This window comes from Triticum aestivum, chromosome 7A (assembly GCF_018294505.1).
Source record: "Triticum aestivum cultivar Chinese Spring chromosome 7A, IWGSC CS RefSeq v2.1, whole genome shotgun sequence".
Taxonomy (NCBI): Eukaryota; Viridiplantae; Streptophyta; class Magnoliopsida; order Poales; family Poaceae; genus Triticum; species Triticum aestivum.
The window spans coordinates 7,230,894-7,302,982 of NC_057812.1; the positions used below are offsets into that span (position 1 = coordinate 7,230,894).

A 72,089-nucleotide genomic window follows, 5' to 3' on the forward strand; every position below is an offset into this window, starting at 1 on the left:
CATGCGTTTTATACCGATATGACTTACGTGGCAGTGCCACAAGTAGGTGGTACTATCATTACTATCTTTTGGCATGAACATGTGTATCACTACGATCGAGATTCAATAAACCATTCATTTTAGGTGTAAGACCATTGAAGGTATTATTCAAATAAACAGAGTAACCATTATTCTCTTAAATGAATAACCGTATTGCGATAGACATAATCCAATCATGTCTATGCTCAACGCAAACACCAAAACAATTTAGGTTAACCAATCTCGATGGTAGAGGGAGCGTGCGATGCTTGATCATATCAACCTTGGAAACACTTCCAACACATATCGTCAGCTCACCTTTAGCTAGTCTCCGTTTATTCCGTAGCTTTTATTTCGAGTTACTAACACTTAGCAACCGAACCGGTATCTAATACCCTGGTGCTACTAGGAGTACTAGTAAAGTACACATCAACACAATGTATATCCAATATACTTCTATCGACCTTGCCAGCCTTCTCATCTACCAAGTATCTAGGGTAATTCTGCTCCAGTGGCTGTTCCCCTTATTACAGAAGCACTTAGTCTCGGGTTTGGGTTCAACCTTGGGTTTCTTCACTAGAGCAGCAGCTGAATTGCCGTTTCATGAAGTATCCCTTCTTGCCCTTGCCCTTCTTGAAACTAGTGGTTTCACCAACCATCAACAATTGATGCTCCTTCTTGATTTCTACTTTTGTGGTGTCAAACATCGCGAATATCTCAAGGATCATCATATATGTCCCTGATATATTATAGTTCATCACGAAGCTCTAGCAGCTTGGTGGTAATGACTTCGGAGAAACATCACTATCTCATCTGGAAGATCAACTCCCACTCGATTCAAATGATTGTTGTACTCAGACAATCTGAGCACAAGCTCAACAATTGAGCTTTTCTCCCTTAGTTTGCAGGCTAAGAAAATCGTCGGAGGTCTTATACCTCTTGACGTGGGCACGAGCCTGAAATCCCAATTTCAGCCCTCGAAACATCTCATATGTTTCGCGACGTTTCAAAACGTCTTCGGTGCCTCAACTCTAAACCGTTTAACTGAACTATCACGTAGTTATCAAAATGTGTATGTCAGATGTTCGCAACATCCACAGACAACGTTCGAGGTTCAGCACACTGAGCGGTGCATTAAGGACATAAGCCTTCTATGAAGCAATGAGGACAATCCTCAGTTTACGGACCTAGTCCGCATAATTGCTACTATCAACTTTCAACTAAATTTTCTCTAGGAACATATCTAAACAGTAGAACTGAAGCGCGAGCTACGACATAATTTGCGAAGATCCTTTTGACTATGTTCAGGATAATTAAGTTCATCTTATGAACTCCCACTCAGATAGACATCCCTCTAGTCATCTAAGTGATTACATGATCCGAGTCAACTAGGCCGTGTCCGATCATCACGTGAGACGGACTAGTCAACATCGGTGAACATCTTCATGTTGATCGTATCTACCATACGACTCATGCTCGACCTTTCGGTCTTCTGTGTTCCGAGGCCATGTCTGTACACATGCTAGGCTCGTCAAGTCAACCTAAGTGTTTCGCGTGTGTAAATCTGTCTTACACCCGTTGTATGTGAACGTTAGAATCTATCACACCCGATCATCACGTGGTGCTTCGAAACAACGAACTGTCGCAACGGTGCACAGTTAGGGGGAACACTTTCTTGAAATTTTAATGAGGGATCATCTTATTTACTACCGTCGTTCTAAGCAAATAAGATGTATAAACATGATAAACATCACATGCAATCAAATAGTGACATGATATGGCCATCATCACTTTGCTCCTTTGATCTCCATCTTCGGGGCTCCATGATCATCATCGTCACCGGCATGACACCATGATCTCCATCATCATGATCTCCATCATCGTGTCTTCATGAAGTTGTCTCGTCAACTATTACTTCTACTACTACAGCTAACGGTTAGCAATAAAGTAAAGTAATTACATGACGTTTATGTTGACACGCAGGTCATAAATAAATTAAGACAACTCCTATGGCTCCTGCCGGTTGTCATACTCATCGACATGCAAGTCGTGATTCCTATTACAAGAACATGATCAATCTCATACATCACATATCATTCATCACATCCTTTTGGCCATATCACATCACATAGCATACCCTGCAAAAACAAGTTAGACGTCCTCTAATTGTTGGTTTGCATGTTTTACGTGGCTGCTATGGGTTTCTAGCAAGAACGTTTCTTACCTACGCAAAAACCACAATGTGATATGCCAATTGCTATTTACCCTTCATAAGGACCCTTTTCATCGAATCCGATCCAACTAAAGTGGGAGAGACAGACACCCGCTAGCCACCTTATGCAACTAGTGCATGTCAGTCGGTGGAACCAGTCTCACGTAAAAGTACGTGTAAGGTCGGTCCGGGCCGCTTCATCCCACGATGCCGCCGAATCAAGATAGGACTAGTAACGGCAAGCATATTGAACAAAATCAACGCCCACAACTACTTTGTGTTCTACTCGTGCATAGAAACTACGTATAGACCTAGCTCATGATGCCACTGTTGGGGAACGTAGCAATAATTCAAAATTTTCCTACGTGTCACCAAGATTAATCTATGGAGTCATCTAGCAACGAGGGAGGAGTGGATCTACATACCCTTGTAGATCGCGCGCGGAAGCGTTCAAGAGAACGGGGTTGATGGAGTCGTACTCGTCGTGATCCAAATCACCGATGATCCTAGCGCCGAACGGACCGCACCTCCGCGTTCAACACACGTACGGAGCAGCGACGTCTCCTCCTTCTTGATCCAGCAAGGGGGGAGGAGAGGTTGATGGAGATCCAGCAGCACGACGGCGTGGTGGTGGAAGTAGCGGGATTCCAACAGGGCTTCGCCAAGCGCTGTGGGAGGAGGGAGATGTGTCATGGGAGGGAGAGGGAGGCGCCAGGGCTTAGGTATGGTTGCCCTCCCTTCCCCCCACTATATATAGGGCCAAGGGAGAGGGGGAGGGCGCAGCCTTGCCCCTTCCTCCAAGGAAGGGTGCGGCCAAGGGGGGAGGAGTCCATCCTCCCCAAGGCACCTCGGAGGTGCCTTCCCCTTTAGGACTCTCCCCTTCCTCTTGTCCCTTTGGCGCATGGGCCTCTAGGGGCTGGTGCCCTTGGCCCATATAGGCCAAGGCGCACCCCCTACAGCCCATGTGGCCCCCCGGGGCAGGTGGCCCCACCCGGTGGACCCCCGGGACCCTTCCGGTGGTCCCGGTACAATACCGGTGACCCCGAAACTTGTCCCGATGGCCGAAATAGCACTTCCTATATATAATTCTTTACCTCCGGACCATTCCGGAACTCCTCGTGACGTCCGGGATCTCATCCGGGACTCCGAACAACTTTCGGGTTACCGCATACTAATATCTCTATAACCCTAGCGTCACCGAACCTTAAGTGTGTAGACCCTACGGGTTCGGGAGACATGCAGACATGACCGAGATGACTCTCCGGTCAATAACCAACAGCGGGATCTGGATACCCATGTTGGCTCCCACATGTTCCACGATGATCTCATCGGATGAACCACGATGTCAAGGACTTAATCAATCCCGTATACAATTCCCTTTGTCTAGCGGTACGATACTTGCCCGAGATTCGATCGTCGGTATCCCGATACCTTGTTCAATCTCGTTACCGGCAAGTCTCTTTACTCGTTCCGTAACACATCATCCCGTGATCAACTCCTTGATCACATTGTGCACATTATGATGATGTCCTACCGAGTGGGCCCAGAGATACCTCTCCGTTACACGGAGTGACAAATCCCAGTCTCGATTCGTGCCAACCCAACAGACACTTTCGGAGATACCTGTAGTGTACCTTTATAGCCACCCAGTTACGTTGTGACGTTTGGCACACCCAAAGCACTCCTACGGTATCCGGGAGTTGCACAATCTCATGGTCTAAGGAAATGATACTTGACATTAGAAAAGCTTTAGCATACGAACTACATGATCTTGTGCTAGGCTTAGGATTGGGTCTTGTCCATCACATCATTCTCCTAATGATGTGATCCCGTTATCAATGACATCCAATGTCCATGGTCAGGAAACCGTAACCATCTATTGATCAACGAGCTAGTCAACTAGAGGCTTACTAGGGACATGGTGTTGTCTATGTATCCACACATGTATCTGAGTTTCCTATCAATACAATTCTAGCATGGATAATAAACGATTATCATGAACAAGGAAATATAATAATAACTAATTTATTATTGCCTCTAGGGCATATTTCCAACAGTCTCCCACTTGCACTAGAGTCAATAATCCAGTTCACATCGATATGTGATTAACACTCAAGGTCACATCCCCATGTGACTAACACCCAAAGAGTTTACTAGAGTCAATAATCTAGTTCACATTACCATGTGATTAACACTCGATGAGTTCTGGGTTTGATCATGTTATGCTTGTGAGAGATGTTATAGTCAACGGGTCTGAATCTTTCAGATCCGTATGTACTTCGCAAATCTCTATGTCATCTTGTAGATGCAGCTACTACGCTATATTTGGAGCCATTTCAAATAACTGTTCTACTTGGAGCTATTCTAAATTGTTGCTCCATTATACGTATCCGGTATCTCTACTCAGAGCTATCTGGATAGGTGTTAAGCTTGCATCGACGTAACCCTTTACGACGAACTCTTTTATCACCTCCATACTCGAGAAAATTCCTCAGTTCACTAGTTACTAAGGATAACTTTGACCGCTGTCCTGTGATCCATTCTTAGATCACTCTTGTACCCCTTGTCTGACTCATGGCAAGGCACACTTCAGGTGCGGTACACAACATAGCATACTGTAGAGCCTACGTCTTAAGCATAGGGGACGACCTTCGTCCTTTCTCTCTATTCTGCCGTGGTCGAGCTTTAAGTCTTAACTTCATACCTTACAACTCAGGCAAGAACTCCTTCTTTGACTGATCCATCTTGAACACCTTCAAGATCATGTCAAGGTATGTGCTCATTTGAAAGTACCATTAAGCGTTTTGATCTATCCTTATAGATCTTGATGCTCAATGTTCAAGTAGCTTAATCCAGGCTTTCCATTGAAAAACACTTTCCAAATAACCCTATATGCTTTCCAGAAATTCTACATCATTTCTGATCAACAATATGTCAACAACATATACTCATCAGAAATTCTATAGTGCTCCCACTCACTTCTTTGGAAATACAAGTTTCTCATAAACTTTGTATAAACCCAAAATCTTTGATCATCTCATCAAAGCATACATTCCAACTCCGAGATGCTTACTCCAGTCCTTAGAAGGATTGCTGGAGCTTTGCATACTTATTAGCATCTTTCAGGATTGACAAAACCTTCCGGTTGTATCACATACAACCTTTCCTCAAAAAATCGTCGAGGAAACAATGTTTTGACATCCTATCTGCAAGATTTCATAAATAATGCAGTAATCGCTAATATAATTCCAACAGACTCTTAGCATCGCTACGAGTGAGAAAGTCTCATCACAGTCAACTCCTTGAACTTGTCGGGAAACATCTTAACGACAAGTCGAGCTTTCTTAATGGTGATACTTACCATCATTGTCCGTCTTCCTTTTAAAATCCATATGTACCTAACAGCCTTACGACCATCAAGTGTTCTGCCAAAGTCTACACTTTGTTTTCATACATGGATCCTCTCTCGGATTTTATGGCCTCGAGCCATTTATCGGAATCCGGGCCCACCATCGCTTCTCCATAGCTCGTAGGTTCATTGTTGTCTAGCAACATGACTTCCAAGACAGGATTACGTACCACTCTGAAGTAGTACGCATCCTTGTCATCCCACGAGGTTTGGTAGTGACTTGATCTGAAGTTTCATGATCACTATCATAAGCTTCCACTTCAATTGGTGTAGGTGCCACAGGAACAACTCCTGTGCCCTGCCACACACTAGTTGAAGAGACGGTTCAATAACCTCATCAAGTCTCCACCATCCTCCCACTCAATTCTTTCGAGAGAAACTTTTCCTCGAGAAAGGACCCGATTCTAGAAACAATCCCTTATTGCTTTCGAATCTGAGACAGGAGGTATACCCAACTGTTTTGGGTGTCCTATGAAGATGCATTTATCCGCTTTGGGTTCGAGCTTATCAGCCTGAAACTTTTTCACATAAGCGTCGCAGCCCCAAACTTTTAAGAAATGACAGCTTAGGTTTCTCTAAACCATAGTTCATACGGTGTCATCTCATCGGAATTACGTGGTGCCCTATTTAAAGTGAATGTGGTTGTCTCTAATGCCTAACCCATAAACTATCATGGTAATTCGATAAGAGACATCATGGTATGCATCATATCCAATAGGGTGCAGTTATGATGTTCGGACACACCATCACACTATGGTGTTCCAGGCTGTATTAGTTGTGAAACAATTTCCACAATGTCTTAATTCTGTGCCAAACTCGTAATTCAGATATTCATCTCTATGATCATATCATAGATATTTTATCCTCTTGTCACGACGATCTTTCAACTTCACCCTGAAATTACTTGAACCTTTCAATAATTCAGACTCGTGATTCATCAAGTAAATATACTCAACATCTACTCAAATCATCTGTGAAGTAAGAACATAACGATATCCACTACATGCCTCAGCACTCATTGGACTGCACACATCAAAATGTATTACTTCCAACAAGTTGCTTTCTAGTTCCATTTTACTGAAAACGAGGCTTTCAGTCATCTTGCCCATGTGGTATGATTTGCATGTCTCAAGTGATTCAAAATCAAGTGAGTCCAAACGGTCCATTTGCATGGAGTTTCTTCATGCATATACACCAATAGACATGGTTCGCATGTCTCAAACTTTTCAAAAACGAGTGAGCCCAAAGATCCATCAACATGGAGCTTCTTCATGCGTTTTATACCGATATGACTTACGTGGCAGTGCCACAAGTAGGTGGTACTATCATTACTATCTTTTGGCATGAACATGTGTATCACTACGATCGAGATTCAATAAACCATTCATTTTAGGTGTAAGACCATTGAAGGTATTATTCAAATAAACAGAGTAACCATTATTCTCTTAAATGAATAACCGTATTGCGATAGACATAATCCAATCATGTCTATGCTCAACGCAAACACCAAATTACTCGATGGTAGAGGGAGCGTGCGATGCTTGATCATATCAACATTGGAAACACTTCCAACACATATCGTCAGCTCACCTTTAGCTAGTCTCCGTTTATTCCGTAGCTTTTATTTCGAGTTACTAACACTTAGCAACCGAACCGGTATCTAATACCCTGGTGCTACTAGGAGTACTAGTAAAGTACACATCAACACAATGTATATCCAATATACTTCTATCGACCTTGCCAGCCTTCTCATCTACCAAGTATCTAGGGTAATTCTGCTCCAGTGGCTGTTCCCCTTATTACAGAAGCACTTAGTCTCGGGTTTGGGTTCAACCTTGGGTTTCTTCACTAGAGCAGCAGCTGAATTGCCGTTTCATGAAGTATCCCTTCTTGCCCTTGCCCTTCTTGAAACTAGTGGTTTCACCAACCATCAACAATTGATGCTCCTTCTTGATTTCTACTTTGTGGTGTCAAACATCGCGAATATCTCAAGGATCATCATATATGTCCCTGATATATTATAGTTCATCACGAAGCTCTAGCAGCTTGGTGGTAATGACTTCGGAGAAACATCACTATCTCATCTGGAAGATCAACTCCCACTCGATTCAAATGATTGTTGTACTCAGACAATCTGAGCACAAGCTCAACAATTGAGCTTTTCTCCCTTAGTTTGCAGGCTAAGAAAATCGTCGGAGGTCTTATACCTCTTGACGTGGGCACGAGCCTGAAATCCCAATTTCAGCCCTCGAAACATCTCATATGTTTCGCGACGTTTCAAAAACGTCTTCGGTGCCTCAACTCTAAACCGTTTAACTGAACTATCACGTAGTTATCAAAATGTGTATGTCAGATGTTCGCAACATCCACAGACAACGTTCGAGGTTCAGCACACTGAGCGGTGCATTAAGGACATAAGCCTTCTATGAAGCAATGAGGACAATCCTCAGTTTACGGACCTAGTCCGCATAATTGCTACTATCAACTTTCAACTAAATTTTCTCTAGGAACATATCTAAACAGTAGAACTGAAGCGCGAGCTACGACATAATTTGCGAAGACCTTTTGACTATGTTCAGGATAATTAAGTTCATCTTATGAACTCCCACTCAGATAGACATCCCTCTAGTCATCTAAGTGATTACATGATCCGAGTCAACTAGGCCGTGTCCGATCATCACGTGAGACGGACTAGTCAACATCGGTGAACATCTTCATGTTGATCGTATCTACCATACGACTCATGCTCGACCTTTCGGTCTTCTGTGTTCCGAGGCCATGTCTGTACACATGCTAGGCTCGTCAAGTCAACCTAAGTGTTTCGCGTGTGTAAATCTGTCTTACACCCGTTGTATGTGAACGTTAGAATCTATCACACCCGATCATCACGTGGTGCTTCGAAACAACGAACTGTCGCAACGGTGCACAGTTAGGGGGAACACTTTCTTGAAATTTTAATGAGGGATCATCTTATTTACTACCGTCGTTCTAAGCAAATAAGATGTATAAACATGATAAACATCACATGCAATCAAATAGTGACATGATATGGCCAATCATCATTTGCTCCTTTTGATCTCCATCTTCGGGGCTCCATGATCATCATCGTCACCGGCATGACACCATGATCTCCATCATCATGATCTCCATCATCGTGTCTTCATGAAGTTGTCTCGTCAACTATTACTTCTACTACTACAGCTAACGGTTAGCAATAAAGTAAAGTAATTACATGACGTTTATGTTGACACGCAGGTCATAAATAAATTAAGACAACTCCTATGGCTCCTGCCGGTTGTCATACTCATCGACATGCAAGTCGTGATTCCTATTACAAGAACATGATCAATCTCATACATCACATATATCATTCATCACATCCTTTTGGCCATATCACATCACATAGCATACCCTGCAAAAACAAGTTAGACGTCCTCTAATTGTTGTTTGCATGTTTTACGTGGCTGCTATGGGTTTCTAGCAAGAACGTTTCTTACCTACGCAAAAACCACAACGTGATATGCCAATTGCTATTTACCCTTCATAAGGACCCTTTTCATCGAATCCGATCCGACTAAAGTGGGAGAGACAGACACCCGCTAGCCACCTTATGCAACTAGTGCATGTCAGTCGGTGGAACCAGTCTCACGTAAGAGTACGTGTAAGGTCGGTCCGGGCCGCTTCATCCCACGATGCCGCCGAATCAAGATAAGACTAGTAACGGCAAGCATATTGAACAAAATCAACGCCCACAACTACTTTGTGTTCTACTCGTGCATAGAAACTACGCATAGACCTAGCTCATGATGCCACTGTTGGGGAACGTAGCATAAATTCAAAATTTTCCTACGTGTCACCAAGATCTATCTATGGAGTCATCTAGCAACGAGGGAGGAGTGGATCTACATACCCTTGTAGATCGCGCGCGGAAGCGTTCAAGAGAACGGGGTTGATGGAGTCGTACTCGCCGTGATCCAAATCACCGATCGATCCTAGCGCCGAACGGACGGCACCTCCGCGTCAACACACGTACGGAAGCAGCGACGTCTCCTCCTTATTGATCCAGCAAGGGGGGAGGAGAGGTTGATGGAGATCCAGCAACACGACGGCGTGGTGGTGGAAGTAGCGGGATTCCAACAGGGCTTCGCCAAGCACTGCGGAGGAGGGAGGTGTGTCATGGGAGGGAGAGGGAGGCGCCAGGGCTTAGGTATGGTTGCCCTCCCTTCCCCCACTATATATAGGGCCAAGGGAGAGGGGGAGGGCGCAGCCTTGCCCCTTCCTCCAAGGAAGGGTGCGGCCAAGGGGGAGGAGTCCATCCTCCCCAAGGCACCTCGGAGGTGCCTTCCCCTTTTAGGACTCTCCCTCCTCTTGTCCCTTTGGCGCATGGGCCTCTAGGGGCTGGTGCCTTGGCCCATATAGGTCAAGGCGCACCCCCTACAGCCCATGTGGCCCCCCGGGGCAGGTGGCCCCACCCGGTGGACCCCCGGGACCCTTCCGGTGGTCCCGGTACAATACCGGTGACCCCGAAACTTGTCCCGATGGCCGAAATAGCACTTCCTATATATAATTCTTTACCTCCGGACCATTCCGGAACTCCTCGTGACGTCCGGGATCTCATCCGGGACTCCGAACAACTTTCGGGTTACCGCATACTAATATCTCTATAACCCTAGCGTCACCGAACCTTAAGTGTGTAGACCCTACGGGTTCGGGAGACATGCAGACATGACCGAGATGACTCTCCGGTCAATAACCAACAGCGGGATCTGGATACCCATGTTGGCTCCCACATGTTCCACGATGATCTCATCGGATGAACCACGATGTCAAGGACTTAATCAATCCCGTATACAATTCCCTTTGTCTAGCGGTACGATACTTGCCCGAGATTCGATCGTCGGTATCCCGATACCTTGTTCAATCTCGTTACCGGCAAGTCTCTTTACTCGTTCCGTAACACATCATCCCGTGATCAACTCCTTGATCACATTGTGCACATTATGATGATGTCCTACCGAGTGGGCCCAGAGATACCTCTCCGTCACACGGAGTGACAAATCCCAGTCTCGATTCGTGCCAACCCAACAGACACTTTCGGAGATACCTGTAGTGTACCTTTATAGCCACCCAGTTACGTTGTGACGTTTGGCACACCCAAAGCACTCCTACGGTATCCGGGAGTTGCACAATCTCATAGTCTAAGGAAATGATACTTGACATTAGAAAAGCTATAGCATATGAACTACATGATCTTGTGCTAGGCTTAGGATTGGGTCTTTGTCCATCACATCATTCTCCTAATGATGTGATCCCGTTATCAATGACATCCAATGTCCATGGTCAGGAAACCGTAACCATCTATTGATTAACGAGCTAGTCAACTAGAGGCTTACTAGGGACATGGTGTTGTCTATGTATCCACACATGTATCTGAGTTTCCTATCAATACAATTCTAGCATGAATAATAAACGATTATCATGAACAAGGAAATATAATAATAACTAATTTATTATTGCCTCTAGGGCATATTTCCAACAATTGTGCCCTATTATATGGCCCTATTTTTTGCCCTATTTGGTGCCCTACCGTCAAATAACCTCGAAAGTATCCTTCCACTCCAGACATCCTTATCGTCCCCTCCTGTGCTGGTTAGGGGTTCTGGCATCCACGTGCTTGCAGATATGAGCCGACCTATCATACCGGGTGCACCTGGTTCGTTTGGTCAATGGTTGACTAGTCGGATGGTCAACCGTTGGCTTTTGGACAAAAAGAAAAAGAAACTAAAAATTACAAAAACTAATTAACGAAAAAAACAAAAAGAAAGTTCTTGAAATAAAAAATTCACGGACTTGAATTTTTTATGCAAATTCAGAAAATTCAAGAAATAAAAAAGTTGGTTATTCTTAAAAAATAATCACGAATTGACAAAAAAACATTGCGGAATTTTTGAAAATTTGTAATTTTCAAAAAGATCATCAATTTAAAAAATAATAAATTTGAAAAAAAAATCACGGATTTTAAACTAGTTCATCGATTTACTTCATGTATTTGAAAAATGTTCAGTAATGTTTTTTAAAAACTCACGAATTTGAAAATAATACATGGATTGTGAAATAAATATTTTAGAAAAACTTTCACAATTTAAATATATTCATGCATTTGAAAAAAATTCAAGAATTTGGAAAAGGTTCATAAATTTGAAGAAAGGTTCGATTTTAAAAAAAGCTCACGCACATAAAAAATAAAAATAAAATAAAAGGAGCGAAAAAGGAACAACAAAATGAAAAATGAAAAAGAATATAGAAAAGAAAAGAAAAAACTGAAATAAAACCGAAAACAACCAGTCCAGCAAAAGTTAATAAAAAAGGCCTAATAGGCTTCGAGAACTTCACAAACCCCGGAAAACATCCCGCAAAAACTATTTGATCGGCCAGTCCAACCTGATCGAATGGTGTGCGTCGGTTTGGCAAAACAACAAAAACTGGCGCATAAGGCGTCAAGTAGGAGTCGGGTTCTCCTCCCGCCGGTACTATTCATCGTGAGCCCTTACTTGGCGCGTGAGGCGCCTCCAGTCGCGACTGCGCGCACCCTCCAGCTCCGCAGGCCCTGTTGGTCCGGCCCATGCATGGGTGGCGCCCTCCCTGTTTTTATTCTGTTTTTGTTTTTACTTTTACTTTTACATTCTATGATTTTATTTTATTCTGTTAGAGTAATTCGGGATTACAAAAAGTTCTAAAAATTCCCAAAAATTGCAAACTGTTCAAAACAGTTCTTGAATTCAAAAAAAGTTTGTGATCTAAAAAAGAATGAACATTTTTTATTTTAATGCTTTTCTTATGATAGATATTTATGAGTGTTTTCTAATAATGACAAACATTTTTTTGAAATTTGATGAACAAATTCTTGAATTCGATGAACAGTTTTTGAAGTTGATGAAATTTTGTATTCAAGATTTTTTTTAAAAATGATGAACAAATTTTTAATTAAACGAAATGTTTTTGAATTTGATGATTTGTTTTTTCAAAAAACGATGAATAAATTGTGAATTTGATGAAAATGTTTTGAAAACAATGAACAAAAATAGAATTGGACGAACATTTTTTTTAATTCTTTATTGTGATGATTTTATTTTAATTTAGATGAACATTTTTATATCTGGTCAACAAAAAGAATGGAATTCGATGAATATTTTCTGAATTGTTTAACATTTTTTTACATGGTTGAACATGTTCTGAATTTGACGAACAAAAAATGTTGACGAAAAGAAAAAAAATGCAAAAAAAGTGGAAAGGTCATGAAGAGAAAATATAAAAAAGGAAAACATAAAAGAAAAAGAAAAAGGAAAAAAGAAAGTGAAAATAGAAAAAAAAGACAAAAAGAAAAACTGGCAGAGAAAACATAGAAAATAAAAAAGATGGTAGGGAATAAACCGTCGATGGGCCGGTCAATACGCTGGATCTGGGGCTCAGGGGGTGCGCAGTACGTCGCTCAAGCGCGAGTCTGCTTTTGTGTTGTTTTAGGGGTATAAGCGCGAATCTACTGGGCAGCCGGATGGTACAATCAGTGCTATCAATTTCTTTTTTTTGCTCCAGCCCCAAGGCGAGCCACGGCTCTTTGAGCCTTGCCATAGCTCCGCCAGTGCAGCCCACTACTATGCCTACCATTGGCCTGAGTTTTTGATTTATTTATATATATATTATTCTTATAGATTTTCACTACTATCATCGGTTTTTCCTTTGTTTTTCTTTAGTTCTTGTTTTTCTGTTTAATACCTCTTTGGTTTTCTTTGTTTTTATTTTAAGTTTTCATAGGTTTTTATTTTTTTATTTTTATTTTTAACACATGTCTACTTTTTTAATACACATTGTTAATTTTTATTATAAATGTGTAACATTTCTTGATATATGTTAAACATGTTTCAAAGTATATGATGTACATTTTTTTTCAAATACATAGCTAACAGGTCGACGTCAATGACATAGGAGAAAGATAGACGATGACGGATAGAATCGACTACAAATGAATTTCTTTTCCGTCGACTGAAAATAAGCGACTCCAACAAATAAACCATGGTCGATTCGGAAGAATGGAAGATCGAAAAGATAAAAGGAAGCAACGTGGGATTTGGCATCATTTGGTTTAATGTTTATCAATTATAACTAGTTAATTAAACTTTGGTCACAACACATTCATTGTAAAATACTCCCTCTATTAATAAATTTAAGATTGTTTAGATCACTACTACTTTAATGATCTAAACAATCTCATATTTCTTTACAGAGGGAGCATAAAAAGTTTGCAATAGAGTAGTTTAATTCTGGGGTCTAGTAAAGGAAAGCCAAGACCAGACTGGTAACTGCATTCATGCAAACAAGAAGAATGGTTTACCCGAAGCCTGGTTTGATGGTATCAATCACGTCGATACTATATAAGAAATGATTCATTACGAGTATAATTTTCTTTGGATAAGATCCACTGATCAAGGGTCTAGCTTCAGCACTAACAAAACTTGGAGAGTTTTACTCTGCCACAGCAGCAGCAGCATCTAATGATACTTCAAAATGAGGCAAAAGCAGAAAACAGAGACTCTGAAGATGTACACCGCTGAGTTATGCTAGGCCATCAGGCATTTTCCAACTCATTCTAACCTGAACGAATGCAGTTCTTTGCTCACGCGAGAAGGTGTTTTAGTCCCACATCGGCAAGTAAAGGATACCAGGCCTTGTTTATAAGGGCGGAATATGACATTTCATTCGTGCCCTTAAGGGAGCACCCAAATTGGTGAGACGGTGGCCCATTGTGCGGCACTGGACAATTAGCAACTTAACAAATGATCAAGGATAAAATCATTGTCACCAGATTACCTCCGGGCATGACATGTGCGCTTGGCTTTTTAATTTTATTTTATTTTTCAACTTTATCTCATTTTTGAACACCCCTTTTTATGCAATTGCCCACAACATATTTAACATCTTAAATCTGCTCATTTCATTTATGGTGCACGTATCTATTTTTTCCATATTCAAATGTTGGCATGGTTCTTCTAAATTCACATTTTTGTTGTTTTAAGTTTTTTTATTCCAAAAAGGTGAACTATTCTCGTATCAAGAAGAAATATACAAATAAATAAACCCATCACTGGTACACGTGTAACAGATAGAAATAAATAATCTCTAATCTCCTCTCATCCCCGCTCCCTCCTCTTCAAGCCCCAACATGCAAGGTCATAACAGATGGCGACCACGCCCTAGGGGTCAGCTCGGCCCATCCGTAGGCAAAGTAGCCACACCATTGCTGATCACTCTCGACTCAAATGGTCGCACACCACCCGTAGCTCCAGCCGACGGGGCCACCCACCAAGCGTTGACAAGGCCCGCATCCCAACCATCCCCGTCTTAACGGGCAACCCCTCCTCTCCCTCTCCAACTCTGGAGGGGGGGGGGGGGCTTTAACAGGCTCAAGCCCCCCCTCCAGCACTGTAAAATTTGTTTCTACTACTAATTTTAAGGCCCAGCCCAGCTACTTGCAGGCCCAATCCAACACATATTTGCATGACCCAGCCAGCCTAGCCCGCCCTTCATTTTTTTCTAGATTCGCCACTGGTTGGACGTGAGGTGGTAAGCGGTGGTGGCGCCACTTCAGTAGGCAGCCAATGGCAACGCCCGTCGAGGGATGTCGGCCGTCTGTTGGGAGCACATACATCATAGAATGGGACCGAGGGTATCTCCAACATGAATCACCGAATGCACCTGATAAAATATCCGTGGACACGTCCGACCGGGCGTCGGCCATCCAACGCTATACGCCCCCCCCCCCCCCCCCCAAGCCCCTACTTGTTTGCCCCTTGTCTATGAAGAGAGGAGAGAGAAGGGGGAAAGGAAAAGGTGGATTTTTGGTGGGGTTGACGGCATCAACAGACTCTCGGGACGCCGACATACCCCATCTCGATCTGGTTCCGATTGTGAGATTTCAGATAGTCTGGATTGTCGGAACATATTTGGTTAGTCACTTTCGATGGCTTTTTTGTCCATTGAACATTTGGGGGTGATTTGGTGATCCGTGTTGGAGATGCCCTAAAGCATGGTAACTTGAGGTAATCCCAAGTGGGGTCTCCACCATGCCGCCTCCCCTTCACCTCTCCCATGTCTGGCTGCCTTGTCGAGTGGGGATCCACCCCTTCTGTTTTTCTCAGTTCTAGTAGGCACTTTTTCCCAATGGTTTTGGTTTACTTGCGGCATCACCGAGGTAGTGGTAACGTTGGTGCATTGGAATAAAATCTCTCCTATCCGTACCTCGAGGACATCTGATTTGGCCCCAACTAACAATATGTGAGGACGGGTATTGCCAGAAATATTGACTCTCTTTGAATCTTGACGGTCGGTGTGTCAATCAAAGGAAGCAATTGGCTGGCTTTTGGAGCATCACCACGATCGCTTATTTCGCTTTGTTCTGTGATATGATCTGGTTCCTCCAAACCTCTGATTTGGTGGTGAAGGAAGTCTTTCTGTTGTTTAGGTGCTTTGTTCTGTTTCGTGGTTACGGTCTTCAAATTATAAAGCCTGGTATGGCAACGCATTTGCACTTGTCAATTTCCCTTACTTCCCGTTCATTGCAGTTTTGAAGCTTCAACAGCCGCGTACAATCGAAGGAAGATGGAGAGTACATTCTTCAATGTAAATTTATTTTTCTGCTAGTCGTTTTGTGTCTTGTTGCTTTTTCATCATACTTGCTAGTTTATACGAGGTACATAATTCTTTGCGATGTAACAAACAATTTACCTTCTACAATCCATTTTTAGTACCAGAAAGAAAAATAGGACAGAGAAGATGAATCGAGTTGAGCCTCAGAGTCAAGAAAAAATTGGCAAATCACATCTCAAAAAGCAGAAAATTCAGTTTAAAACGGCACCCAAGCTAAATCTGGCCCCCGGAAATTAGAGCGTAGAAAAAGGGTGGGCTGGCTAAACAAATGAGAGGATTTTTGAGCAAGATCATTGCTAGTACGACAAGGGTTGTATTCTCTAATTTTTGTTAATTGATTTGAGAAGAAGTTATGAAGTTATTCTGTTGGACTTAGCATTTTGATTGCAACTCGTCACCACCGCATAGCCTCAGCACGGAGAGGAGACGAGTTTCTGGTGGCGACCACAGCTAAATGGTAGCAAGCTTCTCTTCTCTTTGGAAGATACAACACCTCTCAGGTAGTCAGAGGCTCAAACATCGATCATTTCTTGCTTACAAACGGAGATACCTGATGGCATGTGTATGTCAATCAATATGCAGAGCACAGATTTAGTCATTAGAAATTCAGTTCAAGATTAATTAGAACAGAGTATTATTCTTCCAGCTGAGCACTCTTCAGGCATTGGTAATTCGAGATTAGCCGCAGTCTTCACAATTGCCTCCCAGCAGAGGCACCATGTCCATATTGTTCATAGACTTACTGATGGCACCAGAAAAACAGAGCACTCACTCATCAAAGGGAAAACAGCAAAACAAGAGTTATCTGCTAGCAGGCATCAGCATACACCCATACCATAAACTGGTGCTTAATGTATAAAATTAGATAAGTAAGCATTTCGCTACTGAACCAAATGGCGCACCGTCAGTATGAGCCAGTTCTTGCCTTTCGCCTGTCAGCATTTTTTTTTAATTCAGATGTAGAACAATCGAGAAGATAGTTTTAATGCCTCTATGATGCTCATGACAGAAGTCTGTAGATGAGGACAATGCCTCAAGATCTGAAGCAGCCGGCTCTCTAGCTATATATGGAAGTGCCCATACATACTACATGAGATAAATAAACAGAGCAGGGAATGAGCAACTAGAAAAGGAAAAAAAGCACATGCCCTGCAGATCTGAAACAGCAGGCTGTCTAGACCAACTAGACCAGATCATGGCACAAGGCACGTCAAATCAATTATGAAACCCAAGCACCGCGGACTTGAAGTATATGTATATCACATAACTCAGTTGCATTTATTCAGAAGTATGTGACAGCACACAAGATATACCGATTACAATCCATGCAAACCAAAAGTATGACGTACTTCAGAAGAGGGTAGTACAACAGAACGACAATAAGAAGGTGCATATTAGACTAACTTCAGCAATTGTTCCGTCAATGTATAATGGCCTGAAGAAAAAGATAACCGACACCACGTTTACGAAAACCATGTCCACATTGTTCATACACACATTTCGAGAAAAACAGAAAACAAGAGTTATCTAGGCCTCAGCCATCCCATAAAACTGCTGCTCATGTATATGTCACATAGTTATCCACAGATATGTCATAAGAAGATACAAAAATTACAATCCGTACACACAGAAAGTACTACGGACTGAAGGAGAGGCTAACAGGACAGGGCGTTCGGCAATAACAAGATGGAAATTAGATTGCTTTCGGCAATGAATAATAGCATGAATAAAATGATAACTGGCAACACAAGTACATAATCCACCATTAGTGACGGTGGCACCAGAGGACAGGAGGTGGTGGAGTGCGAGAGGGCAAAGCGTGGGGCAATCAGTGAAGCAGGAGAGCAACCGAGGCTATCACCAGCCGATGAACTAGGAGACACACTTGGACTGTAAGATGAGCCAGCCTTGGGCACTCCACCCCACAACAGGTTGCTGCTGGACAGGACACATCTTAGGCCTGCCATTAATTTGAAGTAAACAAATGAATGAAACTTTGAAATAAATGAAGTATTTGAAAGATATAAAAAATTAACTAAGTGCATATATATTACGAAGGGCTATATACATCTTTGAGAGTGCAAAGGTGGCTGACGGGAGCTCATTTACCTTTCCCGTTTATTTGTAGGTGGGAATCTAAATCACTTTAAGTCCTTCCAGCGGATATGCGCGATCTTTGGCCAACTTTCTCCATCAGGTGCTCGGCAGTTCTCCTTCAAGAGCTCACTACAATACCATATACTTATGTGCTGGAGGGAGGATGGCAGATCTGATAAAGATGATATCTTGGGGCAGCTATAAATGTCGAGCTTGTTCAGATTGGAGAAGGACTTCAGATTTGTTGGCAGGGAAATCATTAGACAACCACAGAATCTCAGGGTCTTGACTGATGTGAAATTTGCAGATTCTTCCAACGAAACAAATGGTTCCTTGCATCCTTGAAGAGAGAGAAATTCTGGAACGATGGAACCTTCAGCCGAGAGCACGTTGTTGAGTATTACAGGACTGCTAACATAGAGTGACTTCTGGACTCGAAATTGCGAGACACACTCAGGGGTGAGTTTCGGAACATCAATCAAATGTACGTGGTGAAGTTGGAGGGAAGACAATCCTTCGAGCGTACATAAATCTGGCAAGTGATACAGTGAGAATGATTCAACAGAGGCGAGACTACCAACTGATAAGCATGTGGTGCTTCTGCAACTGCTTATGAAAATACGATTCACATGTGGCCAGTCAGCACAGAAAAAGTCAGCTGCAAGCACGCAATTCCTTATACTGAGTTTCTCAAGGGATAATGGCAAACATTCTGCTCCATGTGCCAACTCTAAAGAAGGGCAGGAACTCAAGCTAACATCTGAAAGAGAGGTAGCAGCTCGTAAACCCCCTAATGACCTGAGACACCAGCAACTTACAATGCACAAGCTGTGAAGTTTTGTCAAATGTTGGAGGACCTCTTCTGAAGGAAGTGTAGTGAAAGTCATAATTTTTTGCAAGGACAAACTTTTCAGTGAAGTTAGGCCATCAAGGCAAACAGCTAGAGCTTCATCTGTAATACTGCATGAAGAAAGAGAAAGCCCACGAAGTCCCGATGGTGGAACCAGTGGCAGCCTAATGCTACTTCCATGCATGAGACTCATCATCTGCTCGTGACAGTGTATCCATGCGTTGATGATATCCTCTTTTACCAATACTTTCTTTTTCCCTCTTCCAAGGACACTTCCAAGGTTATGAACACGTGAGACATCAGCATGCATCAATATCATCAGCTGCTTCAGAAATGAATGTTCCAATGAGAGAACACTCCTAATATGTGATCCTGAATCTACCTCCCAGATTAGACCAAGTTGTGACGCCAGGTGGTCTATACTCATGATATTCTCTCTCTGCTCTTGATGTTCCAGCTCATCATTGGAAACAAATATAAGCAGTGGGCAATTGGATATTCCTAACCACGTAAGGCCCGGTGGAAGACAAGGTAATGTCTTCAGGTTTGGCAGATTTAAGAGGAAAAGTGAAGAGCAATTCCCAAATAGCTCAGTGTTGGATGGCAGGCTTTGTAACGCACTGCAATTATTAAACCTCAAAGATTTTAAATTCTCAAAATACGAACCATCAAGTAACCACCCTGGATATTTTGAAGAATTGTAACCGTCAATTGTAAGATTCTCAAGTTGAGACGGCGGTATCAGGCCTTCTAAAATCTCCAAATATAAACTATCCTCTGCATTGGTGTTATTCTGGCAACACCATTCAAGTCGCAAACTGCCAAGATGACTTTTCTGATTCAGCTTCGATTCTAAGGCTTGATCCTTCCCAGTGACATTCTCAAGATTTGTGACACTTAAACTGCCACGAATCTCGTTCATATCCCTCAGCTGTTGCAATTCATATCCCATTTTCTTTTGCACAGAAAATTTCTGAAACAGTTGAAGTGAAGTTAGCTTGCCAATGTTAGGAATTTGAGGCAGTGCTTTTCTCCTTGGATCGTACATTCTATAATCATGCCAGTCAAGATGCCGTAACTTCCTTAAATTACAGAGTTTCTCAGGCAAACTCACAACTTTATCATTTATCAGAAGTAACTGCAAGTGGTAAAGAGTACACAATGATCTTGGCAATTCAGAAATCAGTGTTCTGATGATGTTTAAATACCGAAGGTGCTTCAACTCACCAACAGATTCTGGCAACTTGCTACTACTGTAAGATGACAAAAATAATACGCGCAAATTCTTCAAATTCTGTAGTATCTGATTAAAAAGTTCACCTACATCATCTATTAGGGGGTCTATGCAGATAATAGTGCGTAAATGATGTAGTTTGCAGATACTTTGCTTGTGTTGCATTATACTATCAACACGGACAGATAGATGCCGAACTGTGGATGGTATTTCTATCACCTTATCATCGTCCAGCCTGAAGTAGTCTTCTTTCGAGAGTGATTCTGCCAGATCATGAAGGAGATCATGCATAACAAAGTATTTGCGATCTTTGCCAGGTTGAAAAAATGAAACAGAAATCATCTCCTTGAAACAATCCGTCCCAATATCTTCCACTCTCTTGTTTCGATCGCATGAATCAAGAAGGCCCTCTGCCATCCAAAGGTGAACCAACTCATCAATTAAATACTTGTGGCCTTTTGGAAACAAGCTGCAATATAGGAAGCACCTCTGTAGACATGGATCTAACTTCTCATAACTCCACAACAGTGCTGTCATAGGTTCACTTAATTTGTCAATCATTAAAGTTAGAGCATCCTTCCATGCAGATATATCGGTTTTCCCTTTCAACTGGGAACCCACAACTTTGGCCGCCAAAGGAGATTGTCCAAGCCTTTTAGCAATCTTCTCTGCAAAGTTTTCCAACTTTTCACGCAATCTTCCGTGTTTTGCATGATTTCTGATTTCTGTTCCAGAGAAAGCATGGTGTTTGAAGAGTGCCAAGAAGTGAGTATCTTTCATGTTTTCCAAAGGACACACTTCGGCACAGTAAAGAGCAGTTGGAAATGTACTCCGTCGAGAAGTTACCAAAACTTTGCTTCCCATCTGCTGGGAGACTAGAGGAGCTAACAACTGATCCCATTCCCTTTCACTGCCAGGTTCAAACCAAACATCATCCAACACAAGCAGGAATCTCCCTGATTCTTGCAGTATGTCCGACAAGATACGTTGTAGAGTATCAAGGTTATCAATGCGTGGGCATTCCCGCTGAGAGGCAGACTCGATTATCTCCCGTGTATGACGACGGACATCAAGTTTGCGTGAGATACTTACCCACATTCTCACATCAAAATAATCTTTAACCCTTGTATCATTGTAAACCAGTTGTGCCAAGGTGGACTTTCCCATGCCTCCAGCTCCAACAATGGCCAAACCCGAGTGCATGGCTGTACTAGACTCAGTAGTAGCAGTTGTCTTGGTGAGTCTATCTATTATACGATCGCGGTCCTTGTCACGACCAATCACTTTCAGAGGTGATATTGATGTGGTCTCAGGAACATCAGCTGATGGTATGGCGGGGCTCTCTGCATTATAACCAGTTGGTAAGCAGAGCACCTCACGAAATTCCTTGGCTTTCGCCAGGGTAGCCTTGAGTTCATTCAGCTGGTGAATTAGCTTTCTGTTCTCAGAGCTCAAATTGGTCAGCCTGTTCGACGCAGCACGCACAGGCTTCATAAAAGTGCTGCTGATGGACAAAGCATTGGCTGATAAGGAATCCTTGCCCTTTGCTTGGCGCTTGAGAAGGTTGTATTCATGCTTGTCCAGCAAGTCTTCAGCCATATAGAAGCCTTCTTTGAGTTCCTGAAGCCATTTGTCCAACTTGGGCCTGTGGTTTCCCTTGTTTGCTGCTTCAATCACCAGCTCGAGTTGCGGCATGATAGTGGTCTCCAGTTCATGGAGCTCATGCATCATGTCCACTCCAAGGTACATTGAAGCATTAGCAAGCAGCTTCTTCAAGGCTGGAGATGCGGCCACTTTTAAGGTAACACTTACGGCAGCGCTAGCTAATGCAACTTCCATTGAGTTGTGGGGTTTTATTTTTTGGTCTGAATAAGCTGAAGATAGAGCAGGAACTGTTTCTTGACTCAGTGATGGATGAAAAATCTGTTGAAGCAGTAAATCACAAGATAAATTAGCCAGCTGCAACGGTGATATGAAAACAGAAACCTACTGGTAGATCAATAGACGATGGCAAAGACTAAGAATACTATTTTCAGAGTGCGAAATGACCTGAATATCGATAGATGAGCAATTGAAAGTGCTTCTGGATCAGAGGTAGAAATAACCAGTCAATATACCAATGGATGAACACCTGTTGGACTGAGAAATCACAAAATAAATTAGCCGGTTGCAACAACAAAGATAATAAAAAGAACCCTGCTACAGTCAGATTTGTAGAGGATAACAGATCAGAATATAGTGGTGAGCTTACACAGAAGCAGAGCTGTAGGAGACGGCGCAGAGAGGCGCAGAGACAAGGCAAAGTTGTAGGAGCTAACAATGTTGTGTTGCAAGAGAATGAGAGGTAGAAATCCCCAAACAGCAGGTCAACAAGGCAATAACAGATCTGATCCAACTACTTGCTCTTTCTTTAAGTTTAGCTGAGATGGACTAGCTAATAAACTAACCAGTAACCAACGTGGAAACAGCTCACTGATGATAATTGAAGTATAAAGTATCAGAGGACTAAATGCAAACAACCAGTTGGTATCCATCACCATCGCTGGCTCTTCATGCTTTCACACGCAAGGAAATCGTGAGAAAATAGGACTTCCTACAAACTGCATCCATAAATTACATACTCAAAAGGAAGGGATTTTGTAGAGCCTAGTTACTTTCAAATTACTATAGGAGTGTACACGCAAAATTTGACGGAGTGCTTCCTTCTAAGTTTTCAACAAAGGAAGTACCAATTTTCTAGCTAATGCACTGGAGTGCATATCACCGAATTCATAACACTCATCATTGATATACCAGCCAGCTCTGAAATGAATGTACGTACCTAAGAATCAATTACTTTTGTAGTTCCAACCAGTAAAGGCGGACAGTTGAGTTATCTGCATGCACTAGGAAACATTTCTCGTTTCATATGGCATTTGCAGCCATAACATCTCTCCAAATCCTTGCGCTGTTTCTATGGCCTCCAATGTAGCGACACAGTCTGCAGATGGTGACCACAACAAGAACCCGAGAGGGCCTCTGACAAACTAGCGTGTGCTTCTCATTTTCTTCTTCTTCTAAACCTTCCTTGTCTAGCATTTTTCTCTTCCATGGGTTTGGTTGCCATCGACAAGTAGCTATTGTATTGATCTCACGTCTGATGATTGAGTAATTTCCATGACATTCCCTGCTTTACCCACTGAATTACTGTCTTCACTGCAGACCTAAAAGCAGAAAACAGGAAAGAAATGTCTGTAAAGTCCAGCATATATAATTAAGCTATCAGAAATTCCTTTACAGCGAGAATATGATATACCAGAAAGCAAATTTGGGTATCATTAATTGGTGGTATAAAGTAAGCAGGGAGTGTCCGTTGGTAGGTATCCATCGATCCGACCATGCAATTAACTCAGGCGAGAACGAATAGACCCACTGGGGCAGGGACAAGGCTGGTGGGAAGTGGATCTTATCTATCACCTGGGAGAGATTCTAGTTAATGAGGCAATGGTCGAGCTGATCCAACTACTTGCTCTTTTTTTAAGTCTAGCTGACTGGACTTGCTAATAGACTAACTATAGTAACCAATGCGGACAGAAAGTACAGAAAGTAGGCTAGACGCATCTTTCATGTTATGAGCGATCACACAATGGGGTATTCTGTATCAAAAAAGCTTTAGCAGCGGATACATAACTCTATTTAATCCGATCAGTAGTAGAGGACTCTGCAAATACAACACCATTGTGCAACTAAATAAGAACAACCAGTTTGTTACCCCAGAAACTTCACGAGTTACAATCACATTCTTCTTCTTACCTTGCGTGCAGGAGTGGAGAACTATCAACATGGTGGTGGTCTGGTGGGCATCGAGTTAGCCCATCAAAATCTTTTTTCTCTCTCCATCGCCATCACCTGCTCATGATTTCCATGAAACATCCTCATAGATGGGAAAGCTATGACCAAGATTAACATATGACCCCACTGACGCTCAACCTGCAGGGAAAGGTAACATAATTTCCTTCAAATTGCATCCATATATTACATATTCAAAAGAAAGAGATTCTGTACAGCCTAATAGCTTCTGAACAACTATAGAAGCATACAGATTTTGACGGAGCGCTTGCTTCTAGGTCTTCCACAAAGGAAGCAGCAAGTTTCTAGCTGATGTAACAACCAGCTTTGGAAAGAATGTACATACCGAAAAAAAATCAGTGACTTTTATAGTTTGAACTAGCATAGGCGGACAGCTGAGCTATCTGTATCCATTGGGTATCTGTATCTGATTTTTCCTTCTTGAGACTGTCTTGCCTCTGGAAATGATTTCTACCTTCATCATACTGTAACAGTTCACATGGTTGCCAAAAGGCATCTCTGTTGTAGACCAGCCTGATTCATCGAATTAGCATTAGTCCGATAATCAGCTAAATGTTTTCTACCCAATGGCGTGTAGTATCCTGCCTATTCTGTAAGAAAGGAGGAGTACAGTATATCCTGACGTCGACTCTGAGGAGTCATTATCAACGTTGCTAGTGCGCACAGTTATAAATAATCAGAGGCAAGTACCAAGAAAGAGACATAAACAAATGCAGGTATGAATGCCACTAACTTCTTTTGGGGCCAGCAGCATGGTTCCAGAATGCTTGAAGCTCTGAATAAGCCATTCCAATGGATGCGCACTTTCGTGTACTTTTCGACGACACTACTTTACCCACTTAGCAGGACCTACTTAATGGGCGCAAATTTTCCTGTCCTCTAATTCCTGATTTGCCCACTTAGTTTACTATCCGTCAGCAGAAAACAGGAAAGCGTGCCCGTCAGTCAAGTAGTCCACCAAAATAACCAATACATCAGAAAGTCCTTTACAAGGTACCTCTTCAGGGCATAGACAAAAAGAATAAACCTCGGCGAGCGAGAATGTGGCAGGAAGCAAATTTGGATATCAATCATCGTTATAAATAAATCATTGGCGCAAGGAAGGAGATCAAGTTCATCCAGTAGCTAGTACTGTAGAAAAGCCCTGTGTAAACATGCAAGAACCCACCCAAAAAATGCAGTCCCATTAAATAAATACTGGACATAGTGAACACAATCTCAACATAGGGAAACCTTCTCATTATGATCCGAGTCATACAGTACAACGCAGCCTTGAGACTAGCCAGGGTTTGCATCTGGCCCTGGTCCTGCTCCAGCATTAGGATTATACATTTGCTGCTCCTACTCCACTCCTCTGTTGCCCCAAACAAACAAGTGATAGCTGGGGCAGGTAATTAAGGAAGGGTTTAGCCGCAAACCGATTTGGCTTCTAAAAACCATGGTTGAGAGTCAACGGTGAAGTGCAAATCTGTCATCCTTACTACACTTGGGTTGTTCAAGAGTCGAAAAATGTCGGTACAAATCACTGAACTTCATCTCATGTCTGTACATACCCAAAATGGCTCTGTCCACACACCATTGATCCTGTAGAAGGAAGGGGCTGCACAGCACAAGGGGCAACCTAATTTGGTGCGCTCTGGGATGAATGAGCCGGAGAACCTGTGAGGCCAACGACGGCGTGGAATCCATCAAGCCACCAACCGGAGAATGTGGAGGAGACTAAGAGGCAGGGATAAGGTGGTGCATGAATGTGAGCAGAATCAAGCAAAATAAATCTTCAAGTGACAAAAATACTTTGACACAGAAAATACAATCTTAAACTTCTTATTATAGTCTGATCCATCAATTCAGCACATACTTGACACTAGATATGGGGGTTGTACCCCAGGTCCAGGATTACGATTTTTACAGTCCCTGCTCTGGCTCCTCTGCTCTGCCCCTGCTTCTACAGTTTTGCACAGGGGATACAGCGGGGGCGGAGGGCCTTGGCGGCGAGGAATCCACTATCCACTAAGGCTGGAAACAGGAACAGATCTACTAATGCACAAGGGAAGGAACCAAGGCTAAGGTGGGAGGGAGATAGATCTTATTACCTGGGACAGAGAGAGATGCTTCCCGCTGGTCACCGGAGCTGAGGAAGCCAAGAGGGGAAGTGCGTGCACTGGTTGGCGAAAGGTGGTGCATCAATGTGGGCACTAAGTGGAATCAACTGAACTAAATCTTGAGGCAAGAGGAAGAGTGGAGTGGGTATCAATCACAGTGATAGTACACAACTGATGCTATCACATTGATGGCGGAATAGGGCCCATTGCCCACCCGAGACGTCAACATGCTCATCACAAACACAACAGATTGAACTGAAGAAATGATAGCTCCGGCGACCGCAAATGTAATGTACCACACCTGCCTCACTTCCGCAAGCAAATGATAGCTCCGGCGACTAAAACACAATGTGAAATATGAATGCTCGCTCCATCTTTCCGCGTAGGTGAGTAATTCGTTAGCTCTGCATTACATGGTCCTAATATAATCTTGATGTATGGTGGAAATTAGGTACATTGTGGAGTGAGGTCCACTGATTTTGCTGCCCTGCTGCTCACCCGTCATGTCCAGTCAAGGTAAGGTACGTTGAATATAAATTGAAAGGGGGGAGAGGAGAGGTGCAAGAAGAAATGTGCACCTTCTTCGCTGTCCTTGTCCTTGCCGCTACATGCGGAGGGAGGGGAACAGCTCGGCCCACCCGCCGTCAGGCTTCACTTCAGCGACCTATGCGGGCGAAGCATCCACAGAACTGCCGGATGCTTCACGAGACGGGTAGGCCACCCGCAGATCCAGCCGGCGGGGGCCACACACTACGAGCGCCGGCGAGGCCCGCATCCCGGCCACCGCCAGCTCGGCGGGCAACCTCCTCGGCCTCCCCATCTCCCACATCGTTGCACAGGAGTTGGTCCTGTAGGCATTGAGGGGCTGGCGACGCTGGTCGGTGGGAAAGGACTTCGCCGACGGTGCCGATTTGCGGCGGAGAAGCCCAAGAACAGGAGCTGTGTGACCTGGAGACTAGGCACGGGTGTGGGCTGGGCTGTGGTGCGTGCGTGGAGTACTGGGCTAAGCCCCCACCGTATCGACGGGAACGTCTCCTCCCACCACTGAAAACGCATCGCCGAAAATTCTAAAATAAATCCAGAAATTATGCGAGCACCAGAATTTGAACCCTGATGGGTTGAGGATACCACTGTACACCTAACCAACTCAACCACAGGTTGATTCACCCGTATCGTGTTCTTTGTTCTGTCTCTGGCCATACCCATGTAAATCAAGTAATTCTCGAAAAAAAATGTAAATCAAGTGTTTTGCCTTATAAAAATGTAAACCAAGCGTTTTGCTCAAAAAAAAATGTAAATCAAATGAACAAGTGACTTGCGGTAATACGATTCCACTGTGTGAATCTCTGAAACAATTGATTTCAAGCTCTTTTATTGATCGATCTTGGTATTTGCATTAACAATCCTAGCCAGCTCCAATGGTAGAAGCGTGCATCTTCAGATCTCTTGTGCCGACCAATCACTTCATCCACCAGTAGCTACTACTCATATGCAACTATTGATTTCAGGATTACTCTACCTTTTTTTTTTCAGAGCATATGAATGAATACCGAAAATTCCGTAAGAACATTGGTTAATCATTGCTGTGTCCTCCATGTTTGCTAAAACTAATGCCATCCTGATGAAGTGATATAACAAATTTTAAATTTGGATGAGCACGATGTATGCAATTTCTGATATTATGTTGTTGCCACTACTTGTGCATTCGTGAAATTGTGTCTATCTTTTCTAGAAGAAGGCTGGAGGAGAACCTGAGCAGTAGGAGCTGACATATCCAAGTCTGCTACCTGCGGGTATATAAGTTGATCTTAATTGAGGCAAAAGTCCTTAAATAGTTGTACTCTCATGTTTTGCATTCCTCAAGTTGGTGAGTGGTGATCCATGTTTTGTTGCCCAGTTGACTTCATGATGAATGTAATCGTACGGATTTACATTATGGATGTTGATTTTTTTTCCTGTAAACTTGGTCAAACATACACATGTTCGACTATCGCAAAATGAAATATGCGCTACATTTTGACACGGAGGGAGTATGATACAACATTAGTCACACACTTTAAATTGCCAGCAACAGGGTTTTGTTTGGATACATCATTTTACATGAACCTTATTATTTAAGCGTGATTATGGGAGTGGGATGCCCACTTGTCCCATGAAAATTTATTTGGACACGTGAGGGCATCCACTTATACTATGTGACAAACATCGGGGCGGGGGCGGGGGCAGGGTCCCATGGAACATTCCACCTTCAGCTTGAAGTGTGGGTGTGTTGACATTCGGCTCTGCGGTATGTCCCCCACCGGGGATTTGCGTCTCGACTTCATTTTAGGGTACCTTTCTACTGCTACAACACACCGGGTTGTTCCCTAGGCTGAGCAAATAGGGCGCCCCGTGCCCCAAGAGGCAGAGACCCCTACCCACATACAAAATGTGTATATTAAATAAAACTTTATTGGTAACTATAAGTTACACCAAAAAACCTGACTTAATACAGAGAGAAAATAGAATATCTAGGAAGCAAAAGACCAATTCATAGGAGCAAGTGCACACCATAAAACCAAAAGTGTGCACCACATAGAAACAAATCAATCTAATTGACGACTAGTTTCGTTAGGATGCTTGTCTCTCACCTGTGAGCACTTTACAAGTTGTACCAAGGTTATCTTAGCCAAATGGATGGTATTTCTATTATTTTAGTACCAAGTACAAAGCAAAAACACGTCAGCAATAAACTATTGAACCCACTAGAATATGTAAGAGGCATTTTACTAGAGAAAAATCAGAAAGCACCATGTCAATGATTGAATAACAAACTCTTCATAAACATCTTATATTCTTTAGATTTTTTCTATTTTAGTATATCTAATTATAAAGACCGCTATCAAGTTATTTCTTATGGAGGGCTATTGAGATCTCCACAAAAATATTTCACCCACGAACATATAATTTAATTTACTTGAGGAGACATGTAATTTTTTGTTTCTATTTTCACATTTTGAATTGGATTTGATTTAAATAAGTATTTTAAGGTGCAATGTATTCACAAAATGAAAATGTAGCTCTTGTTATAAAATACAACTTAAAAAACTGATACACATAAAAACTTGGTATAAATAGTTATATTTATTTCGACTCGCCCTGAGGGCAAAAAAATTATCAACAACAGATGAAATTAGTCTTATCCCTGCTACGAGCCCTACATTCACTATCTCTTGCATACTCGGATCATGGGTGCAACTCCCAGACTTTCTCTGTCTACCGGCGGCGCTACCACCACTAGTAGAAAAGGGGGCAATGGTCCAGGCCGAGTCAGCCCATTAGTCCTAGTTCAGTCTAGAACCGGGACTAATGGGGGCATTGGACCCGGTTCGTGAGCCCAGGGGGCGGCCGGGCCACGTGGGCCATTGGTCCCGGTTCGTCTGGACCTTTTGGTCCCGGTTGGTGGGACGAACCGGTACCAATGGACCTGGCTCCTAGCCCACCACCATTGGTCCCGGTTGGTAGCCTGAACCGGGACCAAAGGCTGTCCTTTAGTCCCGGTTCATGCCACGAACCGGGACCAATGAGGTGCCTATATATACCCTCGCCTGCGAGCAGAGCACTCCAGTGCTTTGTTTTTCTCTGGCCGGCGAGGGGAGGGGTTTGTGGTGCTCTAGCTCACCTCCTATGCACATGAGGTGTTCGATGAAATGCCCGAGCCACACTAGTTAAGCTTTCTCCTCTCGAAGCTCGACCTCAAAGCTCCATTTTCCTCGAGATTTGTCTAGATTTAGCGGTCCGTCATGCCCCACCCCCGTCTTCACCGCCGTCGATCACCCGCGCCGATCTCATCACCGACACCACCGTGGTGAGCCTCTTGTTCTTATCTTCTTTCTGAAAGGAAAAATATTCTTACTTGTATGTTTAGATAGATACTTGTATCATTTTCTTACTTTTATATAGTGCGATGGTTTTGGTATCCGCCCCCGTCGGCCCTCGTCCTGTCTATGATTCGGATGTGGTATATATATTAATCTTTATAACTATTGGTTCATTTATTGTTTATGAAAATTATGCGGACCAATGTGACATAGATTTTATTTATCTAGGATGTATGTGAATCGAAAATTCCAACCGACCCTATTGTTGAGAGGTTAAATTTAGTTGAAGAAGAAAATAATTTCTTGAAGGAAAAAATAAAAAAATTTGAGGAGGAGAAGATGATATTGGAGTTGCATGTTGCGGATGTCGTCGATGATCACAAGATCAAGATGGATGCAATGCGCTTGAAGATTAGAAAGATTAGAAAATATGCCATTCGTACCGAGGCTTGGTATCATTATGCCGTTGGATCAATTGTTACCTTGGTTGCGATTATGATCGCCTTTGTTTTCGCATTTAAATATTTTACATAGTTTCAATGTATGGTTTAATTAATTAGATGCTCTGGAGAGCTATATGTTGTTAGATGAGAACTATGTATGTACTTTGGTTTTAATGTGATGATGAACTTCTATTAATTTGGACACTTAATTATATATAATGCACGCAGATGAACCGGCAATGGATGTAAGGTGACAGACACACCTCCGAGTACATTAAGGGCGTGCATGAGTTTCTCGATGCGGCTGAGGCAAACAAGCAGAATGGTTTTATGTGTTGTCCATGCCCTAATTGTGGGAATACGAAGTCTTATTCTGACCAGAAAATCCTTCACACCCACCTGCTTTACAAGGGTTTCATGTCACACTATAATGTTTGGACGAGGCACGGAGAAATAGGGGTTATGATGGAAGACGACGAAGAAGAAGAGTACGATGACAACTATGTGCCCCCTGAATACCGTGATGCTGCAACGGGGGGAGCTGGTGAAGATCAAGAGGAACCAGACGATGTGCCCAATGATGCTGCAACGGGTGAAGCTGCTGAAGATCAAGAGGAACCAGACGATGTGCCCGATGATGATGATCTCCGCCGGGTCATTGTCGATGCAAGGACGCAATGCGAAAGTCAAAAGGAGAAGCTGAAGTTCGATCGCATGTTAGAGGATCACAAAAAAGGACCTGCAACGTTTGCACGAAAAAGACGGCATGCCTCCGAAGCAGTATGAAGATCCTGCCAGCTACGCTCTTACGAAAGAAGAGAAAGAAATCTTCTTTTAATGCCTGCTCAGTATGAAGGTCCCGACTGGCTTCTCGTCGAATATAAAGGGAATAATAAATATCCCAGAGAAAAGTTCCAGAACCTAAAGTCTCATGACTGCCACGTGATTATGACGCAACTACTTCCGGTTGCATTGAGGGGGCTTCTACCGGAAAACGTCCGATTAGCCATTGTGAAGCTATGTGCATTCCTCAATGCAATCTCTCAGAAGGTGATCGATCCAGAAATCATACCAAGGCTAAGGAGTGATGTGGCGCAATGTCTTGTCAGTTTCGAGCTGGTGTTCCCACCATCCTTCTTCAATATCATGACGCATGTCCTAGTTCATCTAGTCGACGAGATTGTCATTCTGGGGCCCGTATTTCTACACAATATGTTCCCCTTTGAGAGATCCATGGGAGTCCTAAAGAAATATGTCCGTAACCGCGCTAGGCCAGAAGGAAGCATCTCCATGGGCCATCAAACAGAGGATGTCATCGGGTTTTGTGTTGGCTTCATTCCTGGCCTTAAGAAGATAGGTCTCCCTAAATCGCGGTATGAGGGGAGACTGACTGGAAAAGGCACGCTAGGAGCGGACTCAATAATATGCAGGGACGGGCATTCTTGGTCTCAAGCACACTACACAGTTCTACAGAACTCTACCTTGGTGACCCCGTATGTCGATGAACACAAGAACAGTCTGCGCTCTGAACACCTGAAGCAGTGCGACGACTAGATTACATGTGAACACATTAGGACTTTCAGCAGTTGGTTGGAAGCACGTCTCAGAGGTGACAACACTGTTTGTGATGAGTTGTACTTGTTATCAAGGGGACCATCTTTGACTGTATTGATTTACAAAGGATACGAGATAAATGGGAATACATTTTACACGATTGACCAAGATCAAAAGAGCACCAATCAAAACAGCAGTGTCCGCTTTGATGCAACAGCCGAGAAGGGAAAGGACACATATTATGGTTACATAGTGGACATATGGGAACTTGACTACGGACAAGATTTTAAGGTCCCTTTGTTTAAGTGCAAATGGGTCAATCTGTTAGGAGGCGGGGTACATGTAGACCCACAGTACGGAATGACAATAGTGGATCTGAAAAATCTTGGGTACACTGACGAACCGTTCGTCCTAGCCAATGATGTGGCGCAGGTTATCTATCTGAAGGACATGTCTACCAGACCGAGAAAAAGAAAAGATAAGGAAGTGAATACATCATACGATGAGCCAAAGCGCCACATAGTTTTTTCAGGAAAAAGGGACATCTTGGGAGTGGAGGGCAAGACAGACATGTCTGAAGATTATGAAAGGTTTCATGAAATTCCTCCCTTCAATGTCAAGGCTGACCCAAGCATCCTGATAAACGCTGAAGATTATCCATGATTACGGCGCAATAAGCAAATGACACAAGCGAAGAAATAGTGAAGACTTTCTCCCGTAACTATTATGATGATACCATGCCAAATTTGTAACAGACTAATGCTATGCCAACTTTTTCAGAGTTCATTTGAAAACTATGAATTTAGGTCGAATTTTCTCTATAGGTGCATCTATGTTTATTTTTTTAGTAAAGTTAATCACAAACTTGTGATTCACACAAATTTCAAAGAATTCAAATTTTAACTATTCAAATTTGAAAACTAATGGCACTAACAGAAAATTTATATTTTTTCTAAAACTAATGGCACTAACAGAAAGTTTATAATTTTGCTGACCTAAAAACAAAAAGAATTAAAAAATAAAGCAAGAAACAAAAGAAAATAAATAATACAGAAAACAAAACAAAAAAACTAGAAAAAAATAAAAATAGCAACAATAAGTATTTTGTTGTAAGTAGAAACAAAATAAAATAAATAATGCAAAAAACAAAACAAAAAAACTGGAAAAAGATTAAATATAGCAACAATAAGTATTTTGTTGTAAGTAGAAACAAAAAAAACAAAAAAAAACAAAAAAGTGCCATCTACTGGGCACCCATGGCCTGAATACGATTAGAAACCCTACCATGGGCCAGGATTCAGGCCCGCGGGAGGCCCAGTAGGCCCAGAGGCACACATTGCATGGTTAGGCCCGAAAGCCTGCTTTAGAGAGGAGCTCGAGAGGGAAGGCGCACCGCACCTTATAAACAGGTGCGGCTCCCTCTCAACTAGCGAGGTGGGACTAAACATCTGGGCGCGGGGCAACACAAGGCCTTTGGTCCCGGTTGGTGGCACCAACCGGGACTAAAGGGGGGCATTGGTCCCGGTTCGTGGCACAAACCGGGACTAATGCCCTCCTTTAGTCCCGGTTGGTGCCACCAACCGGGACCAAAGGCCGCCGCTTCCCGCCCTTTGGGCTGCTGAAAAGAGGCCTTTGGTCCCGGTTGGTGGCACCAACCAGGACTAAAGGGGAGCATTAGTCCCGGTTTGTGCCACGAACCAGGACTAAAGGCTTTGCTATATAAGCAGCACTTAGCAGTTTCTCCAAAATCCATCCCTTTCTTCTCTGCCCGACGTCCGCTGCTCTGCCTCGTCGCCGTCGCCGCCGAGCCGTCAGGCTGCTCCACCTCGTCATCGCCGCCGCCTCCGACGCCGTCAGGCTGGTCCACCTCACCGTCATCGCCGCCTCCGACGCCGTCAGGCTGCTCAACTTTGCCGTCGCCGCCGCCCTCGATCGACGCCATCTGCCCCGACGCCGGCGCCACTCCCCGCGCCCCGACGCCGCCCGCCGTGCTCCGCCACCCCTCTGTGAGCACCTACCTCGCGCCCCTGCCTTGCCTCGCTCCCGCGCCCCTGCCCTGCCCTGCCCCGCCGGCGCCACCGCTGCCGCCACGCCCCTCTGCCCCGCCGGTGCCACCACTTTTTTTATTAGTTTAAATTTTTTCATATATATATAATGTATGTGTATGTACGTGGCTATATGTTTTTGTTCATATGTTGCAATATGTTTTTTTATTTTTATTAGTTTATTTTTTTGTTCATATGTGATGTATATGTGTATGTGGCTATAATGTATATGTGTATGTGATGTATGTGGCTAGAATTTGCTAAATATATATGTTAAAAATGTTTTTTTGTTCATAGAAAGTTTTTTGTTCATATATAGAAAGTTACAGTTTTAGAAAAGTTTTATATATGCAAAAGTTACAATTTTAGAAAAAGAAGGATAGGAAAGAAGAAAATAAGAAGAGGGAAGAAAGAAGAAGAGGAGAGGAAAAGAAGAGGAGAAATAAATAAGAAGAAGAAAAAAGAAGAAAAAGAAAAGGAGAAGAAGAAAGGAATAGTGGAGAGGAAGAGAAAATAGAATATTCTATTTTCTCTTCTTCTGCACTATTCCTTTCTTCTTCTCCTCTTTTTTTTCTTCTTTTTTTTCTCCGATCTTCTCCTCTAGCTATTCATTTCTTCTTCTCCTCTTTCTTCTTCTTCTTCTTCTTCTTCTTCTTCTTCTTCTTCTTCTTCTTCTTCTTAATTTTTATCGGGAACGAGGGTGTCGAGGATCGCCGAGGGGTCGAGGGTCGGGAACTAGGGTAGAGGGTCGAGGGTCGTTAAGGGGTCAAGGGTCGAGGGTTTCAGGGTCGAGGGTTCGAGGGTTCTATAGGGTCTAGGGATCGAGGGTCGAGGGTTCCAGGGTCATCTAGGGGTCGAGGGTTCCAGGGTCGTCGAGGGTTCGAGGGGTCGAGGATCGCCGAGGGGTCGAGAGAGGTTTCCTAGTGTCAAAGTATTGAAGAAATCCATGGCTTCATCATTAGCCGGAAGTAACCTGGGCATGATGGTACGAAGTCCTCCAAAGTTATTCTGGAATGGAGTCCCGGATAGGATAATTTGCCTTTTTGTACGAATTTCAGCAAAGGCCTTCCAAATAACGATATTTGGAAGGTTCTTGCTGAACTTTGTACCAAAAAGCGAATTATCCTATCTGGGACTCCGTTCTAAAATAACTTTGGAGCTTCGTACCATCATGCACCTGTTACTTTCGCCTAATGATGAAGACATCGTTTTGTTGAATCCTTTGACACTAGGCAATCTCCTCTATTCTTTCTTCTCCTCTTTTTTTCTTCTTCTTCCTCTTTTTTTATCGGGAACGAGGGTCGTCGAGGGACATAGATGTAGTGTCGTCGTTGTCGATATACCCCCTCCCGATAGCTTCAACACTTGGTGGGTCGATATTACCCCCTCCTTGAAGTGTTCTCGAGGCCACCCCAAACCCTTGAAGCGTTGTCGAGGCCACCCCAAACCCTAGAGAAGCAGCCTCGAGGCCACTAATTAATATATATATATATATATATATATGATTCCTTACTATGATTAGCTAGCTAGTTCTACGTTTGCCACTAATATATCCATCTATCATGTTTGAATAATAATTGCCATGTTGTAAATATTTGTAGAAACTATGGACACCGCCCGAGACGAAGCAAAAGAAGCATTGTTGAGGGACATAATCGCAGAAGGAAGTGATGCCGTCTCGTTGTTTCTCAACGACACCGATGGTCTGGAAGGAGAGGGTGAAGAAGCTAGCTCCGGTGACCTAATGCCGGTGCAAGAAGAAGAACATGAGGACGGCTCCGGTGACCCAATGCCGGTGCAAGAAGGAGACCGTGATGACGGCTCCGGTGACCGAACCGAGTCTGGCCAGGTATATATATTAGTTAAGCCTGTGCTGACTAGCTAATTGATGCATTCATTGTTTTGGTATGTACACATATTAATTAAGTCTTTGTTCTTTTTTCTAGCCCTCCGGATCGAGCACAACTGAGGTAAAGAGACGAGGCCCGAAGAAAAAGTTGAGATCGGATGAAAGGTTTGAGATCATAGCAATCGCGCCCGACGGCCAACCGATTGAAGCCATCCGAACAAAGAACGCATTTGTTGCTCAGTGCGGGGTTCTGGTTAGGGACAAGATCCCGATCAGCATCCAGCAATGGTTAAAGCCGGCTACAGAAGACCCTGAGGTGTCTTACGTCAATGATATGCAGAAAAATGATCTTTGGACTGAGCTGAAGTCAAATTTCACCCTACCGCCAGAGGATGATCCAGAGAAGCCAGTTAAAGAGCAATTAATCAAGTCTTTTGCTCTTAAGAGGATGGCAGACCTATTCAGGAGGTGGAAGAAAGACCTGAATACGTTTGTCGAGAAAAAAGAGACACCAGAATTCAAGGGCAGATATGAGAAGATCAGAGATGACTGGCCTGCATTTGTGGCCCACAAGACATCGGAAAAGAGTAAGAAGATGTCCGCGACAAACAAGAAAAATGCTGCGAAGAAGAAGCTTCACCATCGCACGGGGTCAGGTGGCTACCTCGTAGCCCGGCCTAAGTGGGCCAAGGCTGAGAATGATCTGGTTGAAAAAGGGATCGAACCAGAGACAATGAACTGGCCAGACCGTTGCCGGACTTGGTTCTTCGGGGCTGGCGGAACCTTGGACCCTGTAACAGGGAAGTGCATTTGGACGGACGAGCAACTTGACATACCCTTGAAGAAGCTTCGGTACTATATCGTTGCAGCACAGAAAGGGACGTTCCTTCCAGATAGAGAGAACGACGAGCTCACAAAGGCCCTCGGAAATCCTGAGCACCCTGGACGGACACGAGGCACGCCAGGCTCCATTCCGTGGAAGGCTGGGTTTCCGGACGCAGGCGGTTACAAAAGCCACGGGAGGAGGAAAAAAGTGCAGCAGACCGAACTGCAGGTGCTGCACGCAAGGGTACAAGCGATAGAGGAATGAGAAGCAAATCGCAGCAAACGACTTGCCGAAGCTTCCCCTGAAGCTACCCCGCCATCTCAGCGGAGAAGCAGCATGGCTTCCACCGAGCTGCTTCAGCCGGAGCTTGTCTTGACGGCTCCTGCCAGCTATCCCGTGGATGCTATCACGGAGGCTCAAAATTGCCACCTTATGACGCAATGGATTAATATGAAGGTCAAGGCGGCTGTTGGCTCTGTTTTTCCTAATGAACCCGGCGCAACTTTTCACTGCCGGCCGATTCCAGAAGGATATGCTAAGGTGATGGTGGATGAAATAACGGAGGGATTTGAGGACCTCCCGCTTGACCACCCTACCGGAGAAGGGGAGACTCGGCTGGGTTCTTCTTTGAAGACTCCATGCCTATGGCGGAAGGAGCTCATCAACCTTCCGAACTGGACGCCTCTGCCTCCTCCTCCTCCTCCGGCGAGTGACGATCAGGGCCCTCGGCCGGCTCCTTCTCCGGCGCGTGGCGACACTCCGCCTCCTTCTCCGCCTGCGCCGGCGCGCCCGAGCAGCCAGCCTCTTCCTTCTCCGCCTAGTCAGCAAGGGCGGAAGAGACCCGCCGCCGCTCCGGCAGCTGCTCCGGCGCGTCGTAGTCCTTCTCCTCCGCCTCGTACGCAAGTAAAGAAGACAGCCGCTCTGTCTGTTCGGCCGGCGTCTAGCAGTACAGCTAGAGGCGGGAGGACATACAGATTCGGTCCTTCTCTGAAGACTCCAGAGAAGTTACTATACGAGAGGACCCCGGAGGAGAACGCGAAGATCGTGCGAACCGAAGTGGATGACTGGTTTCAAGGGTTGAAAGCAAAGAGACATCCACCTCCGGAGGAGAAGGTAGATCCGATGAAAGTGAAGCGCACTCTGGCTGCCCTGGCAAAACCACCCAAGTCTCCGCCGAAAGGCAACTATGAGCGCATTATTGCAAAGACATGGGCCGAAGCGGAGCGGTCGGGAAGTACAGTCAGTGATCAAAGGCTGAAAGAACGACGAGCAACTGGGAAACAAATTGCCCAGCTCGGCGAACAAGCGAAGCAATCGTGCCCCCCGCTCAAGGTGCCTAGCGACATCGTCGATCCGAGGATGGTGCCCGGTTATAGCAATCTTGACGATTACCTGCCCGACGATGTACATTATGACCCCATGGACGTGCAGATCCACAGATACGAGTACGGGAAGCCTCTCGTCAAAGATGAAAAATCTCTATCAACGATGATGCGAAGATTGCATGATTGGTACTTGAAAATCTGCAGAGAGTCTGGGGGAGGAGTACTTTGTATGCGAGAGTTAAACCGGAGCATGACCTCGTTGGAATTGAACTGTTGCCTATTCCATTTGAGGAGTTCTATCAGTTTTTCAATCAATTGGCCCTCGATAAAACAACGGTCACCTGCTACTGTCTGTAAGTACTACTACTTCTGTCATTAAGTCTCTCTATATAGCTCAGCTCTTTCATTGCATGTATTTATAATTATCCTCACTATATTATGCAGATTGAAGATCGCCGAATTGAAGAAAAGACAAATCGGTGATATTGGGTTCGTTAACACATATCTCATAGATGCAACTAAGGTTGAAAAAAGGCCCGAAGATACGGAGGCCAACTTGCTACGATCATTCAAAAGAAATGAACACAAAGATATAATACTCTTTCCTTACAACTTCAAGTGAGTGTTACTGTCTTGTGCATATTCGGTTTCCCTTATATATTAGTCCAGGTTATAGTAATGTAATTGATGAGTTATGCATGCGTGCGCAGTTACCACTATATTCTCCTAGAGATTATTCTTGAGCAGGGAGTAGTAACTGTCTTGGACTCTAGACGAAAAGATCCTCAGGAGTATGCGGACATGACTGAAATCCTCCAGAAGTAAGTTAAATCGATCATTATCCACCATATCAGCAACTTTGTTCATTTCCTGATATCAAGTAATTGTTTTCTTTGTTCGGCAGGGTTTGGAGAAAATTCACCAGAAAAGCTCCGGGACTGCCGAAGAAGCTGAAATTTAGACACCCGAAAGTAAGTACTATAGTAGCATGTTCCGCGCATCTCCTAGTGATTCAAGCGCTAGTTTCATCAATACCATTTGGCATTCTTGCTTATCAGTTTGATTGACCTCTATTTCTTATAAAGTGGTTGTGGCAGGAACAAGGGAATGATTTCTGTGGATACTATGTCTGCGAGTCCATCCGCCACACGACCTGTGAGCGGGGCGGGTACTCTGACGAACAATATGAAGTGCGTAAATAACAATATTCACAATTTTATTTTATTACCATCATTTGTGTTGAGTTTCATTCGTTCATATATATATATATATATATATATATATATATATATATATATATATATATATATATATATATATATATATATATATATATTGACCCCCTTCTTCAAATTAGATGTTTCGGATGCGGAATGAACTCCTAGCACCAGATCGCATGCGAGCAATTCAAGAGGAATTGGCGGCATTCTTTCTTGACCACGTGATCGCTGAAGACGGAGTACTATGTGGACCATGCGTCCATAATTTAGGAGATTATATTTGTAAGAGATAATTATTGTATATATGTAGCCGGTAGTGTCGGACGATAGATATACGAGAACTTGTTGTTCGACCAATCTCTCGGAGAAGGAGAGGTGGTCGATATCACTTCTCTCTGTATGCATATATGTTCATGACGATCTTCTGTTTCCTTCGTTTGCTTACTAGCTAGCTAGCGTGTCTAGTCCTCTCTATACGTATGTATAGTATGTAGCGTCGACCAAGCACGGACATAAGAGAGGACACTTTTCTCTATTAATTAGCTATCTAACACAATATATGAAATACCTAAATTAACCCCCCAAAACCCCCAACCCCCCCCCCCCTTAAAAAAAACAAAAACCCCAGCCACAGAAATGCTGACGCGTGGAGGCTTATTGGTCCCGGTTGGTGCCGCCAACCGGGACCAAAGGCCCTCCTGCCTGGGCTCAGCGCGCAGGCCACGTGGAGGCCCATCTGTCCCGGTTTTGGTTAGAACCGGGACTAAAGGGTCAGGGCATTAGTAACGACCCTTTAGTCCTGGTTCTGGAACCGGGACAAAAGGCCCTTACGAACCGGGACAAAAGGCTCGTTTTCTACTTAGTGCACGGTTCTCGAAGTGCTTACAAAAATTCTAAATTTCGGCAGCAATTTCCTTTTTTATATGGAGTTCGACAATAAGATTATCACAATACCATGTCTAAATAGTCATGATATTCATAAATAACTATTTAACCAATTCAAATGGAGAATTTAGACTTTAATAGACATATCACAACCGAAATAACCAAAGATCTCACAGAAATTTTGTATTAAAACGGCTAATCGAAGAAACTCCTAGTATTTTGTGACACGCATGTAGAACTAATGTATGTAGTGTAGACAGGGTGCACCCGTGAGTTGATAAAGTACTCCCTACCATGCATGCCGTTATTTTGAATACCTGAAATCCAAATAAAAAAGACCGACTTTTGAACACCTTGGTGTATGGACACCCTATTATCTTCATTGTTCGTTGTGGTCGTTCTATCTCGTGATCCGATCCCTGGTCTGCCTTAGCTTTGTGGTTTGCAGTGCTGCATTATTAGCCAACTGACACATATGAGGCCAAGCCACTACATGCACGTGAAAGAGTGCCACCATTTGTTCCATCCTGTCATTGCACACCATTGGCTCGTTGGCACCCCATATTTTATGCTAATATTTGCGACTTACACGTGTGAGAGATAGTGCGATTTCTCTCTCTCTCTATCTATCTATCTATCTATCTATCTATCTCTCTCTCTGTGTGTGTGTTTCTGAGAGGTGCTATTAGAGAGAAGGGAGAGAGGCTTCTGTGTGACCGAAAATAGGAGTAGAGAGAGAGGCGTTGTGCTGCGACAGAAAAGGAGTAGAGAGAGATAGGTGATGCAAGAGAGAAAAGGGAAAAGGAGCATAGTAGTATTGTGTAGTTTGTAGTCAATCGTGTCGTTGTTCCATTTTCTAGCAGCTAAAAAGGATAAAAGATGAGGTTGCTACATTGGGTTGGGCCAATCAACATTAGAGTTGGCATCGGAGGTCTCATGACTATAATGACCTGACTTGGGACTGCCACATTTGTCTAGAAGCGCTGTGGTAGTACTACCTACACAAATGGGTTGACAACGTTGGCTGATTGCCTGATCCCACTTAGACCCCACCACGAGTCTCGGGGGGCTACACAGGTCGAGTAACGTGGTGGGAGTCCCGGAAGCTATCAGACCTTTTCGTTTTAGATAGGACTCCCTCTCTAAAGAAATATAAAAGCGTTTAGATCACTAAACTAGTGTTCTAAATGCTCTTATATTTCTTTACGGAGGGAGTACATTACAGTGTTAAGAAGCGTCTTATATATTATGGGATGAAGAGAGTATCTCTCAAGATTGTGTACTTTTCTCTTCTTCTCTTCTATCAAGATTGCCTTGATTAGTTAGGCCACTGTGGAGAATGGTTTGCGGGGTGTTCAGATTTATAGAAGGGCACCAGTAATATCCCACTTACTCTTTGCAGATGATTCACTTTTACTCATTCATGCTTCTGAGCAGCAGGTGAGCATTGTTAAAGGTTTGTTGAGCACTTATGCAGAGGCGACGGGTCAACTTATAAATCTATCAAAGTGTTCCATCCTATTTTCTGACAATTGCCCTCAGCTTGCCTCAAAGGAAATTCGTAGTATTATGGATATTTGGAAGGAAGTTTTTGAGCCTAAGTATCTCTGGTTACCTGTTCCAGAAGGAAGAATGCACAAGGGTAGGTTTGAGACTTTGCAGTCAAGTTTGAGGAAAAGATTAGTAGACTGGAGTGAGCAGTATATGTCTTCTGATAACAAGGAGATTTTGATCAAGTCTGTTGCACAGGCTATACCTACTTATGTTATGACTGTATTTCGGTTACCAGCGTTGGTGTGTGATGAGCTGACCCGCCTGATGAGACAATATTGGTGGGGTATTGAAAAGGGGAAGAGGAAAATGGCGTGGTAAAAATGGGACAAGATGATTTTGCCTAAATCAAAAGGAGGTATGGGGTTTTGGGATATGCGAGCTTTTAACAAAGCATCGTTGGCAAAATAGGCATGGAGATTGATTGATGTTCCTACAAGTTATGTGCATGTTTGCTCAAAGCCAAGTACTATCCAAATGGTGACATCCTGGACACTGTGTTCCTTGCAAATTCTTCTATTGTTTGGAACGGTATCATCTTTGGTTTTGAACTTGTGAAAAAGGAGTTATATGGAGAGTTGGAGATGGAAAGTCAATTCGTGCATGGAGGGACCCCTGGATACCACGGGGCAATGATATTAGGCCAATGACACCAAAGAGAAATCGCAGATTGAATAGGGTGTCTGATTTTCTAAATGATAAACATGCAGCGACTACAAGAGTACTACTGGCTGATGGACGCACTACATATTTCCTAAAAAAATCATGCTTCACCCCGGAACCGGCAAGACTTCATTGCCTGGGCACCGGAGAAAACTGGTTGCTTTCCTGTAAAAAGTGCCTACAAGTTAGTGACGGCCAAGCATGACGACTGTGTAGCCGCCGGTGCGTCCAGCTCCCAGCCCGGCGGGGAACGGTCGCTATGGAACTGTATTTGGCGAGCGAAGGTGCCGTTCGGAGATGCGCGTGTCCACATGGAAGGCAGCCGCGGGCGCACTGGCGACTAACCAAATGCAAGTCCTACCGTCACCTAAGTACACGTGATACATGCATGCTTTGTGGTGTGGAAAAGGAATGAACTTTTCATGCGTCAGTAACATGTGGTCATGCCAGGATTTTATGGGACGCAATGAGGGCCATCTGGCTACTTCCTTCCAATGAGCAGCTCATAGACAATGGCCCGGAGTGGCTACTACATGTTTTGGCAAACTGCTCTGTACAGGTGCGTGACATGGTGATCATTTTAATCTGGCGTATTTGGCAGTTGAGAACAGATATGGTGCATGGAAAAATTGTACCATCGGTGGAAACTAGTGTTGACTTGCTGGACAACTATTTGAGATCATTATCACATGCTAGGAATTTCAGTACTGAAGAGATTATAAAATGGAAGATGCCTCTGCACTTTATCCAGCCTGAAGCACACTGCATAGGAGGTGCAGTTCCTGACCCTTGCCTTGTCTGTAGATGGATAGTTTTCACCACTAGACGATTCAGCAGCGACAGGTATGATCTTACGCAATGAAGTTGGGGCCGTGGTTTTTGAGGCCTACCGAGTCATTTTTAATTGTAATGATGCACCGGGGGCAGAGATACACGCTGCAAGGTATGGCCGTCGCTTGTCAGCACATATATGGAGCTCCCAATTTATGTGCAGTCTGATTCCCCGAAGGCTCTGTCCATCTTATCTAGTGATTCTCTTACACGGTTGGCATATGGGCACTTGGCAATGGAAATCAAGTTTCTAATGGAAGGTCGGGAGTTTATTCCCCAAAAATTTACTAGGTCTTAGAATAGGATAGCACATTGTTTGGCTAAGAGTGAATTCTGGTTTTTACCCTCTATTTTGATGTTTTTGACACTAATTACCCTATTTAGCAGGATTTCATCCATTTTACCCCATTTAGCAAAAGTTTTGCCACAATTTACCCATTTTAAAATTTTGCGAGCATTCTGATGAGCAGGTCCCAATTGTTAGGTCCACCTAGCATGCCCCATCAACAGTTTTTACCTACCTATTTTTCTCCACGTTGAACCAGTCCTCGCAGCTTCGCTCGACTGGGCTGGCCTGATATGATCGCCAGAGCAGGTCGCTCGCGTCCAACGCATAAGGCGTAAGTTGGGCCGCACCACTCTGGCCTCCAATATTCATAGCACACATTGTTCGCCTTCCTTCGAATCACACACACGCTGCAAACAAAGAAAAAAAAGGATTTCAACAATAATCAAAATGGTGAAAAAACTTTAAATCAATGTACGTCAGTTATAGATGGGTGATATGTATACACATGATCTTCTAATAAGCATTTTAATTCTGTCTGAATCAAACGCCTCACCGGCCAATGCATGAGTCAGGAAAACTTCATAATACACATATGATGGAGATGGTCAAAACCATGTGGAATGGGGTACGACGTGAGGGCTTGCTTGTTCACCAACCTCGCTGATTTGTTGGACGAGCGGCTCCCATAGATCTGCAACCGAGCACAACCTGATGGGGGCATGTACATGGACGCGCCCACGCCGACGTCGGCGAGCTTGATGGAGCCGGATTACATGGGGTCATTTCTTGCCTTGATGTCGCGCCCAGACATCGGCGAGATTGACGGAGCCAAATTCCACGGGGTCATTTCTTGCCTTGATGTCACGACCATATATAACGCCGCTCGAGGAGGTATGAAATCACGCCGCCGCCGTTGCCTGACAATCCCTAACCATAAGTTCGAGCGAGCCTGACGGGTACGTGTGGGCAGAAGCCTGGACGGGCGATGCAATCTATTAGGTGTGAGTAAGGAGCGTGGTCAACTCAGGCATTATGCGTTGGACGAGACGCAAGTGACCTCCATCGGGCCGGTCCGGTCGAGAAAAGCCGTGAGGACTGGTTCATGAGAGAGAAAAATAAGCAGGAAAAAACCATCGACGTGGCATGCCAGCTAGACTTCACAATTGGGACCTGTCTGCCAGAACACTCATGAAATTTTAAACAGGGTAAATCGTGGCAGATCTTTTGTTAAATGAGATAAAATGGATGAAATTTCGCTAAATGAGGTAAGTAGTGTCAAAAATGTCAAAATAGGGGGTAAAAACCGGAATTCACTCTTTGGCTAATTACAGCCGTACTGAGTTATGTACTGCGTTTGGCTTCAAAGAAGTCCTTGTATTGAGGAGCTCCTGCCAGCTGATTGTAATCCTATTACCTAAGGAATAAAACTCCCTTTATCCTTGCAAAAACAAGATTATGCAGCCCCTCGTGCATGGTTCGAAAATATCGGTGAAAACCAGCGTCTTATATTACGGTTTTTGCGAAAGGAGCAGAAGGCAAAGCTGTTGGCGTGGCCTACGTACGTAACGCACCCACGTGGAAGAGTGCTCCGATCTAATCTTTCCGACACGTAAGCTATATGGAGAGGCCAAGGTGCGCGTGCATAGGAAAATATATTTACTGACGTGGGTACCAGTCCGTCCAGACAAAACCCTAATTGGTCCATATCGAGCGATCCCATGGTGCTGCCGCTGCTGGCGAGGAGGCTCGCTCTGCGACTGCCGCCGCCGGCAACTCACCGCCCTTTCTTCACCCGCATCTTCAACTCGACCTCTCAGGTAAGTACGCACATTACAAATTAGCTAGTTCCTCTCGAAGCAAAATTTGCCAGCCCAGATCGCCACTAATTGAACCATATGCCCCCTGTTGCTGTTGGCCATTAAAGTTGTACTATAAGTTAACTAAGCCAATCATGGATAGTATTGCTAAATAGATCCCGATGTTATTATTCATGATTGCTAAGTAGACTGAATTGGTAAAATTGAAAAGCGTATACTACTCCATATATCACGAAAATAGCACCGCAGTCTCGCACACCCGTCTTCGCATCTCCATATATCGAGTAGTGACTTAACTCTGCATGCTATTTTTTAGGTTTTACGTACATGCATGCATTGTCACTTGTTCTCAGACAAATATCAATTAGGCTGTGTTTGGTTGACATGAATTTGAAGGGGGTTTGGAAGGGAATGAAGGGGATTAAATCCCATACCAGTCAAATTCCCGACAAATCCCCTCCAATCCCCTTGGAACAGGGGGTAACCGACCAGAGCCTTAGGGTATCACTCGACATTGATCAATTTGTCCTCATCTTCAAGTTTACCGTTATTAACTAATTAATTGCATCTCTACATGCGTAGGTTCCAGAGAAGCAAGGCAGAATATTTAATTTGGAATCAGCTAGTGAAGAGGAGATCCAACACGAGGCACACCTTGTAGAAGAACAGCTTCATGAAGTTTGGCGACGTAGGAGGTAATTAATTAACACCGATCGTTGTTACAGCTTTGCATTATATTTTCATAACACTAGTATTGATCTTACTGGGATCAAGTATAATAGTAGGCTAAAAGCTTGCTTACATGCATGGTACTTTTGTGCATGCAAAAAAGAGGGATATTGGAAAAGAGTATTTAGTGGGCTCTAATGCAGGAGTCAAACTGTAAGGGTGCTCTAGGTAAAAAAAAAAGGGATGAAAGAGAAAGAGAGAGTGCAAAACTAACCTAATAGTCAACTCTTGTCTCGTATCCTCTTGATGGCATATCTTATATCGGTGGCCATATCATTAACCCTGCTATTAAGTATATATATGTGTATTTATCGTTTCATCACTCCACAATTAAGTTCATGTATGTATATATGTTTCTCTTTTGAAGGAATGAGCACAAGAAGATGTCGGGAATTTTTAAGCATGTATGGGGGAGTATGAAGTTGTGGGCTGGTGGTATCGTTGTAACAGAGCTCATTTTATTTGTTGATGATGTGCGACGCAACACTGCTAGTACTACTAGCGTGGATGAACCTAACAAGAAGTGCCCGTGTTGCGGCACTCACCTACATGATTAATTAACTATCAAAAGCTAAGTTGCATCCGACAGTTGATGCCCAGTTTTATATCCTAATAACAAATGTGCCGATATGCATGTGCTTTATTTTATTGTGACGAGCATTATTACGTGTGAACTGATTGTAACAATTGTGATTATTGTACAAAGCTTGATTGCTTTAAGAAAATCAGGGATACATCGTTTGGATTTGATAATATATATCATGTGTGCGATTGTTAATGTACGGGCAATGCACGCAACCACCTAATGCACGCAAGTTTAAGTTGCATGCTAAATAGATATTTGATAGTCAAATTCGAATCAGGAATCGATCAAAGCAAAAAATGTGGCGTCATTACTTGTGCATGTAAAGAGTGCAAGCAAATTACTAGTACACACAAAACTTATAGATCATACTCCCTCCGTCCCAAAAGAAGTGTCATGGTTTTAGTTCAAAAAGTTAAACTTTTAACTAAAGCCACGACACTTATTTTGGGACGGCGGGAGTATATAACATGTTATCTAAATTTGTATCCGCTTGATGCTACATTTTTAGTTAATAAAAACCGCTTTATATCAAAAATCTAAACTTTGTGAAATCATTCTGGTCAACAGCAAATCTACTAGAGGGGCTTTAAGCTAGAGCCTGCCCTCCCGAGATGCAATTTTCTTTTACTCCTTCCATTTCTTTTTACTCCGAGTATAAAATTTATTTGAAGTAAAAATACACAAAGTTTGACCAAATGTACTCTTAAAAAGGATCAACATTTACAATACAAAAGTTGGTCAAACTAATGATATTGATTTCATATTAAGAATGTTGATATTTCTTTCTTATGTAGTTGGTCAAACTTTATGAAGTTGATTTCAAACAAATCTTATATGCAGACTAAAAAAACGGATGGAGTACTACTAAAACTAGACGATGCCCCGCGCGTTGCTGCGGGAACCTTGGTAAAAGGTATGGATAAGTGGTAGAAGACTAAAGTTAATGCAAAAGCAAATATAACATGACTTAATTCCCCAAAAGAAGACATGCAGGAGATGTTATGTTTTGCATGGAGAGAATAAAGGGAGAAAAGTAACTTATGACTACATGGATGACTCTTTTGTTTTTGAGGGAGACACTATGCATGACTTGATGACGTGACATTGTTGCATGGAGAGGAAAATGAGATAGTTTGGGTTCTAGCTATTTAAAAATTAGAGGATCCAGCGCCTGCTCATCCGTATATGTAAAGTTGTGGGTTATGTAAAGTTGTGGGTCGATGATGTGCGACTCGTTCTCGTATTAAAGAACCTAAATAAGAAGTGTCCATATTGTGGCACGAACATCCACAATTAATCAATTATCACGGGATACATCACATGTGATAGCTAATGCCCAACTTTAAGGTCATAATGTGTTTTACTGTGATGAGCATTATTATGTCTGAATCAGAACTAATTTAAATAATTGTAATTAATGTACAAAGATTGATTGGTTTAACAACATCAAGGATCCATTATTTTGGTTTGACAATGTAAATCACTACCCTCTCCGTCTGCAAATAAGTGTACTTCTATCTTTTATCCTAAGTCAAAGTTTTAAAATTTTGGTCAACTTCATAGAAAAGAGTAGTAACATATATGACATCAAATTGGTGTATTATGAAAAAATATCGATAAAGCATAGCTTTTGTAGCTCTCCTCCTAAAAAAAAGCTAGGGCTCGTGCCTCTCGCCCGCACCACCACAGGTCCGCCTCGCCTCCGGTGGTCTTAGGGCCATGGGCGCAAGGTGGATCCTAGAAAGGGCTGACAGGAGGGCTCCGTTGTTAGTCGTTCCTTTGGTTTTTGTTAGGGTTTGTGTTTTGCTCAGGAAGGCGAGACGACGACGGCTCCCTGAAGATGGAATAAAGGTCTCCCCACCTAGCCCCCGTTTCGATGGTGCGTCTAGCATTGTTGGTGGGCGTGTGGAGGTGTGTCTCCGGCGGATCTACCCTCGGTGGATTTGCTCGGATCTGGTTATTGGTCGTCTATGTTCATGTTTCTTTGGGTTGGATCCTTCCGATCTACGTTATTCTTCATCGGAGTCGGTTGCTGTTCTGGTGTCTACTACAACAAGTTGTGCCCGTCTCCGGTGAGGGAGGGGCGATGACGGCGGCGCACTTTCGGCTCGCTTCAGTGCTTGTAGTTGTCGCTAGGTGGTCTATGGACCAGGATGTAATTTTTATTATTTCTGGTGTTCGTTGTACTGCCGTGATTGAAGATGAATAGATCGAAAGTTTTCTCGCAAAATAAAATTTGTGTATTATGAAACTACATTTCAAAATGGTTATAGTGATATCAATTTAGTGCCATAGATGTTGTTACTTTTCCCTATAAAGTTTGTCAAAATTTTAAAATTTTGACGACAAAAATGGAACTACATTTACTGGTGGATGGACGGAGTGGTGGGGCCTGGCCGGAAACATGGCATATGTGGTACTATAACAGTTTTGTTTTCAATTATCGTGATAGGAGCAAAGGTTTTATTACATGTGTTTTGCTAAACAATCAGAAGTGAGTATTTGAAAATTTGAAAATTCATTTCTTTATTTTATGAATTTAGGATCCAGAAGTCTAGATATGTTGATGGTTCATATTGTCTGGATCTTCTAAACTCGTGTTTTTCACATAGATCAGATTTAATTCATATAATACAATTCAATCTCTTTTTTTGCGAATATAATACAATTCAATCTCACATGCATGTATGTTCTAGCTCCAAAATTTTATATATAGCTACTGGGCTGAGTCACTTTCAAAGGGACGGGTCACTTTCAGAACAGCAGCCGCCATATTAACAGGCATAATCAACCAGAAAGACCATCTCAGACATTTGCTTCCCCTTCCAAATACGCGAGTACTCCACCTTCATAAAAAGAGAAGAGGAAAATGCATTAGCATTAATTTCAAATTTAGTTAAAACACGTAAGGATATAGGAGTATAGGACATGACTACATTTTTCCCACATTGTATCTTTGTGCAGCTACCTCTCCACTATCTCACACATGCATGTGATACACCAAGTGATTAATACATGCAAGCATGGCGTCAATAAGATTCCTTTTGGTTTATATTTTTAAGAACTTTTATGTGTCAACCCTTTTACCTGGTTGAAGATGTGCTTCACCAATGGCTTTGCTACAATAACATCTTCGAAACTAGCTTCAAAGTTTTCATGTTTCACGGGTTTATTTTCCACTAGTAGTTTTCAGATTAAAGTTGACTTTTACTACTCCCTCCGTCTCATAATATAAGAGCGTTTTTTATAACATACTAGTGTTAAAAACGCTCTAGTAAGTAAATTGGTTATAGCCACTTAGTTACCAGTTTATTAAATATCACTCTCCATTCATATAAAGACCAGCAGATACGATCTCTTGTTGGTAACACCCGGATCCTCACTGTGTAGCTCTTCATTAAGTTGCAGTATCAATAACATATACAATTTTACCTGGTACCATACTCTATTATCACGGCAGGCGCTAATGTGGAACCCATGGGCAGCCGATGGCGATGAAAACGACGTGAATCATAATATGAGATTTTACTTTGAAGCTCTAATCGAGGTGAATGGAGCGGTGAAGACATATTGTTAATGGAATTAATGCTTTGTGAGATAAATCATTTCATAATTCTGATTCATGCATCTCCTATCTCTGTGGAAGAAATTTCCCCAGAAAGTGTCGGTGGGTACATGCGCCACTTAATTAGATTGCTATAGATTGTAATCCCTTAGTCAACTCACCTCGTAAATTCCTCGCTTTCCTTTGCTCGATCAAGTAAGTCTAGCTTATCTTGGTACGACCTTCGAGCATAAGAAAGGCTTTCCTGAGAAGAGGTAAAAAAAGGTAACCTGAGAGGTATATATAAATAATGATATAAATCTTGGATCCAAAGTATCATGTCTCAAGAGGATGTGATGGATGTACGCTCAGTTACGAGCAATCAGGCATAGTTGAGCTGTTATTTGTATTTTTGCACCCTAATGGCTTCTGTGTATGAGGTTGCATATGCGTGCTAAATTAGATGGTTTCTAGCTATGAGGACATTGTAAAACTGCAGGCTGAAATTCGCAGTGGAGGGGATGATGCATGATTGATATATATAGGTTGGACGACCAAATTACTAAGTACTGTTGGGAGCAGATCGATAGCATGCAGGGTATGGAAGGACGAACCTGGGAGTTGGAGGAGCTGATGAACCTCATGGAGACGAGAGACCGAGTTCCCAGCGGCAGCGGCGGCGACGGCAGGCGCATTCCCCTCGCCAGCAGATTGCGCAAAGGAACTGCCATGGGATCAGACCGATCGATGATCTGTCCGGATTATTAACAAATTAGGGTTTTGTAGTTCTCCTCCCGGTCCAGCTGTAAGCTTACGTAACGTTGTCGTACATAGGACATCTAGCTGATCACGTATATATATATGTACCCAAAGCCCTCTTTCCGTAACAGTGCCGCGGGCCCAAACAACTATGTGCAATTTCATGCACACAAAAAAGTCTAGATGCCATTCCAGCCAGACAAAAGGGCAATGTACCGAAAAAGGGTTTTCCCCCGCTTTGTATTTCAAAGCACCAACACCGATTACAGAACATACGCTCGGGCGAGCAGCACAACAAGCCAAAGAAAAAGAAGAAGAAACAATGCCAACACCGGTAGCTCGACAAAGCGCGGATGACCCACTGCCGCTGCGCCCTCCAAAATCTACCCACCACTATCCTAGGCTCCGATCCTCCGCGTACCAAGCAACACCTCCAGGAAGGAATGCGACGCCGACGACGTTGCTGCCCGGACGTGTCCTAGTGTTTCCCCGGCACGCGGAGGGTAGAGGGGAATGAAGACCATCGACACCCTCCAGGGAGGGATGGTGGCACCCGCAGGCGTCACCACATCGGAGCCGGAAGACCTGGCAAGGATTTCTCCCAACTCCAAACCCCACCGCCCAACCGGATCGAAGCCAACCAGCCAGCTCGCCGCCCACCAGCATGCGCCACCGCGGTCACAATGCCACCCACGCCGCCTCACTGAGATCACCACCACGAGGCCAAGAGAACGAGGAGAGGCGGCGTTGGTCGATGGGAGCAGCAGCACCGTAGCCGCGCGGGAGGGAACCACCTCCTCCGCCGTCGTGCAGGAGGCTCGTGCCTCCGGCACCGTCGCGGTCGTCGTCCGGACACAGCACCAGGGCATACCAGGCCACCCCTGACCCGGCCAGGCCCGAATCGGGCCCGCTAAGCCCCGCTAGCCACGCTGCAGCAGGGCGGCGCCAGCACCGCCAGCCCCCAATGCCCATCGCTGCTCTCCCGCCTCCTGGAAGCCACGCCACCGACCCGCCCCGCCGTCGGCCCGCCCAGACCCAGATGGGGCCCGAAGGGCCCAGATCTGGGCCAAGCGGGCGCCGCCTGGTCGCGCCACCCCGCCGCCAACGGCGACACCGCCGTCCAGCCGATCTCCCGCGCCGCGCCAGGAAGCCCCGCCGCCACGCTGGACCGCGGCCGCCTCGGGAGCACCCCCCGGCGCCCTCCGCCCCACGCCGGAGAGCAACCGAGAGGGGAATGGCCGGGGGCCGCCGCCACCAGCGTTGCCCGGGCCAGGCCCAGCGGTGAACGTCGGCGACAGCGACGGGGAGGGGGGTTGAGGGAGAGCTGGCGGAGGAGGAACCGGGGCGTGGCCGGTCGCCCGCGGGGGCGACGCGATCGCGAGAGCCTGAGTCGTTTCCTTCATGAACACATTTTCTTGGCAGGATTTTAGGTTTCGAGGTCAAAAAGAAATTATGCTACACATTAAATTATTTCCTGGTGAAAAACAACCACATCGCATATGTGGTGAGCAACATAAAAGAAATTACCGTGGTGAAAAATCTGCAGTTAATGTTTACATGAATATGAAATATAAAATAATAAAAAACTTGTTAAAACATGTAATGAGAATACGACAACTACATAGCTGATACATAAAAAAAAGTATTTGCGTTATCTTTTCTTATCTTTCATGCAAAGAGATCAACTCACAATCCCCTTTAGCCTGAGCCATCAGCTTCCTCGGGGACAACAACACCATTTGACCATCCCGCGCTCTGTATCTGTCGCTACTCATCCTCGTCGACGACAGAATTCTTTATGACGTGACAAAATTTTAACCGTTTCAAATATGTCTTTACTATCAGAAGGAAAATGAATGAAAGATGGACTGTGTTGAACTTCAGAGTCATGATAAATTCGGCAAATCCAATTTGTGAAAATAGAAATTAAATTGAAATCTATACCCAAGCTAAACGAAGCATCGTAAATTAGAGCAAATAAAAATTGTTCATACGTGTTGGAACATATGTTCATGTAAATTGTAAACATGTTCATGTGTTTCCCAAAAAGTGAAAAATAAAACCTAGGAAATATTGAAAAAACAAAGATGAAAACCAAAAAGAAATACATGGAAGGAATGGCTGCTAAATGTGCTGGCAGACTGCAGGGACGATGTGAGAGAACGCGCCATCATGCTGGTGTGGAGGATCTGGTCACTATTGACGGATGTTTTCCAAGGCAAAGATATTCCATCCCTTGAAGTGTCGGCTGACTATCTTCGGAGTTATATGTTATCTCTCAAACTGTCTCGGAGGTATACTACGTTTGAAATTATTAAGGGGCAGATGCCAGGGATGGACTTGAACCTGCTTGAGACATTAAGGGGGTTGCCCCTGTTCTGTGATGGCCTCCACCGCCAGCGAACTGGGTTGCCCTCTCCGTGGATAGTGTCTTCTCCTGCACCTATCCATGGTTCCACAGCGGCGAGTATGATCTTTAGAAGACATGATGGAAGTGTGAACTTCACTGCATATCTGGTCTAATTTAATGGCAATGGCGCACTGGAGGCAGAGTTGCATGCACTGATACAAGGTACGATGTTGGCTTTGCAAGACAGCGAGGATTCTATTGTCGTCCAATCACACTCTTCGGAGGCGCGGTCAGCATATGGTCATTTGGTAGCAGAGATCAAGTGTGTTATGGTGGGTACAGAGTTTATTCCAATGAAAATTAGATGTGAGCGAAACAGGATAGTAGATCGGTTGACGTTGTATAGTCGTACGAAGAATTGAATTGTTCATTGACTACAAAGAAGACCACCGTGTACAGAACAACTTTCACGTTTTCAACTGAAACCCTATTATTGTGGAATAGAACTCTTCCCCTCACAAGAAAAAAAAGAAATAAGAAATGTACAAAAAAATACAGAAAAGGAGAAAATGAAAGAAGGTTTTTTCTAGTAGGAGAAAAGGAAGAAGTGGTAATAGACGGGAAAATTATCAGGGCTTAGTGGGCCCAGCCAACGAACAAAAGATTCGGGCGATGAATTTGTGTTCTGCCTTTGCTCCTACAGAGCCCTCCTAGAATAGGGAGCTCCTAGTCAGCGGTTTAGGCACCAACTAGAGGTTCTGGCGCCCACGAAGCCATACTCTTGGGCCTGGCCCCAGAAAACACGAGCTCCCTTGCTCCCTCCTGGCTTGATCATGTCGCTTCATGCTGACCAGTCGACCGTTGATTTTTGAATAAGAAAAATATATAAAAAATTGAAACAATTCGTGAATTAACATATGTACATTAATTTCTAAAAAGTTCAAAATTTTGAAAAAAAAATCATCACATTTGAAAAAAGTTCATTGAATTTTAAAAAAATCATCAATTTTAAAAGAAGTTTATAAATTTTGGAAAGTTTGAAAAGTTTATGAAAATTGAAAAAAGTTCTTGGATTTTGTAAAAAGTTGACAAATCTGTTAAAAATCCATAGATTTTGAAAACAGAGTTCATAAATTTGAAAAAAAATCCATAGATTTTTATAAAAAAAGTTCACAGACGTTTTAAAAAAATCAACAATTTTGAAAAAAACATGTAAAAATGAAAGAAAAAGGAAAAACTGAATTAAACCGTCCACAAACTAAACCGCGAACGGGGAAAACCCGTTTTTGGAAGCTTCCTAAAACCGGGCTTTCGTGAATGTGAAGAGAAGAAATAAAAGGGAAAAGTGAAGTATCTTTGCACCAGTGGGGCAATAGCATGGTGGTTAGACCGGAGCCCTTGCAATGAAGGGGTTTGCGGATTTGAAGCCCGGTTCACTCACTTTGTTTTACCTATAATGAGCCAGCCCATAGCTGAGAGTGGAGTGTGCGCCGGTTTGCAGAAACAACTACAACCGGCGCCTAAAGCGCCATATAGTAATCCTCCGTAGAATAGTGAGCAAATCACCCACGCCGACCTCCCCTATATGGGCTAGGCACGGGCAAAACTCAATGGCTAAGGTTTAAAATTTCTTTGTGCGTGTACGTGCGCGTGGGTGTGCGTGTGTGGGCGTGTGTGGGCATGTGTGCGTGTGCGTGTGTTGTGTGTGCGCATGCGTACAATAACATGTTCACCACATGTTTTACACGTATTACTATATACAAACAAATATGTCCATTTGTTTTTCCTTGACGTTTATGTATTTTTACAAAGGTTGTTTGTTCACATCTAAGCGTATGTCAGTATACTCAAAGAATATAAAAAGAAAGGGAAATTAGTATGAACATCCCCAAAATATAAAATAGTGAATATCAATAAAAAGTCAAAATATTGAAAAGGTCAAAGTAAATAATATGAGAAAAAGTAAAAAGAAGAACAGTCATAAAAAAATTCCATGTGCGTTTTGTTGACATTTATGTATTTTTAAAAAGGTTGTTTGTCCACATCTAGGCGTATGTTAGTATAGTACAAAAATATTCATGTGTATTCCCGAAATAATAGAAAAGTAAGGGAAATTAGCAAACATACGCCCAAAAATGAAACTGCAAATATCAATTAAAATTCAAAATATTGAAAAAGTAAAAGTAAATATGAGAAAAAAAAATGAAAAGAAGAACGATCTCTACTATTTAGAAAGAACCTAAGATTCCTTTTTTCACTCAGTTTCCACCCTACCATAGCTTCAACCAACCTCCCACGTACGCTCCATCCTTCCATCGACTTTTATACCTCATCAATCTACTGTTAAACCGGGTTTTTACCCCCACCGATCTATTTAAACCAATTTTATCTGCCAAATCAAATTAATCTTTGGTTTATTTGGTAACGTCTTTATGCAAAGGAGTCAATCATGGTCAATCTCTAATCTATACAAATATTTGGTAACACCACATATCAAGCACACATATTATGGAAAGGAATATCATACAGAAATATTAAGACCCATTAAATATTACAATAGGAATCAATGATGTATAATCTCTACATAGATGTGTTAGATATAAATGAAGTTGAACCATATAATATGTATGTTTGTGTTGCAACGCACAACCACTTACCTAGTCAAAAAGAGAGAGGGAATGAAACAAGGAAACATTGGGGAAGGGGCTAGGCAAAAGCAAAACATGAGTCAGCCTGTAGGATAGAATTGTTTGTTCGTCCTAATTTTATTGTAATACTGAAATCACTAGTTAAGGGTACCACTTGCAAAGGTCACTCAATCTCCTCTGATGGTGACAATTGGTGCACCGTAAGTATGCCACTTGCCGCAATTTTAGAGTTTTGATGGGAGGGATGAGTGGCCATGTTTTCTATTTTTCATTAGTTTTGAGCACCATGAGACTGCTGCTTCGTTGAGCTCAAACCCATCCGGGAGTAGATCTTGCTGGAGTTTTATTTGGAAAGGATGGGCTCCTACTACAATTTGGACCTTTGCGTGGCGTCCGGCCACTGATTCTCTCCCAACGTGGCAGCGAAAAAACCGTATAGGCCTTGAAACAACGAGCAGATGCCCGGTTTGTGGGGTAGAAGAAGAAGATAATTACCATCCATTCATTAATTGCCAACTTGCTCGTGATCTTTATTTAGCCATGGCGAAAGTATGGCCACTTCCAGACCTACATATGATATTGAATAATGGGAAGGAGTGGTTGCTGCATGTCCTCGCTCCTTTGAATGAGGTTGGTCGGATGATGGTGTTGCTGATTTTCTGGAGGTGTTGGTATATCCAATGAGGTGGTTCATCACAAGCCGGCCCCTCTTATGGAAGTTTCTATTAGATTCCTCCGAACCTACTTGGACTCCCTTATTGGTATTAAGATACACCCTCCCTTAAGGTGGTTCATCAAAGGCAAATCTTGTATCGTCTATGATATACCAGCGCGCAGCAGCGCATGCTCATGTGCCGGTGCCTGAGAGTTGGAAACCTCCTGAGTCTGGATGGCTGAAGCTGAACACAGATGGTTCTTTCGTTTCATCTGAGAGGGCAGGAGCGGGAATGATCCTGAGAGATCATCATGGTACTATTAACTTCTCAGCATGTCGAGCCTTGTTCTCTTGCAGGGACGCTTTGGAGGCCGAACTTTGCGCATGCATGGAGGGGCTCTCATTAGCCATCCAACGCAGTGAGCTGCCTATAGCTATGGAGCTGGATTCTCCGGAAGCAGTAACAATGATTTCATGTGTGGATGATGATCGGTCGATGTATGCCTCCATTGTGAGGGAGATCAAGCACTTAAGGACCCTTAGACAAACTTGTATTACTCATATTTCTAGATCGCATAATAAGGCTAGTGATTGCCTAGCTCGCTTTGCTTTGTTCCAAGGTAGAACTATGACTTGGTTGGGGTCAGGCCCAGATGAGATGGTGAGGATTACCTCTGATGATTGTAATGACATTACAAGTGAGTAATACAAGTTGTTTTACCCGCAAAATAAAACACTGTAAAATGAACACGAAACAAATCCAAAATGAAGAAAAAGGTTCCGACACAGAAGCGTCCATTAGCACAGACTTAATAAGAGAAATAGTTGTGAGAAAGGGAGCAAAAGTTGGAATAGAACCCAGGTCTCCTGGATAGCTGCTAGCGATGCTAACCTCTGGGCCTGTGTCGAATTCATGGTGAACATTGTAGGGCATGTCATACTTCAGGTAAAATAGCCGGTTTTCTCCACCGGTTTTCCTGTTGTTCTTTTGTTTTTTTCACAGGTTCTCTTTGTTTCTTTCTTTCTTTTCGTTGATTTTTTCTGTTTTCCCTTTTTCTATTTCTTTGTTTTTCTTTGGTTTTCTTTCTTTCTTTTTCTGTTTTCATTGGCCTTTTTCTTTATTAATTTTTTCATCTGGTTTTTTGTTCCTTTCTCTTTTTTCATCGTTTTGTTCTCTCTCTCTCTCGGTTTTCACTGTTTTTCTATGCACATCTTTGGTATACATACAATACATTTTTCTAAAACATTTTTAACATTTTCTAAATACAAGATCAAAAATTTCCAAATACCTGGTTAATAATTTCTCTATACAAATTCAATCTTTTTCTAATGATTGATAAAAAATTCAAAGACAAGATCAACAATTTTGTAAGACATGGTCAACATTTTTTTCTATAAAAATTTCATATTTTCAATTGCCCGATTAACGTTCTTTCTATACACAATTAATATTTTCCAAATGCTTGATTGAAAATTTTCAAATACTTGTTCAACATTTTTTCAAATTCTTGATTAACATATATATATATATATATATATATATATATATATATATATATATACGTATATATATATATATGATAAAAATATCATCACTTTTTTAATACATGATCATCTTTTCTATACATGTTTAACATTTTCCAAATGCTAGATCAACATTTTTGAAATACTTGTGCAACATTTATTCAAGTGCTCGATTAACATTTTTATATACATGATCAAAAATTTCCATCATTTAATTGTTAATACATGGTAAACATTTTTTTATACGTATTTAACATTTTTCAAAAACTTGTTCAACATTTTTTTTCAAATGCTTGATTAACATTTTTTAAATACATGATCAAAAAATTTCACACACATTTTTCTGTATACATTTTTTGTATATGTGATCAACATTTTCTGTATACGCATTTAACATTTTTCAAATGCTTGGTCAACATTTTTTAAATTCTTTTTGTAGATTTGTTTTTCTAATATAGAATATTTAGAAATATAAATGAAGTAAAAGAAAACAAAAAATGTAAGAAAGAAAAAAAAAGAATATGGCATGTGGCCTGTGATCAGTGGCGCAATGGGCTGGCACAATTAGCCCAAAAGGCACGGCTCTTTTCTCTTTGGTCTTTTTTATTTTTTTCGATTTCTTTCTGTGTTCTCTTTCCTTTTTCCTCCTTTCTTTTTTATTTACGTTCTTATAACAAACTTTTATTTTCAAAAAAATCCTTTCTACTTTTGTCTAGGTTTTTTTTCAATCTTCTTCTTTTTCCTCTGTTTTTGTTTGAAGAATATACGTGAATGCCTATTCAAAATCACATGAGCATATATTCTAACGTGTATGAACAATTATTTCTAGAATATATGAGGGCCTTTTCAAATACATAACCTTTTTCACTTTTATGTGGATGAACAATTGTTTACATGCGGAACGAGACATTTTTTATTTCTCTATATGCATATATTTTTTCATTATTAAGTTGGTTTTTATTTATTTTTAATAATAAATAAATATATGTTTAGATTTTGTCTCCACTGGCCGACCCATTATGAATTCCTTTGGGCGCAGCTTCCTTTATGTCGCCATCTATCGATCCATATCCATAGTAGATCCGTATCCATTACGAGGACACGAAACAGGCTTGCACATACCCTTGCAGCCCGTGCCAGACTATTGGATGGAATTCGCCTGATTGCTGAAGTTCCGGGAGATCTTCGTGATGTTCTGAAATCTGACTGCATACAGATTTCTGAGTAATATCTTGTAATATTCCCCTTAAAGAAAGGAAGGAAAAGAAACGAGTGACATTTACACATTGTCCACGTTGTTCATATACACATTTTTTTTTGACGGAGCTACGGCGGGCTTACGCCGGCCTGAACCATTTCATTATAAGATAGAGTACATTTACAAAGGTGAGAGTTTGGGGCGAGGATGAGATTATAATAGTTGGGTTATAATCTCATAGATAAGTGGAACAACATAGTACACCAATCACGTAGAAGGTTCACGGCCTGCTCGTTGGAGCATCTGTTGGACCAAAGCATGAGGTCGTCTGCAGCTGAGCGGGCGATGAGGTGGATAGGTTGCAGATCCTGCCTAAAAACTTTTGCATTTCTTCTTTTTCAGATATTCCAGAGAATAGCAATGATGACCATTGATCGTGGTCTGTTTGCCAGGTCCATGCCCCAAAGATGCTGAAAGTCCGACGGTACTGTAGCAGAAAGAGAGCTCAGTTCCTGCCAAAGAGGGCGAAGATCGGGGCATTGAACGAATAGATGACTCGTTGATTTAGAGGCTGGGCAGAACGGGCAGTAGTTGGAGTCAGATAGGCCCCTGTTGAAGCGTCTTTCATTGGTGAAGAGTCGATTTTTACTTGCGAGCCATAGAAAAATTCTGCATTTGTTGGGTGCATAATTTTTCCAAATGGCCGGAGCGAAGTAGTCGATAGGCTTGTCGCTCCAAATAGCCTTGTAAGCCGAGTTGCAAGTCAGCGGCTTGTCGTCGATACGTCCAATTCGTTTGTCATGTACCTGCACATTCAAGGAGACAGTTGCCAGCATAGCACGTAGGTTTTCTAGTTCCAGCTCAGCGACATGAGAAAGGCGCGGTGCCAAATCTAGATTAAAAGCAGGAATGCTTAGAACCCGGGCAACTGTGGCCGAGGGTCTGAGCGTATGGGAGAAAAGAGCAGGGAAAATTGTTGCGAGATTTTGGATGGAGTTCTGAACCCAAAGGTCCAGCCAAAAGGCGGTGGTCATACCATTGCCAATATGCACCTTGGTTATTGATCGGAAAAATTGAAGCCCCTTGGCAATGTCGTGCCAAACATTAGATTCAAAAGGGTGAGGAGTATCAAGGTCCCGGTTATCAGACCATCCATACTTGATAGCGAGGTGGAAGCGAGCCCCAGTATCAAAAGTTGAGTGAAGCTTATTTAGGTGGGAAAGCAGTAGGCAAGAGTTTAAGTGATGTAGAGAAGAAAAACGTAGACCCCCTCGAGAGAACGGCGCACACACAAATTCCCAAGCCACTTTACACTGTCCGCCCGAAACTTTATCTTGAACCGCCCAGAAAAAGGCCCTACAACGTTTTTCGATTTCCTGGACGATACCCATAGGTAGCAGGAGAGCGGTCATGGCATAGATTGGTAAGCCTCGAAGCACTGCCCTCACCAAAACAGCACGGCCTGCTAGGGTGAGGAGAACCCCTCGCCAACCCGCGAGACGACGATCAATCTTATCAATGATGAAGAAGAAATCTTTTAGGTTTAATTTGTGAGTGGAGAGGGGAAGGCCAAGGTAGGATTGAGGGAACGATGTAACCGTGCAGCCAAAACTAGTTGCAAGTTGAGATGCACCAGCAGAACAGAGCACGGCCTCGCTCTCACACAAATTAAGGGGGAACGGCAAAACAACAGTTATCTGCTATTTCTCATATAGTACATACTATATACACAAGATAAATAAACAAAGTCGGGGATGGGCTGATTGCTGCTGAACCAACAGTATGAGCCTCTTCTTGCATAACATGAACCTCTCCAAACCGTCATCGCGCATAGATCAGAAAACCCATCTGTATACATAAATACATGAGATAAATAAACAGAGCAGGGGACGTCCGTTTTTAGACATCCTCTAACTGTCCGGTGGCTGCTGAACCAAATGGCGCACCGACATTTTGTGCATGTTCTTGCTTTTTGCCTGCCAGCACTAATTCAGACGTACCTCAGTCTAAAAGATATCTAAATGTGTCTATCATGTTCAACACAGAAAACTGTATACATGATGACACGGCCTATATATGTAGTACATGAGATCAATAAACAGAGCAGGGAATGAGCAACTAGAAAAAAAAATAGAGCACATATGCGCTGCAGATCTGAAGCACAAGACCAAAACAAAAATAGTCATGGCATAAAGCACACTGTATTAAGTATGAAACCCAAGTACTGCAACGCAACAAGAGATCATAATAACAATCCGCACAAACCAAAAGTACGACATACTCCAGGAGAAGGTAACACGACAGCACGACAAAGCAAGATGCAAATTAGACACTACTTCCGGCAATTGTTCAGTTGATGAAGCATGAAGATAACTAACTGTCGGTACTCCTTTTGTATAACAGGAAAGCTAGAGGTCTTATGTGTAAAAAATGGAGCTCTGTAAATATGGGTGAGGTTGTCCCGACCAGAATTCCAGAGCCTTCCCCTTCTCCCACCTTCGAATCCTCTCTGGTTAGGTGTGTGTGTTCATCAACATGGAATCAGAGCAGGGTGGCTTTGGGGCCTAATTTGCGCAGGTGGAGAGCTGAATCGGGGCTGGGTTGGTCGGCTGTGGTGCAGCAGTGTGACTGGCGGCGGTTGAGGCACAGCGAGGGCGTGCAGTGCTGGTCAGGAAGAGCGCGTCGAACATCCACGAGGCGACGAGGTTCAGCCGCTGCGGTGACTCGATTTGAGCATTCCTTTCGTTGGTGGAGCTGAACAAGTCAGGCATTTGGGTACTCAGGCTGAGGTGTGTGTGTTGGGTGTGGAGGAATTGAAGGTATGGCAGGCAATGAAAATGCCCCAGCGGGAGTCACGGCGGGGGAGCTTGCTGCTGTTTTGCAGGCGATGGATGAGAAGTATCGGGTGTTGTTTGATGCAATTAACAAGCAAGCAGGGAACTCAAGATCAGAAGTGGAGATCAAAGAAGAGGTACATCCTTTGCAAATGCCCCATGTAGAATTAGAAGGGCCTGAGAGTTATGTGAGTTGGGCAGAGCATACAGAGACCATTTTGGTTTCTAGGAAGCTTGAAGATTATATTTTAGGCATGGTGGAGAAGCCTGCAGATGAGAGTTCCAAAGAAGGCCAGCAGTGAAGGCGACAAATGCACTTGTGAGGGCCTGGTTATTGAGCTCAGTATCACCTCAGATCGCTAAGCAAATTGAAAGGATTAAAGAAGCTTCTGAAATCTGGAGATTATTGAAAGGGACATTCTCAGGAGTAGGAAATGAAATGCTTGCTTGCAAGATTCAGAAAGAGTTGCAGGACCTGAGTCAAGGCGAGAAGACAGTGGTTGACTATGTTTCTGAGCTGAAACGACTTTGGAGTGATTTGGATTACTATGATCCAATTGATATGGAGTGTGGCAAGTGCATTGAAAAATACAATAAATGGACCGAGAGGAGGTGTGTTAGGGATTTTCTAAATGGACTTCATTCTAAGTTTGAAAACAGAAGGGCTGCATTGTATGGTAGTGGGAAACTACCTAACCTGGAGCAAGCAATCTCTGCAATTATTAGTGAGGAAACTCGGTTAAAGCTGGAGGCTACAGGATCATCTACACAAGGTGTCGCACAGAGACGCTCAGCCTTCCTTGCTACAGAAGGGGCAAATTTTCAAAGATCAGGAGCAGGTATATATGAGAAGAAATGTTTTGAATGTGGCCAGCTAGGACACTTGCGAGTCTCTTGTCCTGAATTAGTTGGAGCAGGCCGAGGCAGAGGACAAGAGTGGCGTGGCAGGGGTCGTGGACGTGCGCTTGATGGATGCGGAGGTAACCGGGAGCGTGGTGTGCGACCTACAGGCAGAGCAAATATCTCATCAGTTATTGGAGAAGCCCCACAAATTATGAAAGTAGACATGTCAGTCGATGACTATGAGCGGTGGAGCAAATTCAAGGGAATGTGTCTGGAGGATAAGCAATCTATCGAGGTTTCTACTGCATCCACATCCGCTCCATCTGCCAACTTTAGTGGTAAAAAATTCTTGCACTATGAATTATGAAGTTACTGATATACCATGGTTAATTGTGTCTGGAGGATAAGCAATCTATCGAGGTTTCTACTGCATCCACATCCGCTCCATCTGCCAACTTTAGTGGTAAAAAATTCTTGCACTATGAATTATGAAGTTACTGATATACCATGGTTAATTGACTCTGGGGCTTCTAGGCATATGGTGTTGGGTTTCGTAGTAATTTCAAAAAAATTTCCTACGCACACGCAAGATCATGTGATGCATAGCAACGAGGGGGAGAGTGTTGTCTACGTACCCAACGCAGACCGACTGCGGAAGCGATGACACGACGTAGAGGAAGTAGTCGTACGTCTTCACGATCCAACCGATCAAGCACCGAAACTACGGCACCTCCGAGTTCGAGCACACGTTCAGCTCGATGACGATCCCCGGACTCCGATCCAGCAAAGTGTCGGGGTAGAGTTTCGTCAGCACGACGGCATGGTGACGATCTTGATGAACTACAGCAGCAGGGCTTCGTCTAAACTCCGCTACAGTATTATCGAGGAATATGGTGGTAGGGGGCACCGCACACGGCTAAGGAATAGATCACGTGGATCAACTTGTGTGTTCTAGGGTGCCTCTACCTCAGTATATAAAGGAGCCAAGGGGGGAGGGGGGCGCCGGCCAGTGAGAGAGGCGCAGGAGGAGTCCTACTCCTTCCGGGAGTAGGACTCCCCCCCCCCAATCCTATTCCAACTAGGATTCCCAAGGGGGGGAAAGAGAGAGAGGGGGTCCGGCCACCTTCTCCTAGTCCTAATAGGACTAGGGGAGGGGGAAGTGGCGCAGCCACCTTGGGCTGCCCCTTTCTCCTTTCCACTAAGGCCCATGTAGGCCCATATGGCTCCCGGGGGGTTCCGGTAACCTCCCGGTAATCCGGTAAAATCCCGATTTCACCCGGAACATTTCCGATATTCAAATATAGGCTTCCAATATATCAATCTTTACGTCTCGACCATTTCGAGACTCCTCGTCATGTCCGTGATCACATCCGGGACTTCGAACAACCTTCGGTACATCAAAATGCATAAACTCATAATGTAACTGTCATCGTAACCTTAAGCGTGCGGACCCTACGGGTTTGAGAACAATGTAGACATGACCGAGACATGTCTCCGGTCAATAACCAATAGCGGGACCTGGATGCCCATATTGGCTCCTACATATTCTACGAAGATCTTTATCGGTCAGACCGCATAACAACATACGTTGTTCCCTTTGTCATCAGTATGTTACTTGCCCGAGATTCGATTGTCGGTATCCAATACCTAGTTCAATCTCGTTACCGGCAAGTCTCTTTACTAGTTCTGTAATACATCATCTCACAACTAACATATTAGTTGTAATGCTTGCAAGGCTTATGTGATGTGTATTACCGAGAGGGCCCAGAGATACCTCTCCGACAATCGGAGTGACAAATCCTAATCTCGAAATACGCCAACCCAACATCTACCTTTGGAGACACCTGTAATGCTCCTTTATAATCACCCAGTTACGTTGTGACGTTTGGTAGCACCCAAAGTGTTCCTCCGGTAAACGGGAGTTGCATAATCTCATAGTCATAGGAACATGTATAAGTCATGAAGAAAGCAATAGCAACATACTAAACGATCGGGTGCTAAGCTAATGGAATGGGTCATGTCAATCAGATCATTCAACTAATGATGTGACCTCGTTAATCAAATAACAACTCATTGTTCATGGTCAGGAAACATAATCATCTTTGATTAACGAGCTAGTCAAGTAGAGGCATACTAGTGACACTTTGTTTGTCTATGTATTCACACATGTATTATGTTTCCGGTTAATACAATTATAGCATGAATAATAAACATTTATCATGATTATAAGGAAATAAATAATAACTTTATTATTGCCTCTAGGGCATATTTCCTTCAGTCTCCCACTTGCACTAGAGTCAATAATCTAGATTACACTGTAATGATTCTAACACCCATGGAACCTTGGTGCTGATCATGTTTTGCTCGTGGAAGAGGCTTAGTCAACAGGTCTGCAACATTCAGATCCGTATGTATCTTGCAAATCTCTATGTCTCCCACCTGGACTAGATCCCGGATGGAGTTGAAGCGTCTCTTGATGTGTTTGGTCCTTTTGTGAAATCTGGATTCCTTTGCCAAGGCAATTGCACCAGTATTGTCACAAAAGATTTTCATTGGACCCGATGCATTAGGTATAACACCTAGATCGGATATGAATTCCTTCATCCAGACTCCTTCGTTCGCTGCTTCCGAAGCAGCTATGTACTCCGCTTCACATGTAGATCCCGCTACGACCCTTTGTTTAGAACTGCACCAACTGACAGCTCCACCGTTTAATGTAAACACGTATCCGGTTTGCGATTTAGAATCGTCCGGATCAGTGTCAAAGCTTGCATCAACGTAACCTTTTACGGTGAGCTCTTTGTCACCTCCATATACGAGAAACATATCCTTAGTCCTTTTCAGGTATTTCAGGATGTTCTTGACCACTGTCCAGTGATCCATTCCTGGATTACTTTGGTACCTCCCTGCTAAACTTATAGCAAGGCACACATCAGGTCTGGTACACAACATTGCATACATGATAGAGCCTATGGCTGATGCATAGGGAACATCTTTCATATTCTCTCTATCTTCTGCAGTGGTCGGGCATTGAGTCTTACTCAACTTCACACTTTGTAACACAGGCAAGAATCCTTTCTTTGCTTGATCCATTTTGAATTTCTTCAAAATCTTGTCAAGGTATGTGCTTTGTGAAAGTCCAATTAAGCGTCTTGATCTATCTCTATAGATCTTAATGCCTAATATGTAAGCAGCTTCACCGAGGTCTTTCATTGAAAAACTTTTATTCAAGTATCCCTTTATGCTATCCAGAAATTCTATATCATTTCCAATCAGCAATATGTCATCCACATATAATATTAGAAATGCTACAGAGCTCCCACTCACTTTCTTGTAAATACAGGCTTCTCCAAAAGTCTGTATAAAACCAAAGGCTTTGATCACACTATCAAAATGTTTATTCCAACTCCGAGAGGCTTGCACCAGTCCATAAATGGATCGCTGGAGCTTGCACACTTTGTTAGCTCCCTTTGGATCGACAAAACCTTCTGGTTGCATCATATACAACTCTTCTTCCAGAAATCCATTTAGGAATGCAGTTTTGACATCCATCTGCCAAATTTCATAATCATAAAATGCGGCAATCGCTAACATGATTCAGACGGACTTAAGCATCGCTACGGGTGAGAAGGTCTCATCGTAGTCAATCCCTTGAACTTGTCGAAAACCTTTTGCGACAAGTCAAGCTTTGTAGACAGTAACATTACCATCAGCGTCAGTCTTCTTCTTAAAGATCCATTTATTTTCAATTGCTTGCCGATCATCGGGCAAGTCAACCAAAGTCCATACTTTGTTCTCATACATGGATCCCATCTCAGATTTCATGGCTTCAAGCCACTTTGCGGAATCTGGGCTCACCATCGCTTCTTCATAGTTCGTAGGTTCATCATGATCTAGTAGCATGACTTCCAGAACAGGATTACCGTACCACTCTGGTGCGGATCTTACTCTGGTTGATCTACGAGGTTCAGTAGTATCTTGATCTGAAGTTTCATGATCATTATCATTGGCTTCCTCACTAACTGGTGTAGGTTTCACTGAAACAGTTTTCTGTGATGAACTACTTTCCAGTAAGGGAGCAGGTACAGTTACCTCGTCAAGTTCTACTTTCCTCCCACTCACTTCTTTCGAGAGAAACTCCTTCTCTAGAAAGGATCCATTCTTGGCAACGAATGTCTTGCCTTCGGATCTGTGATAGAAGGTGTACCCAACAGTTTCCTTTGGGTATCCTATGAAGACACATTTCTCCGATTTGGGTTCGAGCTTATCAGGTTGAAGCTTTTTTACATAAGCATCGCAACCCCAAACTTTAAGAAACGACAACTTTGGTTTCTTGCCAAACCACAGTTCATAAGGCGTCGTCTCAATGGATTTTGATGGTGCCCTATTTAACGTGAATGCGGCCGTCTCTAGAGCATAACCCCAAAATGATAGCGGTAAATCAGTAAGAGACATCATAGATCGCACCATATCTAGTAAAGTACGATTACGACGTTCGGACACACCATTACGCTGTGGTGTTCCGGGTGGCGTGAGTTGCGAAACTATTCCACAATTTTTCAAATGTACACCAAACTCGTAACTCAAATATTCTCCTCCACGATCAGATCGTAGAAACTTTATTTTCTTGTTACGATGATTTTCAACTTCACTCTGAAATTCTTTGAACTTTTCAAATGTTTCAGATTTATGTTTCATTAAGTAGATATACCCATATCTGCTTAAATCATCTGTGAAGGTGAGAAAATAACGATATCCGCCACGAGCCTCAATATTCATTGGACCACATACATCGGTATGTATGATTTCCAACAAATCTGTTGCTCTCTCCATAGTACCGGAGAACGGTGTTTTAGTCATCTTGCCCATGAGGCACGGTTCGCAAATACCAAGTGATTCATAATTAAGTGGTTCCAAAAGTCCATCAGTATGGAGTTTCTTCATGCGCTTTATACCGATATGACCTAAACGACAGTGCCACAAATAAGTTGCACTTTCATTATCAACTCTGCATCTTTTGGTTTCAACATTATGAATATGTGTATCACTACTATCGAGATTCAATAAGAATAGACCACTCTTCAAGGGTGCATGACCATAAAAGATATTACTCATATAAATAGAACAACCATTATTCTCTGATTTAAATGAATAATCGTCTCGCATTAAACAAGATCCAGATATAATGTTCATGCTCAACGCTGGCACCAAATAACAATTATTTAGGTCTAATATTAATCCCGAAGGTAGATGTAGAGGTAGCGTGCCGACCGCGATCACATCGACTTTGGAACCGTTTCCCACGCGCATTGTCACCTCGTCCTTTGCCAGTGCCCGCTTATTCCATAGTCCCTGTTTCGAGTTGCAAATATTAGCAACAGAACCAGTATCAAATACCCAGGTGCTACTGCGAGCTCTAGTAAGGTACACATCAATAACATGTATATCACATATACCTTTGTTCACCTTGCCATCCTTCTTATCCGCCAAATACTTGGGGCAGTTCCGCTTCCAGTGACCAGTCTGCTTGCAGTAGAAGCACTCAGTTTCAGGCTTAGGTCCAGACTTGGGTTTCTTCTCCTGAGCAGCAACTTGCTTGCCGTTCTTATTGAAGTTCCCCTTCTTCTTCCCTTTGTCCTTTTTCTTGAAACTAGTGGTTTTGTTAACCATCAACACTTGATGCTCCTTTTTGATTTCTACCTCCGCAGCTTTCAGCATTGCGAAGAGCTCGGGAATAGTCTTGTTCATCCCTTGCATATTATAGTTCATCACCAAGCTCTTGTAGCTTGGTGGCAGTGATTGGAGAATTCTGTCAATGACGCAATCATCCGGAAGATTAACTCCCAATTGAATCAAGTGATTATTATACCCAGACATTTTGAGTATATGCTCACTGACAGAACTGTTCTCCTCCATCTTGCAGCTATAGAATTTATTGGAGACTTCATATCTCTCAATCCGGGCATTTGCTTGAAATATTAACTTCAACTCCTGGAACATCTCATATGCTCCATGACGTTCAAAACGTCGTTGAAGTCCCGATTCTAAGCCGTAAAGCATGGCACACTGAACTATTGAGTAGTCATCAGCTTTGCTCTGCCAGACGTTCATAACATCTGGTGTTGCTCCAGCAGCAGGCCTGGCACCCAGCGGTGCTTCCAGGACGTAATTCTTCTGAGCAGCAATGAGGATAATCCTCAAGTTACGGACCCAGTCCGTGTAATTGCTACCATCATCTTTCAACTTTGCTTTCTCAAGGAACGCATTAAAATTCAACGGAACAACAGCACGAGCCATCTATCTACAATCAACATAAACAAGCAAGATACTATCAGGGACTAAGTTCATGATAAATTTAAGTTCAATTAATCATATTACTTAAGAACTCCCACTTAGATAGACATCCCTCTAATCTTCTAAGTGATTACATGACCCAAATCAACTAAAGCATGACCGATCATCACGTGAGATGGAGTAGTTTTCAATGGTGAACATCATTTATGTTGATCATATCTACTATATGATTCACGCTCGACCTTTCGGTCTCCGTGTTCCGAGGCCATATCTGCATATGCTAGGCTCGTCAAGTTTAACCTGAGTATTCTGCGTGTGCAAAACTGGCTTGCACCCGTTGTAGATGGATGTAGAGCTTATCACACCCGATCATCACGTGGTGTCTGGGCACGACGAACTTTGGCAACGGTGCATACTCAGGGAGAACACTTCTTGATAATTTAGTGAGAGATCATCTTATAATGCTACCGTCAATCAAAGAAAGATAAGATGCATAAAAAGATAAACATCACATGCAATCAATATAAGTGATATGATATGGCCATCATCATCTTGTGCTTGTGATCTCCATCTCTGAAGCACCGTCATGATCACCATCGTCACCGGCGCGACACCTTGATCTCCATCGTAGCATCGTTGTCGTCTCGCCAATCTTATGCTTCCACGACTATCACTACCATTTAGTAATAAAGTAAAGCATTAAATCGCGATTGCATTGCATACAATAAAGCGACAACCATATGGCTCCTGCCAGTTGCCGATAACTCGGTTACAAAACATGCTCATCTCATACAATAAAATTCAGCATCATGCCTTGACCATATCACATCACAACATGCCCTGCAAAAACAAGTTAGACGTCCTCTACTTTGTTGTTGCAAGTTTTACGTGGCTGCTACGGGCTTTAAGTAAGAACCAATCTCACCTACGCATCAAAACCACAACGATAGTTTGTCAAATAGACTCCGTTTTAACCTTCGCAAGGACCGGGCGTAGCCACACTCGGTTCAACTAAAGTTGGAGAGACAATCGCCCGCAAGCCATCTCTGTGCAAAGCACGTCGAGGGAACTGGTCTCGCGTAAGCGTACGCGTAAGGTTGGTCCGGGTCGTCTCGTCCAACAATACCGCCGAACCAAAGTATGACATGCTGGTAGGTAGTATGACTTGTATCGTCCACAACTCACTTGTGTTCTACTCGTGCATATAACATCAACATAAATAACCTAGGCTCGGATGCCACTGTTGGGTTTCGTAGTAATTTCAAAAAAAATTCCTACGCACACGCAAGATCATGTGATGCATAGCAACGAGGGGGAGAGTGTTGTCCACGTACCCAACGCAGACCGACTGCGGAAGCGATGACACGACGTAGAGGAAGTAGTCGTACGTCTTCACGATCCAACCGATCAAGCACCGAAACTACGGCACCTCCGAGTTCGAGCACACGTTCAGCTCGATGACGATCCCCGGACTCCGATCCAGCAAAGTGTCGGGGTAGAGTTTCGTCAGCACGACGGCGTGGTGACGATCTTGATGAACTACAGCAGCAGGGCTTCGTCTAAACTCCGCTACAGTATTATCGAGGAGTATGGTGGCAGGGGGCACCGCACACGGCTAAGGAATAGATCACGTGGATCAACTTGTGTGTTCTAGGGTGCCTCTACCTCAGTATATAAAGGAGCCAAGGGGGGAGGGGGGCGCCGGCCAGGGAGAGAGGCGCAGGAGGAGTCCTACTGCTTCCGGGAGTAGGACTCCCCCCCAATCCTATTCCAACTAGGATTCCCAAGGGGGGGAAAGAGAGAGAGGGGGGCCGGCCACCTTCTCCTAGTCCTAATAGGACTAGGGGAGGGGGAAGTGGCACAGCCACCTTGGGCTGCCCCTTTCTCCTTTCCACTAAGGCCCATGTAGGCCCATATGGCTCCCGGGGGGTTCCGGTAACCTCCCGGTAATCCGGTAAAATCCCGATTTCACCCGGAACATTTCCGATATTCAAATATAGGCTTCCAATATATCAATATTTACGTCTCGACCATTTCGAGACTCCTCGTCATGTCCGTGATCACATCCGGGACTCCGAACAACCTTCGGTACATCAAGATGCATAAACTCATAATGTAACTGTCATCGTAACCTTAAGCGTGCGGACCCTACGGGTTTGAGAACAATGTAGACATGACCGAGACATGTCTCCGGTCAATAACCAATAGCGGGACCTGGATGCCCATATTGGCTCCTACATATTCTACGAAGATCTTTATCGGTCAGACCGCATAACAACATACGTTGTTCCCTTTGTCATCAGTATGTTACTTGCCCGAGATTCGATCGTCGGTATCCAATACCTAGTTCAGTCTCGTTACCGGCAAGTCTCTTTACTAGTTCTGTAATACATCATCTCACAACTAACATATTAGTTGTAATGCTTGCAAGGCTTATGTGATGTGTATTACCGAGAGGGCCCAGAGATACCTCTCCGACAATCGGAGTGACAAAT

At 43.3% G+C, this 72,089-nt stretch overlaps 1 protein-coding gene across 5 annotated transcripts; it reads right to left on the bottom strand.

Moving 5' to 3' along the window:
• Positions 1-17,901: 17,901 nt before the first annotated feature.
• Positions 17,902-27,385, bottom strand: LOC123154715 (putative disease resistance RPP13-like protein 1). 5 transcript variants are annotated; one of them, XM_044573369.1, is made up of 7 exons: positions 27,051-27,385; positions 24,314-24,490; positions 22,773-23,724; positions 22,571-22,660; positions 20,741-22,444; positions 18,450-20,260; positions 17,902-18,300 (listed from the first exon to the last, which is right to left on the bottom strand). In XM_044573369.1, the coding sequence occupies exons 5-6, from the start codon at positions 22,358-22,360 to the stop codon at positions 18,482-18,484; spliced, it is 3,399 nt and encodes a 1,132-aa protein (XP_044429304.1). In that variant the 5' UTR covers positions 22,361-22,444; positions 22,571-22,660; positions 22,773-23,724; positions 24,314-24,490; positions 27,051-27,385; the 3' UTR covers positions 17,902-18,300; positions 18,450-18,481. The 5 variants fall into 5 exon arrangements, with proteins under 5 accessions (XP_044429304.1, XP_044429303.1, XP_044429300.1 ...); XM_044573368.1 differs by having other exon boundaries at positions 18,450-22,444; positions 23,343-23,724; positions 27,051-27,382; XM_044573365.1 differs by having other exon boundaries at positions 18,450-22,444; positions 27,051-27,382.
• Positions 27,386-72,089: the final 44,704 nt, after the last annotated feature.

Excerpts from the sequence above, each read along its gene's own strand:
- LOC123154715 (XM_044573368.1), bottom strand. The coding sequence starts at position 22,360 with ATGGAAGTTGCATTAGCTAGCGCTGCCGTAAGTGTTACCTTAAAAGTG.